A 72089-nucleotide genomic window follows, 5' to 3' on the forward strand; every position below is an offset into this window, starting at 1 on the left:
GGTCAGCAGCTCTATCCTGGGTCAGCAGCTCATGGCTCGCCGCTCAGACCCCCGGAGAGGTCAGTCAACACCTCTGCTACACAGGCAACAAGCTACTGATGGAAACCTGCTTTTTGTTTTTGTTTTCTTCCTAAATGAGATGTAGAGTCTCTGGTAAAAGAAATAATAAATGACATTGTTTTCTATGGGCAGTTGGCAACTGTGGTGACGCTAAGGCACCGTCCACATCGACATGAATTTCTCTGTCAAAAACTGATTCCTTCAAAATAAAAAAGTCTGATGTCAAGCAAACAACTTCACAATAGATGATGCAGCAGTTCTGGCTGTACTACACTTGGATTCAAATTTTGATTGTTGGATATCATTTCAACATACGACTATGTTTGTACTACACCAATTGGATTTGGAAAATTAACTAATTGAATTTTAGGGAATATTTCTTACACATTTTATGATTATATTAATAACTTTTGATGTATTGGTCGTAGTGTCACCAAAATCATATCACATATCAAGGACTACCGTATGTTTATACTACACCAATCGGATTTGGAAAAGAATTTGTATTCCATATTTGATTTGATATTGTGGTGCACCTTGAGGGAAGTTCTCATTCAGAGTGGAGTGGGTGTGACAGTAACGTGTTGGGGATGCGCTGGGTGTTGAAGAAGGATGTGCGGTGATGTCACGGGTGAAAGGTTTGACAGGACGACTGTTATTGTTGTGTGAAGGAATAACCAAAACCGACGTGACAACTCTGTCCATCTCCTGTTTAACGACTTCCACAATATCGTCAATAACTTTTCATCTACTAGTTTGTAGTGTCACCAAAGTCACATCACATATCAAGGACGTAGTATGTTTATACTACACCAGTTATTTTGGGAAAATTAACTGTAATTGAGTTTTAAGATATTTTTATGACAAAGTTTCTGACTTCTCTAGAAATACCCCAGACGGTCCTGCCCTCGGTGTGCACTGTCTTAGACAACTCTGTTCTCTGATTATGACTGTGGCATTGGTTGAGGCCTCAAATAAACCTCACAAAAGACCAAGATCTGTTTCTTGATATTCTTTATTAGAAAATTACCATTACAATAATTAATCTGGAGTAACAATAAAAGCCACATGTAAAAGGTTGCGATTTTGGTCATGCTCCATCGAGTAGATCAAAAGTTATTGATGATAGAATCATAAAATATGTAATAATTATTCCCTAAAATACAATTACAAATAATTTCCAAAATCAAATTGTGTAGTATAAACATACGGTAGTCCTTGATATAGGATATGATTTTAGTGACACTACACCTAATAGATCAAAGGTTATTGACAATATAATCATAACATATGTAATAAAATTTCCCTAAAATTCAATTACAATTAATTTCCAAAATCTAATTGGTGTAGTATAAACATATGACAGTCCTTGATATGTGACATGATTTTGGTGACACAACACCAAGTAGATCAAATGTTACTGACGACATAATCATAGCATTTGTAATAAAAAATGTATAAAATTTCAATTAGTTGCATATCCAAATCCAATTGGTGTAGTATAACCATACAGTAGTCCTTGATATGTGGTATTATTTTGGTGACACTACATCCAATATATCAAAAGTTATTGAAATGATGTGTCCAACAATCAAAATTCCACACAATTCTATAAAAGCCTATTTTTTTAACCCAAGTGTTGTTGCTTGACATCAGACTTTATAATTAAATGTAACATGTTTGACAAGAGAAGTGTGGACATTTGTTGACGGTCCCTTAGCGTCCACACCGCTGCAGCTGCACGTTCGAAGCGATATATTTCAAAAGAAAGGTTTGACGTCTCATTGAGAAAATAAAACAGGCTTCAGTCGCTTGTAGCTCATTGTGTGTGTTCCACAGGTTGAGAAAAGGTGTCGATGTGTAGTAAACAGCATCTCGAGTCGGAGCTTCTGATCCTGGAAGTTCGGATGTGTGAATGTGTGTGTACCGTCTATCACACACCGCAGCTAACGCCAAGGAGGACCCGGGGACCTCCGACCACACGAACGCGTTCTGGAGTCTTACCACTGCTGCCGTGGTGAGGACGCAGGCCGTGGTGTAGGCTCTGGTGACAACAGGGATCTGGAGGTACTCCTGTTGTAGTGTCTGATAAGCCATTTTGGACACACAGGAAGCTTCCGGCTCTTACTTGACACGTCATTCCACAAAACGAAACGTGATGCGTTCAAGTACATGGGAGGAAAACGGAAACTAGCGGGTCTGACGCAGCTGACGCCGACAGAGCGTGGTTTAACTTTATTACGATTTTATACCAAATTCCAAAACTTCTTCTACTTCTTATCACTATTATCTTTATTATTATTATTATTATTATTAATGATCATCATTATTATTATTATTATTATTATTAGTAGTAGTAGTAGTAGTAGTGTTATTAATATTATCATGATCATGATCATTATCATTATTATTATTATCATGATCATTATTATTATTATTATTATTATTATTATTGTTGTATTATTGTTATTATTATCATGATCATGATCATGATCATGATCATTATTATTATGATTATCATGATCATGATCATTATTCTGATTATTATTATTGTAGCGATCACGGAGGTGGTCGCTGCAAGGCATGATGGGAATTCATGTTTTGTTGTTGTTGTTGTTGGTTATTGTTGGGCTTGGTGTTGTGTTGATTGTGCTTTTGCTGTGTTTTTGTTCTCCAGTTCAGGGAGTGTTTGTTTCATCTAGTTTATTTTGGTTGCTAGAAAGTTGGGTTGCACCATGAGTGATGGGGGTGTTGTGTGGAGTGTCGTCCGCTCTGAAGTTCCGGTTGTGTTGTTCGTGTTGTCAGAATAAAAGCCTCTGGGTGATCAGCTGGCAATCTAAAAAGAGCAATTCTTCCACGGCGCTCGCCACATTGGTGTCAGAAGTGGGATGATGGCAGCTGAAAGAAGAATTGCAGAGGAGATACGCCAGCTGGAGAAGGACATTAAAAAGAGCATGTCATTCCTGAAGAAAGAGCAGCAGAGAGCAAATTTTTCAGGAGCAGAGGAAGACCATCTCCAACCACTTGGTCCTGTAACTGCTGGCAGAACCGCTGAATACTCACCGGTGAATGGGAGGAGTGGCGTTGAGGTTGACGCCCCGCAGTTTCGACGCCCCCTGGTGACGAGAGAGGGGAGTGCAGCCAGATCGACGCTACAGGGAGGCCTGCCGGATGGAGCCAGTGCGCCACGGCATTATCATCCCCTGGAGGCCGGGAGGGATACTGCAGCTAGTTCCAGGAGAGCTGCTGGTCTCCCCCCACCAATCGTCAGCACTATGGCTAATGCAGATGGACTTTTGCCCTTAACCACACCAAGCCCATCGCTCCCGGTAACTGCACCCAGGACATCTGTGAAGCTTCCCAGATACAACGGGACAACGCTGCTGGAGCCGTACCTTTCTCAAGTTCAGCTCGCCGCACTGCACAGTGGATGGAGTGACGAGGAGGCAGCCACTCACCTGGCCCTGGCATTGGAAGGGAAGGCGGTACAAGTGCTTCTTGACCTCACCCCGGCAGAACAGCGAGACCTCCACCACCTGATGACAGCACTACAGAGGCGGTTTGGGCAGCGACGTTCCACTGACCACAGCAGGGAGCATCTGGCCAGCCGCTGCCGACAGGAGGGTGAGAGCCTGGGCACCTTCGCCGCCGATCTGCAACTGTACGCCCAACAAGGTTACCCTCACTTTGAAGCAACTGTCCTAGAGGAGCTGGCCCTCCACGCCTTCTTACGGGGGCTTCGACCTGAGCAGCTACGTCAGCATGTCCGCCTGTCGTTGCCCCAGTCACTCACCGAGGCTCTGCATGAAGCTGAACGGGCTGAAGTGGTGCTCTCCCCAATACCAGTACAACCGAGACCCCTGACTCCAAGACCCCTTGTCAGAATGGCTGCCTTTGAGGAGATGGAGGAGGCTGAAGAGGTCTGCCAAGCCATGCCACTTCAGTCCTGGGGAAGGCCTTCCCGCTTCAAACGTGCAGCTCGACCAAGTGACCGCTGCTACAGGTGTGACGAACCTGGACACATTGCACGTGAATGCCCAGCTCCTGCCCCGAAAGCAAAGATGACGGGAAACAGCCATGGAGTGGCTCAGTGAGGGGACTGCCACTCCAAACTCCACTCCCCCTCCAAGGCAAGTGTACGCTGGTGGGCCGCTGTGGCCACACAAAAGGATTGTACCTGGACTGCCAACTTGATGGTCAATCCTGCCTGGCTTTGATAGACACTGGGTCGACAATCTCTTTGGTACGACCAGGCACCATTCCTGATGTCACCAACCAACCTCCCGTGGCCTGGACCCCAACCAACACCCAGCTGATGACAGTGACCGGAGAAAGGTTCAGCATGAAGGGGAGGAAGCTGTTGACAGTCCAGGTTGGGGACCAGAAGGTGGTACATGAGTTTTGGCTTGCCAACATCCAGGACCCATGCATCATCGGCTTGGACTTGCTGAGGCACTGGGGAGCCCAGATTGATGTGATGAAGAAATCTGTTACCCTTGGCATTGAGACTGTCGCGCTGCAGTCTGGTCAGAGAAGGAATTCCAAGCCAAGTGGACAACGCAAGTCGGCTGCAGCCCAACCAGTCTCAAGTCCATGTGCTCCAAGACCTCCTGCAGAGCCGGTGAGTACCCCATCTGTTGAAACCACCGAGGCCATACATCAGTTGTGGCAGCGCAGCAGTGCCAGCCTCAACCCACAGCAGAGCCATAAGCTGAAATGCCTTCTTGATGGTTATGGGGACATTTTTGCTGCTAGAGATGATGAATGTAAACAGACTGGACTGGTTCAACACACCATTGAGACTGGCAGCGCTCAACCTGTTCGACTACGCCCCCATCGGCTGGCCCTCTCTAAACGACAGGAAGCGGAGCAAAAGATTCAAGAGATGCTCGCTGCTGGGGTGATTGAGCCATCAGATAGCCCATGGGCAGCCCCAGTGGTCTTGGTGAGGAAGAAAAATGGCACCTGGCGGTTCTGTGTGGATTATCGTCGTCTCAATGCAGTCACCAAAAAGGACTCCTACCCCCTCCCTCGCATTGATGATGCCCTTGACCACATCGCAGGCTCCAGTTGGTTTAGCTCCCTAGACCTCCGCAGTGGATACTGGCAGGTAGAACTACACCCTGAGGCAAGGCCAAAGACTGCTTTCACTCTCGGACAAGGACTATGGCAGTTCCGGGTCATGCCATTTGGCTTGTGCAATGCACCAGCCACATTTGAGCGGCTGATGGAGAGGGTACTTGCTGGTGTGTCCCAGAGCCGATGTGTGGTCTACCTTGACGACCTGCTTGTGCATGCTGCAGACTTTGACGGAGCTCTGTGCAATCTGCAAGAGGTCTTCAATGCCATCCGCCGGGCTGGGTTACGACTGAATCCTTCCAAGTGCTGTCTGCTGTCACGGGAAACTGAGTTCCTCGGTCATGTTGTCAGTGCTCGTGGTGTCGCCACTGACCCTGCAAAGGTGGCTTCTGTCCGAGATTGGCCGACCCCTGCCAATGTTAGTGAGCTGCGGAGCTTCCTGGGGTTGGCCTCCTATTATCGGAGGTTTGTCCAAGGCTTTGCCACCATTGCCAGCCCCCTGCACCGCCTCATCGACAAAGGCCAGGCATTCCATTGGGACGACAACTGTGCAGCAGCGTTCGCAGAGCTCCAGACGGCACTCACTGAGGCACCAGTTTTGGCGTACCCCGACAGCCAGCAGCCCTTTATTGTGGACACAGACGCTAGTAATGTGGGCGTTGGGGCTGTCCTCTCCCAGCAGAGAGAAGACGGTGAGCGTGTGGTGGCCTACTTCAGCCGGGCATTGAGCAGAGCTGAAAAGAATTACTGCGTTACTCGCCGTGAGCTACTGGCAGTTGTTCTGGCCCTGCGCCAATTTCGGCCATATCTGCATGGGAGCCACTTCCTCCTCCGCACTGACCATGCCTCACTCACCTGGCTTCTGAACTTCAAGAATCCTGAAGGCCAGGTGGCCCGCTGGTTAGAGGCTCTCCAGGGTTATGACTTTGAGATCCAGCACCGCCCTGGACGGCTTCACAGCAATGCAGATGCCCTCTCACGCCGTCCATGTGAAGCAGTGGAGTGTCGCTACTGTGTGCGCCAAGAAGAGCGGAGCCAAGAGGGGCAGTTGGTGGCAGCTGCATGCCCCATCGATGATGGGGAGGAGTGGACCGCACTGAGCACTGAGCAGCTGAAGCAAGAGCAGGAGGCTGATGCAACCTTGGCACTGGTGAAAGGCTGGCTGGAGACAGGACAGCAACCAAAGTGGGCTGAAGTGTCAGCCTTGGGTCCCGAGGTGAAGGCCTATCACTCCCAGTGGGGCAACTTTGTTGTCCATGATGGACTAATGTACAGGCGCTGGCAGGCACCTGGACGAGGAACTCATCTCCTGCAGCTGCTGGTGCCCCAGGCCCTGCGTCCCCAAGTTCTTCGGAGTGTCCATGGTTCGGCGGGGGTGGGGCACTACGGGAATGCAAAGACCCTCCACCGGCTCCGTGGGCGGTTCTATTGGCCGGGCTGCCGACGAGATGTGGAGCTACATGTCCATTGTTGCGATGCCTGCACCGCTCAGAAAGGGCCGACCCAGCGCTCCCATGCACCACTGCAGCAGTACTTGGTGGGGGCCCCGATGGAGCGGGTGGGAGTGGACATCCTTGGACCCTTCCCGGTCACCGATTCCGGCAACCGCTATGTTTTGGTGGCCATGGACTATTTTACTAAGTGGCCAGAAGCATATGCGGTTCCAGACCAGAGTGCCATCACCACGGCAGGGAAGTTGGTAGAGGAGATGTTTACTCGATTTGGGGTTCCCGAGGAGCTCCATAGTGACCAGGGGCGGAATTTTGAGGCCCACGTCTTCGGTGAGGTCTGCAGACGGCTGGGAGTGAGTAAGACCAGAACAACTCCCCTCCACCCACAGAGTGATGGTCTAGTAGAGCGATTTAATCGCACCCTGGCCACCCAGCTTGCCATTCTCACCAGTGAACATCAGAGAGACTGGGACCGCCACCTGCCCCTTGTCCTGTGGTCCTATCGGTCGGCTGTCCAGGAATCCAGCCGGTGCACGCCTGCAGCTCTCATGTTTGGGAGAGAGCTCCGAACACCCGTGGACTTGGTCTTTGGTGCACCTCCAGAACCTGAGATTGCCGGGGGGAAAGAGATGGACTACTTCCGCAGACTGAGAGAGCGCCTGCATTTGGTGCATGACTATGCTCGCCAAGCCCAGGCTGACTCTGGTGTCCGGCAGAAGAGAGGCTATGACACCCGTTGCAGAGGGAACCCTTTCAGGCCAGGGGATAAGGTTTGGGTGTACTGCCCAGTCCGCAAAAAGGGAGTTTCCCCCAAACTTCAGAGCCACTGGCAAGGGCCTGGAGAAGTGGTTTGCCGCTTGTCTGAAGTAGTTTACCGTGTTCGGATGCCCGGCAGAGGTCGCATGGTGGTGCTGCACCAGGACAGGCTCTCACCCTACCGTCCACTTGCCTCACCTGCCACTGAGGGCGGGAATGGTGGTGTTGCCTTACCCCAAGAGCCTGGACAAATTGACTCATCCATTGGGACAACTCCTGATCGGCCGGAACGGTCAGTTCGGCGGCAGCCAGGTCGACAGCGGCGGCGGCCCCAATACCTGCAGGACTTTGTTTTGGATGATGGGGTCGCCGAGGACGTCTGACCCCTCAGATGGGGGCTATGTAGCGATCACGGAGGTGGTCGCTGCAAGGCATGATGGGAATTCATGTTTTGTTGTTGTTGTTGTTGGTTATTGTTGGGCTTGGTGTTGTGTTGATTGTGCTTTTGCTGTGTTTTTGTTCTCCAGTTCAGGGAGTGTTTGTTTCATCTAGTTTATTTTGGTTGCTAGAAAGTTGGGTTGCACCATGAGTGATGGGGGTGTTGTGTGGAGTGTCGTCCGCTCTGAAGTTCCGGTTGTGTTGTTCGTGTTGTCAGAATAAAAGCCTCTGGGTGATCAGCTGGCAATCTAAAAAGAGCAATTCTTCCACGGCGCTCGCCACATTATTATTATTATTCAGTGCTGTAGCTGGGCTGAGGGGGCTGCAGCTTCCCTCAAGAGAAATGAAGGTTTTCTTAGATGTCTTATTTAAGGAAAAGCATCTTCCAAGCCCTTGCTCAGCCCTCCCTTACTCAATCAGAGTCCCCCTCTACTGTGTGGCAGTTACAGCAATGACCCGTATCCAAGATCCTGCAGCAGGGCCGCCCCTGGCCAAGTGGGGGCCCTAAGCAGGATTTTATTTTGGGGCCCCCCTTCCAATAACATAATAATAATAATAATAATAATAATAATAATAATAATAATAATAATAATAATAATAATAATAATAATAATAATAATAATAATAATAATAATAATAATAATTACTAACGAATCTGCAGAGAATGATGATACTTTATTGATCCCGAGGGAAATTCAATTCACTTGCGCAAAATGGGGCCCCCATGGATCGCGGGGCCCTACGCTCAGCGCGTGTTCTGTGTGTAGGGAGGGGCGGGCCTGTCTTGCAGGCATGTGAAGTATATTTTCTTATATCTTCTCATATATGTTTTGTTTCTTATTTCACTATCATGCTGCTCTTCTTTGTAGTATGCAGGCCGGCTCCAGAGAGTCTGAGCAGAGACAGGACGGAGGCAAATGGTAGGTCAAATGTTTCACCATAGCTATTCTGGACTTCCGATTTCCGACAATGGAGTAAGGTGTGTCGGCTGCTGTCTCCTGCTACACCTGTTGCAGAATTACCTTTAAAACCCGTCAGTATTATCTAAGTTTACCTTTATTTTGGGCCATTAACAAGAGCATCGACTGCATATTTGATGATAAATCATGTCGAAAACCAGAAAACAAGGAAAAGACACAGCGGAGAGCGGTGCCGCAGCCGGTGCTAACGAGGACGCCAACATCGCCCTCAACCCGTTGCTTATTGCGTTGCTTGAACAGCACAGAACTGCTATAGCTGCTGATTTCAAGGCTTCATCTGAAGCGATCAACGACAAACTGGACAAGATCCAAGCAGATATTGGGAAGCAGGAGCTGCGTATCGGTGATCTTGAAACCAATGCGGAAGAGGTTAGCCAGCGCTTAGCTGCACTGGAAGCTTCGTGTCAATCTATACAGGAGGAGAACAAACTTCTAAAGACTAAACTTTCTGACCTGGAAGGAAGGAGCCGTAGGCAGAACGTTCGTCTGGTGGGTCTACCGGAGTCTGTGGATGTGGGTTCACGGCCCACTGAGATTTTCTCCCAGCTGCTCGTGGAAGTCTTCGGCCCACAGAAGCTTTCTTCCCCTCCGGAGCTGGACAGAGCTCACCGGAGCCTCATGCCTAAGCCAAGTGCGCCCGAGAAATCCCGCTCCGTTATAATTCGCTTTCATCGCCTTCAGATCAAGGATTTGGTGATGAGGGAGGCGCGGAGACGCCGTGGGAACCTAGAGTATCGTGGATATAAACTTCATTTCTATGAGGAATACAATGCCGATGTCCAGAAAGAGCGCGTCCAATACAAGGACGTGATGGCAGAGCTGTACAGGAGAGGTCTCCGCCCCTCTCTTCTTTTCCCTTCCCGACTCCGGATCACCCTTCCAGATGGGAAAGTCCGGTGGTTGGCGTCCGTTTTTGAGGCTAATCGCTTCATCCAAACCATGGAAGGAAATCCGCCTTGAAGCAGACGCTGTTGCCGGTCAGAACACAAGTTAAGATCCTTCAACTATGATAGATATTGTTATTATGTTCAACTATGATCAAATTGTCTGAGCACGCTGGTGCACTCATTCCTGGAACTGCTACTGTTAAATTGTGTTGTCATGATAGTAGACAGTTTCAGATGTTCAAATTAAGTTTGCTGTATTATGTTTATTTCTTGGCCCATTTTATTTAAATGTGGGGTACAACATTAATATAAGGCAGGTCTTGTAGGCTTGTAGTCTGGAAGTACTTCAGTAGTATGAGAACTGAGCAAGAGTTCAAGCGGTTGCTGTTTTATGCAGCCTGTTGGGGTAATTTGTTTTGTAGTTACTGTTTTTGTCTTATTCGTTCTTGTGATTCATTTATTTATTTTTATTTTTTATTAATTTTCTTCCCTTTACTCCCACACCCTACCCCTTTTCCTTTGGGCTGTACATATTCTGACACTTTGTAAATGAATAGTAATCTCAATCTGGTTAGCTGGAATGTGAAGGGCCTAAATCATCCAATAAAACGAAAGAGAGTCTTGTCACGCCTGAAACAATTCAAACCTAGTGTTGTATTTTTGCAAGAAACCCATTTACATGATTCAGACCACTCACGTCTTGAGAAATGTTGGGCAGGACAAGTTTTTCATTCAAATGTCAAAGCGAAGGCCAGGGGCGTTGCTATCCTTATTGATCAAAATACTCCATTTGTTCCCTCTACAGTGGTATCAGATAAAAATGGCCGTTTTATAATTGTGTCTGGCAAACTCGGTAATAAACTTGTGATCTTGGCCAATCTTTATGCACCCAATTCAGATGATGTACAATTTTTTTCTCATTTTTTCTCTCAAATTACGGACTTCAATACCCATTCATTGATTCTTGGAGGAGACTTTAAATTGTATATGGATGCAATATTAGATCGCTCATCCTCCAAATTAGTTACCTTAAAAAAATCTGCAACTTATGTTAAATCGTTCCTTGAGGACTGTAGTCTTACAGATCCTTGGCGTTTTTTGTACCCTACAGGCAGAGAATATTCCTTTTTTTCTCATGTACACCATACCTATACAAGAATAGATTATTTTTTTATTGATAACGTATTACTTAACAATATTAAATCATGCAGCTATGAAAGTATAACTGTTTCTGATCATGCCCCCCTTGTACTTAAACTGTCTCTTCCGGGTTGTGACTCGGTGAGAAAACATTGGAGGTTCGACCCACTATTACTTACAGACCAGCAATTTGTCTCCAACATTTCATCTAAAATTAAGACATTTCTCAATGAGAATAGAACACCAGGTATGCCAAATAAAACCATATGGGAGGCTATGAAAGCATTCCTCAGAGGAGAAATTATTTCATTTGCAACATTTAAAAGACGGTCCGTGATGCAGGAGCAGAGAGCTATTGTTGACCAGATTTTGAACATCGATAGGCAATATGCTCAATCACCATCACCTGCCCTGTACAAAGAACGCCTGAGATTACAAACAAAGCTCAATTTACTTTCCACTCGCCAAGTAGAGGGTTCTTTGATTAGGAATAAGAGTGAGTTTTATGAACATGGTGAAAAGTCCGGGAAACTGTTGTCTTATCAACTACGAGGTATTAGGGCAAAGCAAATTCTAACTGGAGTTAGAACAGAAAAGGGAGATGTGGCATCTGAACAGAAGGTGATTAATGACACATTTAGGGCATTTTATTCTAAATTATACACACCAGAATATTTTGTGGATTCAGAAGATTTGCACAATTTTTTGGATTCTGTTGAGATGCCTTCACTTTCCCCGGAATTTAGACAAACCCTGGAAGCTCCCATCACAAATGAAGAAATTGGGTTCGCAATTTTATCTATGCAGTCAGGGAAATCTCCAGGCCCCGATGGGTTCTCCACAGATTTTTTCAAAACATTTTCCAATGATCTTACCCCTTTTCTTTGTCAAATTTTCACTGAGTCACTTGATTCTGGATTACTTCCTCCATCCTGTTACCAGGCCTGCATTTCTGTTTTGCTTAAAAAGAATAAGGACCCCATTGAATGTGCTTCCTACAGGCCTATGTCTCTGTTAAACACCGACGTAAAAATATTATCTAAGCTTTTGGCCTGTAGGTTGGAGAAGATTCTTCCCTCTATAATTTCACATGACCAAACAGGATTCATTAAGAATCGGCAATCATTTTTCAACATACGGCGGCTTTTCAATATTATTTACACTTCTAACCACAAGATACCTGAATGTCTCATTACTATGGATGCTGAAAAAGCATTTGATAGAGTTGAGTGGGAATATTTGTTTTTTACTTTAAAAAGATTTGGTTTTGGTCCTCTGTTTTGTTCTTGGATTAAACTTCTTTATGCCAGTCCTTTGGCCTCGGTCCTAACTAACGGTCACTACTCTGATTATTTTAAGCTCCATCGTGGAACGAGGCAGGGCTGTCCTTTAAGCCCTTTGCTTTTTGCCCTGGCAATTGAGCCGCTCGCTATCATAGTTCGGGGCAGCAGAGAAATCCAGGGTATTATAAGGGGTGGCATTGAGCATAGAGTTTCACTGTATGCTGATGATCTTCTTTTATTTTTTTCTAATCCACTCACTTCTTTACCTGCTGCTCTTAAAATATTAGATGCTTTCAGTAAGATTTCTGGGTATAAAATCAATTTGAATAAGAGTGAATTGTTTTTGATTAATGAGAAAGCTCATGACCCAGGCCTTGGAAGGTTTCCTTTTAAAGTAGCTTCTGAGCGCTTTAATTACCTTGGGATTTGTGTTACTAAACAGTTTCATCATTTGTTTAAAAATAATTGTATCCCCCTATTTGATCAATGTAAGCACATTCTTTCTAAATGGTCTCCTTTATCTTTTTCTTTGATTGGCAGGATTAACTCTGTTAAAATGATCCTGCTTCCAAAGTTTCTATATTTGTTTCAATGTATTCCTATTTTTATTCCGAAATACTTTTTCAAATCCCTCGACTCTTTAGTTACCTCTTTTATTTGGAATGGTAATGTTAGAGTTATGACGTTTTCTTTGACCTCCGAACTGTGACGCTTCCCGCATGGACTTATTCAAACTGTTAAAATGGCGGCGGACTGTTTTGTTATTGAGCTGTAGATGGTCGACAAATACTGAAATGCATCATGGGTAGCGTAGTTTGTTCAGTCTGTGTGAAGGTCCGCCAATAGGAGATTACGTTGCTTACGCCTCCTTCTAGCGGTGGCCAATGGGAAGAGGGGATTTAACGGAGCGCGTGTTTTATATAGCGGAAGCTCCGGCTGGCTCACTCTCTGTCTTTTCGTCCTGTAAGCTGGACCCGTGTGCTATTTTGTGCCGCTTCGACGACTTTAGAATTGCACAATTCTCTGGAAGGCCAGTATTTCTGTCTTTTGTAATAAATTACTGTGTTAATCCAATCTCAAGGTTTGTAGGACTATGCTTACTGTTCGCCGCTCCTTCCTTCCCAAGAGATCTGTCCTCTCTTCTGTGTGGGGAGAGACACGACAGGACAGTAAACATCCAAGATTGAGGAAAGACCTTCTTCAAAGACCCAAATCTCTGGGAGGTATGGCTTTGCCCAACTTTCAACAATATTACTGGGCTACAAATATCAGGTCCATGTTGTACTGGAAACACTTTTACATGGAACCGTCCTCTCCTGCTTGGGTCACCATGGAATCCCTGGACAATAAGACTTCCTTACCTGCAATTTTAGGGTCAGCATTTCCTCTTGCAATTCCTTTACCAAGTAACAATATAGTAGCCCGTCAGTCTCTCAGAATTTGGTCTCAGTTTAGGAAAAGTTGTGGTCTTCAGTCTTTCTCACTCCAGAGTCCAATCGCTTCAAATTATTTATTTACTCCTTCAATGACAGACAGTGCATTTCATGTTTGGCACAGAAAAGGTTTAAAATGTTTTGCCGATCTATACTTTGATGGACAATTTGCAAGTTTTTCTCAATTATCCACTACATTTGGTATTGCCTTTACTCACTTTTTTCGTTTTTTACAGGTTAGACACTATGTGCAGAGTATGTCAGTACAATTCCCTCAAAAACCTCCAGATAATCCTATCAACAACTTTTTAATAGTCAATCCAACCTCCAGGGGCGTGACATCAATTTTGTATAATTTAATTTCAAATTTACAATGCTCATCTGTAGATGTGATTAAACGTAAATGGGAACAAGACTTAAACACTACCTTTACACCTAATATGTGGGAGTCAATCCTTGGCCAGGTCCACAACATATCAATGTGTGCTCGACACACACTCATTCAATTTAAGACAGTGCATCGTGTGCACTGGTCCATGGCTAGGCTAGCACGCATATACCCAGACATGGACCCAACTTGCGGAAAGTGTAGTAGCGCACCTGGTACATTGGTTCATATGTATTGGTCCTGCCCTTCATTAGTTCATTTTTGGAATTTAGTTTTTAACACAATCTCTGATGTCCTGCATTACCAAATTAAGCCAGATCCAATCTGTGCTATTTTTGGTGTAGCCCCAGATCCTAATTTGACCCAAAACAATCTTAGAGTCCTTTGCTTTTCACTATTGCTGGCCAGACGAGCTATATTGCTGAAATGGAAAGATTCCAAGGCCCCTTCACACTCACAATGGTTGAAAGATGTAATGTCCTGTATGGATTTAGAAAAAATTAGATACACAGTTCGCGGATCTGAAAACAAATTTGAGATATTATGGCGCCCATTTCTGGATTACTTTGAGAGACCTACAATTACAACATCTGAGTAGCCCACCTATTCCCCCCCCCCCCCCCCCCATTACTTATTATTATTGCTTTTATTAATTTGAATTATTTTTTCTTGTTTGTTTGTTTGTTTTGTTTTGTTTTTTTATATTTTATTTACATTTTTTATTTATATGTATGGGGTTAAATCAAAGAAAATAATACATTTTGATGTGTGTTTATTGTAAGTTGTACATTGTTTAATAAAAAGACCCTTGAAAGAAAATGTTTCACCATATATTTCCTGTTTGACCTTAAGGAAGTTAGGAGGTGTCAGAAGTGGGACCACAGATGCTATGGCATCGGGGATGTTGACTGTCGTAAACTAATTAGTGGCATATGTTGCTGACCATATAAGCCACGGAGTTTCTTTTGTGTGTCAGAGTTGCAGATTGGAAGTCGCTTCTCTCTCCCTGTCATGTCATCAGCTTTTGATTTTTTTGATGTCATCCTATTCGATGAATAGATGGTGGCTCAGGAAATTCTCCTGTCTGAGGCTAATTCTGATCGTTAGTAGAGGATCATTAAATGATCTGATCTCAGTGTGACATGTACAGCTAGATAAGTGGAGAGTCACTCAGGCTGGTCTGAAAAGTCATTTCTTTGCTGTTAAGGCAGCACATTTCTTTGTAATGAAAATATTCAGTGACGCGAATTAACATATTGAGACACACAATGTTTTACTAGCATTCTGACACGTCCTTGTTCAGGAGTTTCTCCTTCTGGGTCACATTCTGGTTCATATTGGTTTGGTTGAACTGCGTTTCTCCGTAAAGCCACGGTCAAAACCTACCTTGCGTGTTTTTCGTCCATACGTTTTTTGGGGAGGCTAGGGCTGCCACGTTTTTCTGAAAACGTGGAGGGAGTGGCAAGAGCAGGGAGGGAGTACATCAACGCAAGGTGGAAGTACGTGGCCCAGACGCCCGGCCGTGAGCGGCTGTGTGCGTCAAACATCGCACAAGTGGTCAGTGAGTTGTCGGTGCTTACAACATAAAATCTGCGTGCGATTGCCACGTAATCCTATGGAGGCTGTACTTATACTTACTGCTCGGTACGTATAAGTGTGTACAAGTGCAATGAACATGAGTTTTTCCAGATCGAGGATTCCCAGATAGAAGACTTATTATATCAGTGAATTATTTGTAACATTTCAGTGACCTAATAGTGATGTATTTATTATACACACAGACACATAGTTTAAAATTGCACAGTGGGAAGTGAAAAAAAAAAAAAAGCAGACGTTACATTTCCAAATAAATGCGACATCGTTGTTTTCATCTTCATGATGCCTTATCTGCATTTTTGGCCGACGCAATAAATACATTTCTTGATATGACTTGATGAAAAGCTGGGCTGGAAGCTGCATATAACCACATATAAAATATTGGTATAATGTGTAAAATCCCATTCCAGAATTAGATCAAAATAAACTAAACTATTAAATAACTCCCTCATTCTTCCATATCTGAGTTATGGTGTGTAAATATCCATATCTGAGTTATGGTGTGTAAATATGGGGAAATAATATGCTGATTATAATTATAAAAGTCAACTAACAAAGGGTGAACAGACAACTCATCCTTGGATGAGATTTCAGATTTTTTTGGGAGAAAATATATCTTATACAATGTAGTTTTACATATTACTAATTGATCTTTTATATCTAGTATATGCCCATATATATTTAGTATAGTATCATATGGCTTTGTTTCTCAAGAAGAATGGGCTTCTTTGAGCACAGGACACCCACGCACCCCAAAACTGGCCATACACGTTGACATATCAGTCATTTTTAAATCATGTCTTTACACCTTTACAGAGACACTGTTAATTCCAATAATTCAAATCAATAATTCTGAAAAAGCATGCAAGGTTGCTCTGAGCCCTGCAAACCCAGGTTGTGTGTGACCGGCAGTTTAACAAGCACCTGAACACATCGCTGTCATGTTTGAGGCTCCATTAGAACTTTACTGCTTATTTGTTTTCACAAATACAGCTGCTAATGTTTACATTCATCCGAGGCCACTGAAATGTTACAAATAATTCACTTAACATGCTTTTTTTTTTTTTTTTAACTTCCCTGCTGCAATTTTAAACTACGTTTAAAATGTGAAAGAGTCACAGTCAGTGCGTTGTGGCTCATTGGCTGTAGAAGGAAGCGCAGAATCTGGAGACTGAACGCAGCGAAAGATTCTCATGCACGATAAGTACTATGGCGTACCTGCGTGCTCCAAACCCATAGAGGCTGTACTCACTTCTTACCGATCCCCACATTTTGCCACGTTGTGCAGCTAGACAGGGCTCACTTGCAAGTACGGCAGGTTGGGACTATCGCTTAATGCATCGACTGATATAATGTAAACAATGGCACATGGCGTAAGGAGAGGAAGCACTTCCTCCTCTTCCCAAGATGGGCATGTGGGCGGAGCCAGTCCAGCTCCTGAAACCAGCAGATTCTCAATGAGGATCAATGATCAAATATTCAACTGGCTGGAAATCAAGGACAAGCTGGATTTGGGGCAAAAAGCTTTGAATACGTTTAGGGACCAATTGGAACCATGTGAAAGTGTTGAAAGGTTGTGTCATAGGACCATTTAAGGTAGTCCCTTACTCACTCAGTCAATAACCAATCTGGTTGACTGGCTAAGTGACCAACCGGAATTGGAAAGTGGGTAAGTGCTTCAACGTCTTCCAGAAGTGTGACTCACTGACTGACTGACTTACCAGCTGGTGGACGACCTGACTGACTGACTGACTGACTAACCAGCTGGTGGACGACCTGACTGACTGACTGACTGACTAACCAGCTGGTGGACGACCTGACTGACTGACTGACTAACCAGCTGGTGGACGACCTGACTGACTGACTGACTAACCAGCTGGTGGACGACCTGACTGACTGACTGACTAACCAGCTGGTGGACGACCTGACTGATTGACTGACTAACCAGCTGGTGGACGACCTGACTGACTGACTGATGACTAACCAGCTGGTGGACGACCTGACTGACTGACTGACTTACCAGCTGGTGGACGACCTGACTGACTGACTGACTAACCAGCTGGTGGACGACCTGACTGATTGACTGACTAACCAGCTGGTGGACGACCTGACTGGCTGACTGACTGACTAACCAGCTGGTGGACGACCTGACTGACTGACTGATGACTAACCAGCTGGTGGACGACCTGACTGACTGATTGACTGACTAACCAGCTGGTGGACGACCTGACTGACTGACTGATGACTAACCAGCTGGTGGACGACCTGACTGACTGACTGACTTACCAGCTGGTGGACGACCTGACTGACTGACTGACTTACCAGCTGGTGGACGACCTGACTGACTGACTGACTGACTAACCAGCTGGTGGACGACCTGACTGACTGACTGACTAACCAGCTGGTGGACGACCTGACTGACTGACTGACTAACCAGCTGGTGGACGACCTGACTGACTGACTGACTAACCAGCTGGTGGACGACCTGACTGATTGACTGACTAACCAGCTGGTGGACGACCTGACTGACTGACTGATGACTAACCAGCTGGTGGACGACCTGACTGACTGACTGACTTACCAGCTGGTGGACGACCTGACTGACTGACTGACTAACCAGCTGGTGGACGACCTGACTGATTGACTGACTAACCAGCTGGTGGACGACCTGACTGACTGACTGACTGACTAACCAGCTGGTGGACGACCTGACTGACTGACTGATGACTAACCAGCTGGTGGACGACCTGACTGACTGATTGACTGACTAACCAGCTGGTGGACGACCTGACTGACTGACTGACTTACCAGCTGGTGGACGACCTGACTGACTGACTGACTTACCAGCTGGTGGACGACCTGACTGACTGACTGACTGACTAACCAGCTGGTGGAAGACCTGACTGACTGACTGACTGACTAACCAGCTGGTGGACGACCTGACTGACTGACTGACTTACCAGCTGGTGGACGACCTGACTGACTAACCAGCTGGTGGAAGACCTGACTGACTGACTGATGACAAACCAGCTGGTGGACGACCTGACTGACTGACTGATGACAAACCAGCTGGTGGACGACCTGACTGACTGATGACTAACCAGCTGGTGGACGACCTGACTGATTGACTGACTAACCAGCTGGTGGACGACCTGACTGACTGACTGACTGACTAACCAGCTGGTGGACGACCTGACTGACTGACTGACTGACTAACCAGCTGGTGGACGACCTGACTGACTGACTGATGACAAACCAGCTGGTGGACGACCTGACTGACTGATGACTAACCAGCTGGTGGAAGACCTGACTGACTGACTGACTGACTAACCAGCTGGTGGACGACCTGACTGACTGACTGACTTACCAGCTGGTGGACGACCTGACTGACTAACCAGCTGGTGGAAGACCTGACTGACTGACTGATGACAAACCAGCTGGTGGACGACCTGACTGACTGACTGATGACAAACCAGCTGGTGGACGACCTGACTGACTGATGACTAACCAGCTGGTGGACGACCTGACTGATTGACTGACTAACCAGCTGGTGGACGACCTGACTGACTGACTGACTGACTAACCAGCTGGTGGACGACCTGACTGACTGACTGACTGACTAACCAGCTGGTGGACGACCTGACTGACTGACTGATGACTAACCAGCTGGTGGACGACCTGACTGACTGACTGACTTACCAGCTGGTGGACGACCTGACTGACTGACTGACTGACTAACCAGCTGGTGGAAGACCTGACTGACTGACTGACTGACTAACCAGCTGGTGGACGACCTGACTGACTGACTGACTTACCAGCTGGTGGACGACCTGACTGACTAACCAGCTGGTGGAAGACCTGACTGACTGACTGATGACAAACCAGCTGGTGGACGACCTGACTGACTGACTGATGACAAACCAGCTGGTGGACGACCTGACTGACTGATGACTAACCAGCTGGTGGACGACCTGACTGACTGACTGATGACAAACCAGCTGGTGGACGACCTGACTGACTGACTGACTAACCAGCTGGTGGACGACCTGACTGATTGACTGACTAACCAGCTGGTGGACGACCTGACTGACTGACTGACTGACTAACCAGCTGGTGGACGACCTGACTGACTGACTGATGACTAACCAGCTGGTGGACGACCTGACTGACTGATTGACTGACTAACCAGCTGGTGGACGACCTGACTGACTGACTGATGACTAACCAGCTGGTGGACGACCTGACTGACTGACTGACTTACCAGCTGGTGGACGACCTGACTGACTGACTGACTTACCAGCTGGTGGACGACCTGACTGACTGACTGACTGACTAACCAGCTGGTGGAAGACCTGACTGACTGACTGACTGACTAACCAGCTGGTGGACGACCTGACTGACTGACTGACTTACCAGCTGGTGGACGACCTGACTGACTAACCAGCTGGTGGAAGACCTGACTGACTGACTGATGACAAACCAGCTGGTGGACGACCTGACTGACTGACTGATGACAAACCAGCTGGTGGACGACCTGACTGACTGATGACTAACCAGCTGGTGGACGACCTGACTGATTGACTGACTAACCAGCTGGTGGACGACCTGACTGACTGACTGACTGACTAACCAGCTGGTGGACGACCTGACTGACTGACTGACTGACTAACCAGCTGGTGGACGACCTGACTGACTGACTGATGACAAACCAGCTGGTGGACGACCTGACTGACTGATGACTAACCAGCTGGTGGAAGACCTGACTGACTGACTGACTGACTAACCAGCTGGTGGAAGACCTGACTGACTGACTGACTGACTAACCAGCTGGTGGACGACCTGACTGACTGACTGACTTACCAGCTGGTGGACGACCTGACTGACTAACCAGCTGGTGGAAGACCTGACTGACTGACTGATGACAAACCAGCTGGTGGACGACCTGACTGACTGACTGATGACAAACCAGCTGGTGGACGACCTGACTGACTGATGACTAACCAGCTGGTGGACGACCTGACTGATTGACTGACTAACCAGCTGGTGGACGACCTGACTGACTGACTGACTGACTAACCAGCTGGTGGACGACCTGACTGACTGACTGACTGACTAACCAGCTGGTGGACGACCTGACTGACTGACTGATGACTAACCAGCTGGTGGACGACCTGACTGACTGACTGACTTACCAGCTGGTGGACGACCTGACTGACTGACTGACTGACTAACCAGCTGGTGGAAGACCTGACTGACTGACTGACTGACTAACCAGCTGGTGGACGACCTGACTGACTGACTGACTTACCAGCTGGTGGACGACCTGACTGACTAACCAGCTGGTGGAAGACCTGACTGACTGACTGATGACAAACCAGCTGGTGGACGACCTGACTGACTGACTGATGACAAACCAGCTGGTGGACGACCTGACTGACTGATGACTAACCAGCTGGTGGACGACCTGACTGATTGACTGACTAACCAGCTGGTGGACGACCTGACTGACTGACTAACCAGCTGGAGGATGACCTGACTGACTGACTGACTAACCAGCTGGTGGACGACCTGACTGACTGACTAACCAGCTGGAGGATGACCTGACTGACTGACTAACCAGCTGGTGGACGACCTGACGGACTGACTGACTGACTGACTAACCAGCTGGTGGACGACCTGACTGACTGACTGACTGACTAACCAGCTGGTGGAAGACCTGACTGACTGACTGACTGACTAACCAGCTGGTGGACGACCTGACTGACTGACTGATGACTAACCAGCTGGTGGACGACCTGACTGACTGACTGACTTACCAGCTGGTGGACGACCTGACTGACTGACTGACTTACCAGCTGGTGGACGACCTGACTGACTGACTGACTGACTGACTAACCAGCTGGTGGAAGACCTGACTGACTGACTGACTGACTAACCAGCTGGTGGACGACCTGACTGACTGACTGACTTACCAGCTGGTGGACGACCTGACTGACTAACCAGCTGGTGGAAGACCTGACTGACTGACTGATGACAAACCAGCTGGTGGACGACCTGACTGACTGACTGATGACAAACTAGCTGGTGGACGACCTGACTGACTGATGACTAACCAGCTGGTGGACGACCTGACTGATTGACTGACTAACCAGCTGGTGGACGACCTGACTGACTGACTGACTAACCAGCTGGTGGACGACCTGACTGACTGACTAACCAGCTGGAGGATGACCTGACTGACTGACTGACTAACCAGCTGGTGGACGACCTGACTGACTGACTAACCAGCTGGAGGATGACCTGACTGACTGACTAACCAGCTGGTGGACGACCTGACGGACTGACTGACTGACTGACTAACCAGCTGGTGGACGACCTGACTGACTGACTGACTAACCAGCTGGAGGACGACCTGACTGACTGACTGACTAACCAGCTGGTGGACGACCTGACTGACTGACTGACTGACTAACCAGCTGGTGGACGACCTAACTAACTGACTGACTAACCAGCTGGTGGACGACCTAACTAACTGACTGACTAACCAGCTGGAGGACGACCTGACTGACTGACTAACCAGCTGGTGGACGACCTGACTGACTGACTGACTGACTAACCAGCTGGTGGACGACCTGACTGACTGACTGACTGACTAACCAGCTGGTGGACGACCTAACTGACTGACTGACTAACCAGCTGGTGGACGACCTAACTGACTGACTGACTAACCAGCTGGTGGACGACCTGACTGACTGACTGACTAACCAGCTGGTGGACGACCTGACTGACTGACTGATGACTAACCAGCTGGTGGACGACCTGACTGACTGACTGACTAACCAGCTGGTGGACGACCTAACTGACTGACTGACTAACCAGCTGGTGGACGACCTAACTGACTGACTGACTAACCAGCTGGTGGACGACCTGACTGACTGACTGACTTACCAGCTGGTGGACGACCTGACTGACTGACTGATGACTAACCAGCTGGTGGACGACCTGACTGACTGACTGACTAACCAGCTGGAGGACGACCTGACTGACTGATGACTAACCAGCTGGTGGACGACCTGACTGACTGACTAACCAGCTGGTGGACGACCTGACTGACTGACTAACCAGCTGGTGGACGACCTGACTGACTGTCACTGTCCTCTTCAGTGTCTTTAGCCTCCATTGAGTTCCCTGGACTGATGGAGGCACCACCGTCACATGAGAAGGGTGGAGCGTCACCTCAGAGAGAAGGTTGTGGGTTCAAGTGCAGAGCGGGGCCTTTCTGTATGGAATGTGCTTCTTCTCCTCGTGTGTGAGTGTCACTCCAACAATGAGGTTGTGTTGTTGCAACAGCAAGATTACTACTAGAACAACACACCAGTCGGGTAAAGTGAACATGTCATCTATAAAGTCTGGTTGCTGAAGTGATATTCTGTGTGGCTCAGTTTTGAAACAAACACAAGTGGATGCTTCTTCTGCTACTGGTATTTATTTGAAAGGCTGCAGCTTTGAAAGTGACATGAGAGAAAGGCAAAATGAGCGAAGAGCTGTGACTGTGCAGAACAAGAGTGTAACATCCAACATGGACCTTGGTGTCCCACTCTGAAGAACGGTGACCACGGACTCTTTACACAACACAAACTTTTGAGTTCAGTGTGGTTTTATTGGTGGTGATCCAGGGCTGCCAAACCAAGGTGGGCTTTATCAAAAGACAAATCCACACTTAGTGCATTAAATGGAGGGTTTGAATTGTTCCGTCACTCTACAACAAGAAAACACTTTGCTTCATTTCTTTCTGTATCACTCCCTCTGCTGTTTGACTGTACAGAGAACTTTTACAAAAATAAAGTTGATGTGTAACAGCCTGGGAATCACGGCGAGGTCACGTCAAGTCAACATTTCAGATTTAGAATGCTGACATCCCTTGGCTCATGAAATTCTAGTTATTAGACTGCTAGAATAACTGAAAAGGCACATTACATTTCTCTTTTAAACCAGACATTCCTCATCAGTAGATTCACATAAACCCTCATTATTTACACACCAGAAGAAGTGGATCTCCTAAACCTCCATGTTGGTTCAGCTTGGTGTTGGGATGTTCTTTTTGCAACATGTGATGTTGATTCAGCCACAAGGTGAATCTCATTGCACAAATCCAAAGGGTGTCAAACTTTAGTGCCACATGCAGCCCAGTGCAATCCAACCAGTGAGAAATCCTCGGAATATTTAGCACTCCAGATTTTTGGACGATGTTTGAAACCTGAGCTGAGCAGTTTTCTTTGCTTGTCTCTTGAGTGTTTTGGATGTGGTGAGAAATCATCAGGGTGTTAGGTTATATGTTTATTTGTGGATTGATTGAACAAATGTGCTCTGTGTATTACAAGTGTAAACCAAGAACCAATAAACATATGGCTTGAAAAATTATTTATAAGTCCACATTCTTACTACAAAACCTAAAATAAAAAACAAACAAAGCTGGACTTCAGTTTAAATTAAAATGGGTGCAATCTACACCCAGATGAAGACGTGTTGTCCTCCTGCTCCCTTGGCACAAATGTTCCCAGCCTTCATTGTGTTGTAATACATTGACTTTCAGCTTGTCGTGGGGCTGACTGAACCTATGGTGGTGGTTGGAGCTGTTTGACACCCCATTCTACTGTGACTGGTTGATTCCTGTTCATCCTTGTCTTCACTTGGTTTGGTCTTTGACCCTGGATTCATTGTTTCAACACGAGAAGGTGAGAGCAGCGAGCGCCGCTCCACAGCAGAGTTCAGGACGTTAAGAACAGCAGATGATGACTGTGTGTGGTTAGTGTCTGTAAGAGCAAGAAAGGGATAAAAGCAGAATGCTCTGTCCTGGCAGTGGAGAGGTGTCCAGATCACACGTGGTGGCCAGCTTTATCCATTCTCCTTCCACAATACTAAATGAATGCTATGATCCGGCATGCTGGTTGCAAACACCAGTCCAGAATCGTTTCCCCCATCCAGGCCGTTGAGCCACGAGGTGACGCCGGCCAGGAAGCTGGACCCTCGTTTAGACTTCCTGTAGGCTGGGAGAGGCCAGCGCCCTGTAATGGCCTCTGTCCTCAGATCCATCACATACAGGAAGTGGTTGTCAAAAAGCAGCGCGAACACCTCCCCAAAGCTGAGCAGAGACAGGTTGGCCGGGTCTTGCATCTGGATCACCCTGTGAACACCAGCACACATGGGATATGTTAAACATTACAGTATTAGAATGAAAACTCTGTTTTAATGGTTTAATGGGGTTTTTTGATCTATGCTGAAGAGTGTTAATCTATTGACCTTAAAACACAAAGGTTGAAAACTAACCTTTTAATCAGGCTTTTAACTGATTTTATATGTATGTTTGTATATATTCATGTACATATGTAGATATGTATATCAGCGATGTTTGTATCTACTTTAGCCATGATCTAATGTTCTACTTTGATGAGGTTCTGAACTGAATCTTGTATCTCCAGTGGTTCCTCTAGGGGGCGCTACACTGGTGGAGGCCAGGTTCCCCTCTGGTGGTCCGTCCCCTGGTGTCCTGCCCCGGGACCTGGCTGGTCCCCCACGTAGTGGTGGGATTCACTGGTCTGCCCTGGGGGGTCTGTGGGGCGGCGTGTGTGTTCATTTGCTTTTTAATCATCTATTTTATCTTTGCACTGTTTTCAAATCATGTCAAGCACTTTGCATTACCTTGTTGTATAAAAAGTGTATATATAGCTATATAAATAAAGTTGATGATGATCACACACACACACACACACACACACACACACACACACACACACACACACACACACACACACACACACACACACACACACACACACACACACACACACACACACACACACACACACACACACACACACACACACACACACACACACACACACACACACACACACACACACACACACACACGAAAGCTGAGCAAATGAAAGTTCATGTCAAATCCATAGATAGTTTGTGCCATTCAGTCATATTTCATCGTTAATCAGTCAAGTAAATCTGCTCAAATGAAAAAAAAAACCCATTTCTGTTCAGAATATTGTTATTTTATACACTTAGATCAGTAGTTCTTAAAGTATGAAGTTGGTGTGGGTGATGCTTTTTTTTTGCTTTCAGAAGACATTATAAAAATAAATACACACACACACACACACACACACACACACACACACACACACACACACACACACACACACACACACACACACACACACACACACACACACACACACACACACACACACACACACACACACACACACACACACACACAGTCTTTCTTTGTACACAGTGTTGCTGGTTAGTAGATTAGATCTCCGTGTTAGATGACGTTTGTTACTTGATCGAGTTGATTTAATAAATCATTTATGAATGAATACATTTGTGTAAATAAACATCTGTTAGCTGAATTGACTGATTCCTGGTCATTATTGTGTATTTATTGTTGACAATTCACTGATTTGTCTGACCTCGAATCTCACACCTTCTTTGTTATTTAACACTGTTATATTTACAAAGAAATATTAACTAACTTAAATAACCTTTTTTCCAAACAAGACTGATATTTGGTATTAGCCATTTCCAGTTTAGCTGGTGGTGCCCCAATTTCATTATTATTTGATAAATAATCAATTTATTCAAATTACTAATTTTTCATTAATAAATTATTTTTGATAATTTATTAACTTTTGAGTAATTACTCAATTACTCGAGGAGTTGTAAATGAGTAAATGACTGTTTATTTCCATTAATAATTAAAACATCCAGTGATCTATTACTTTCAGTAATCTTTTAATTCCAGTAAATTTTAATGCTAATAACCAACCATAAATCCCAACAACATCTTTATTTGTTATATTTAGAATAACAAAATTTCACAATCATGATTGTACATTACTTTATATATTACATTGTATGATATCCAACTATATTAAAGAAATGTGTAAATTCAACATTTTCAGTCACTAATTAGCCTAATATAATATTGCAAACATATATTTTTTAATTGTGGAGAAGGGGTAGGATAAATACAACTTATTAAAATAAGTTATGTTTCTTCCTACTCCTTTTTGGACATGATTCTATTTTCTTACTGTTACTTGGTCACGGTTTGATTGTATAATATCTTTTGCTTATTAGTGTGCACTGTTGATTTTGATATTTCAATTTGAGTATATTCAAAATAAAAAACAAAATGGAATGAAATATCACCTGTTTTTAAGCTTGCATTTTCAAATGACTATTCCATAAGCAATTAACATTTTGGTACTTAAATCCTGTTAAAATGACTAAATATTTTGCAGAATTGCCAAAGTTTATACCAGTTGATATCTGTATTTTTTCAATTTGAAATAAGTCATTCATATTATTTTAATTATTTCATTACTTGATATTTTGTTTTTGTTTTCATGTTTCACTGTTCATGCAAAAGCTACCTCAAGATTCAAGGGCAGTTTAGTTTATATGGTGCAGGAGTGCACTTTTGTTTGCTATTTACAAATGTTGGCAACATTTCACAAATGCTCTGAATTAAAATATATTCAGAAAGATTATTTGGCCTAAATTGTCTTTTTTCTGTTGGGGTGGTTGTACATCGGGAAATGGTTTGGTTGGATTGTTCAGACACTTGCAAATTCATCTCAAAAAATCAATGTAAACTATATCAATGTATATTTTTGCCATATCACACACCCTGAGGGGGTACTATCATCAATATTAGTCATTTCTTTTTTACCGTCTATGATTTGGACCATCCCAATACATCGTATGATATATAACAAAAATATAAACAACACTTTTATTTTTGTTCCCATTTTTCATGAGCTGAACTCAAAGATGTAGAACATTTTCTATATACACAAAAGACCTATTTCTCTCAAATATTGTTCACAAACCTGTCTAAATCTGTTAGTGAGCACTTCTTTGTCGAGGTAATCCATCTCACCTCATTGGTGCAGCATATCAAGATGCTGATTAGACAGCCAGTAGCGGCGCCAGGAGTTCATTGTGGGTGGGCCTCGAGAAAACTGGATGAGCCAGTAAAAATAAGCCCCCCCAAAAACCCAACGGGTTCCCCTTCATCTCCATTTCAGTGCTTTTCTGTGGCACCGAGCACAGCGACTCAGTAGCTACCTGTGGGGCTTCACATGCTCTCCACAAGGCTCTTCTGCAGACCTTGTGCAGATCGTGGGTGGTACATGATGTATTCAGGCTCCACTCTGGGCTTACTTCCATCCACGTCCATAACGTAATGCAACAATCCTGAAAGTATCTCCACTTCTGCTGCCTGGTGTTCTCCACCTTTCCTAAGATAGTTTAGGTTTCATTTCAGCAGTTCTGAGCCATGGGTCTGTCTTTATTTGCTTTTAATTTGTAGTTGTTCAGATGGGGAGATGGAGGATCTCATCACACAATGGGCCAGTAGGCTCTGACACAAACAGTCACAAATTTTGGGCTGCTTGCGCTTCAACACAGTGGGGCTGCAGCGGACCCTGCATAAAATGGGCGGGTGACTCGGAGAGCATGTTATGGCCTTTAAGAGTCCACGCGTGGGGTCGAAGCCACTGATTGGCTGAGAAGCTTTCAATAAAACTTTCCTCAGGCTGCTTATTGGATGAACTGCTTGAATGAAAATCACTCACTGCTCACTATAGGCCTGGGTCAAAAGCATGATTAAAATGGGTGGGCCGGGTGAGCGCCCAGGGTGCAGACAGCATGATTATTGCACAGGTGCGCCTTAGACTGTCCACAATAAATGGTCACTCTGAAATGTGCAGTTGGATCACACAGCACAATGCCACAGATGTCGTAAGTTTTGAGGGAGCTGACTGCAGGAATGTCCAGAGTTCTTGTCCGTGAATTGAATGTTCATTTCTCCACCATAAGCCATTTCCAAAGGCGTTCCAGAGAATTTAGCAGTACACCCAACCGGCCTCACAACCCCAGACCACGTGGAACCACACCAGCCCAGGACCTCCACATCCAGTATGTTCTCCTCCAAGATGGTCTGAGACCAGCCACCTGAACACCTGCTGCAACAATTGCTTTGCATAACCAAGAATTTCTGCACAAACTGTCAGAAACCGTCTCAGGGAAGCTCATCTGCAAGCTCGTCTTCCTCATCGGGTCTCAAGCCGATTGCGTCGTAACCGACTTAAGTGGGCAAATGCTCACATTCAATGGCGTCTGGCATGTTGGAGAGGTGTTCTCTTCATGGATGAATCCCAGTTTTCACTGTTCAGGGCAGATGGCAGTGAGCGGTTTGCTGATGTCAACGTTGTGGATGGAGTGGCCCACGGTGGAGGTGGGGTTATGGTATGGGCAGGTGTACGTTATGGACAAGGAACACAGGAGCATTTTATTGATGGACAGAGATACCGTGATGAGATCCTGAGGCCTGTTGTTGTGCCATTCATCCACGACCATCACCTCATCTTGCAGTATCATAATGTACGACCCCATGTTGCAAGGATCTGGACACCATTCCTGCAAGCTGAAAACATCCCAGTTCTTCCATGGCCAGCATCCTCACCGGACATGTCACCACTGAGCATGTTTGGGATGCTCTGGATTGGCGTAAACAACAGTGTATTCCACTTCCTGCCAATATCTAGCAACTTGGCACAGCCAGTGAAGAGGAGTGGACCAACATCCCACATCCCACAGGCAACAATCAACAACCTGATCAACTCTATAGCAAGGAGATGTGTTGCACTGCGTGAGGCAAACGGTGGTCACACCAGATATAGGGATTTTCCACCAGAAAGAACCAGGAGCTAGTTCAGGACCGGTGGCAGGGCCAGTTCTTAAATGAGCACTGCCAAAGAACAGTTTTTTTCCACCATTGACAGAGCCAAGTGAGAGCCACGTCATTGCGTCACTCCAAAACGTAATGAGTCACTGATCTGACGATCAGCACTGACAGGGCAACGAGGAGATGGACTGTATTCATTGGTTTGGACGGGGTCGCTCCATCTAGTGCAGGGGTAGGCAACCCGCGGCTCCCTCCACTGCGGCTCCTTGAGCCTCCGTCCCACTGCAGTTCATCCCGGAGACGTAAGGAGGCAAAGCCACCCAGAGCGCAGTCCTGCTACAAATTTAGGCGCAGTGATTATGCAACAATAATAGCATGAAGAACATAGAATTGCTGGACAGCAGCTCAACTGGTTCCTGAAGCTGGGAGCTTCCTGTACCTTTCACAGGAAAACTGCTGCGCTGTGAAGTGCGGACAGTTCCAAGAGGTTTATTGTGAACTTGTTGAGTGTGACGGAATTTTTTGTGAATCACACAACTCAACGACATTGAAAGCCACACTACTCACGGTTCTAAAAATCCCAGCTGAGAGCTGCAATGCATTAAGGGAGTTTCTGTTTCTCGTGTTTTTTCACATCCCTTTCAGTACAGAGTGGGGTCTTATTTTTCAATATTTGGACATTACATAGTGAATTTCTGCTCCTTTCACTTTATTTCTGGATTGTCTGAATCAAATGCTTCAACATCAGGAGGAATGGAGGTGTAGAATGATAGAACGCAGCTCTACAGCCGTTTATAATGGAAACCTACCTACAGTGGCTGCAGGGCCTCAGTCTGCGGTCATAACGCAAAACAAGACATGAAGCGGAGTTAGTTACAATAATGTTACGATGAAAAGTGTGAAAACAACGGAAAACTGCTTCTAAATTATATCTCACGCAGCTGACAGCGCAGCGGAGGAGCTCTGCAGCTGGAGAGCCACAGAGGTGCAATCAAAGATTAAATTATCTCGTTCACTTGTATTATTAACTTCAGGGAGTGACTGATTACATCGTTCCAACCCTTTATATTTTCTCTATAACCACTCTGGGACTCAGTGTTCATTGTAGTTTTCAGAAAGCTGGTTCGTGTCTCTTCCGCCTTGTAAGGAGCGAAAACTCCGGCGGTAACTCCGCCCCCACCTAATGACGCGTCTGGCCCTGGCCTGGTTCCTCACTGGCCCAGGAAGGAAGTGGGGCCAGAGTAGCCCCGGTTTAGCCCATTAAAAACTGGTTTGAGCAGTGGAAAGAACTGGTGCTCACCCTGGCCCTGACTCCAAACAAGCCCCTGGTTCTTTCTGGTGGAAAAGCCCCCATACAGACTGGTTCACATCTTTGAGTTCAGGTCATGAAAAATGGGAGCAAAAACAAAAGTGTTGCACGCACACAAATGCGCTTAACTGAACTTTTTGTTAATGCAGAGAAAGCATATGATGAATACATTTAAAGTCCTAGTGAAATGAAAATTCGACCTCTAAAACACTCTGGCTGTTGCTTCTAGGACCCTTTTTATGCCAACTGGCGGAATGGTAAAATGCTAAAACACGGCAATCTGCGAGAAAATAGCCGATAAACGGCGCTATTTCCTCTGCTGGGTGGAGCTTCTGACAATAATAGTGACATCACGAGTTGTGCACACGCCCAAGTTGTGTTTACATTATGGAGGATCAGAGTTTTTGACCACGAAGAGGCTGAATTGAACCATATTTCATCATCATGGTCATTTCAAACCCAGTGATTGATGAAGAAGACACAGAAGGTCGTTCTGCCATCGGTGACCCCGTCTGGAACATGTTTGAGGAAGCAGAAGACGCTTGGTCCTCGTCTCCTCAGCAGCCGACAGTTTTCACCGTGGCTTTGAGGCTCCTGACTTTTGGCAGAACGACCGGCTTCCTGGATCATGTCGAAGTGCTTTTCCGACTGCGCGGAATCACCGAAGATGAGTCCAGGTATTACTTGATCGTCTACTAGCTGCCCGAGCTAGCGGCTTGCGCTAGCCGCGCGAGCTAGCCACTCCCGCCGCCTGTGCTCCTTTTCTGCTCTCTCGGTCTCTTCCAGGCTCAATCTTTCGTCAAGGCTCATAAAACGCTGACTATAACTTCAGAACACTGTAAAAACTTGGATATTTAAGAGGAAACAAGCCGATATAAACACAACAGATCAAGATCTGCACAACTCTTGACGTCACGCTCACGAAAAAGGATTCCCCCGACTTCCTCGGCTGGAGATTCAAAATTCAAATAACTTTGTTATGCGACAACAGTGGTGGGGCAGAGTCGGAGGAACATAAGTAGTACCCAACTATCGTTTTTGGCAAAGTAGTGTTTTACATTTCACAAGGCCTTTAAACTATAAATACATCTTTAACTTAAATTTGGGAATTATTTAACTGTCTTGAAGCGGAGCCAAATGTCCTATTTTTTACACAAGGATAGACTATGTATTAGGGCTGGGCGATATGGCCTCAAATCAATATCAGGATATATTGAGCAGTTCACCTCGATAATGATAAATGGACAATAACTCCTCCACTGTGCACTAAAAATGTTTGTCCACGAGATGTAGCCGTTGTATTGATAGTACGACTCCCCTGGACCTATTTGTTGTCACTTTAAAGGACTGTAAAACTACACTGTCTGAAAATAAATGCAGAAAATACAAATCAAGTACTTTTAGTTAAGATGTATTGAAGAGCTGATGAGCACAGATGAGTTGAAATGAGAAGGACTGAGAGCAGGTTAGACCGTGACTTCGTCTGTATTGCACCTGAAAACAGGGGATTTCTCCAGTTCTATGAAAAAGACCTATGTCACCTAATTCTCCTGAAACAACTTGCATATTGTGTGTAAAATCACTTTTCACGTCCAGCCTGATGAACGGCGTGTCTCTACACGGCACTTTGCCAGTGATGAAGGTGTGGATTCCTGCGGCTTATGTCACCCTGCCCATTGATTCTAAATACAGACGAGTTGCTTCGATGGCTTCTGAAGCCACTTCAGCCACTGCAGCAGCCGCTAAACTTCATCGCCTCCTCTCTCCATTTTTGTTACAAGGTGGAGTCACGTCTCTGACACAGTACAGTGTATCAAAGGGACATGCTACCTACACAATCAAAACAGTTTCTTTTCTCTATTTTTTTTTAAACACTGAATCATGGGCAAAATGACGTCGGTAATTTTCCTAAATTTCGGCATCAGCAAATTTTCGGTTTATTGCCCAGGCCTATTATGTACATACAAAAAGTTGATTAAATAATAATATATGTTTATATGCACAACGTAGCAGTAATGTTTACAATATTTACAGTATTCAGCTGTCTTTTCTTCCTGCTGCAGAGTTTGTATGCTTCATTTGATTGATCACATCAGAGAAAAGTAATGAGATTATTTTAATATATATGGGTGGATCAGTGGTAAGCGCTCTTGTGTCTCACAGTAAGAATGTGTGTGGGTTTTCTCCAGGTACTTCAGTTTCCTCCCACAGTGCGAAAACAGTCACGTGAGGATAATAGTTACATTAAAACTACTCTAACAGAGGCCACCGGGACACGTACCAAGATGGCAGCAAAGAGTTTAGCTCCTAAGTCGATTAGCCGAATTGCCCTCCAAAACTTAGAAAAACACAAATATTTGACCGACGCAAAATTAGCGGGGGCGAGGAAAGAAACGTTCAAGAAGAAAAAGAATGTCCGTTGACCCTGACACTGAACCGCTTGTGTTTTTGACAGTAATTGACAGAGAGAGCTACTAAATTGCTAACTGTTGGACCTATCTGGTGGCATGGGAGGACCGACTTCATGGCCACTTCTTTGTTTGCAGAAGGTCATCCCCCACTCCCACCGTCGGGGAGATGGAGCTGGTGTTGTGAGCGACAGAGGGGAGCCATGTTATGGTCAAGGCTAAACTGGAAAAAGAATTGGTTACATTGTTTAATGTATAACATTAAACGCCCAGAACGTGGGAACAAATTCTATGGGAAAATAGTTGATCTTTTGAACTTTGAATCAGAAGGGCCATTGATATGTGGAAGGGATTTTAATGTGGTGCTGGATTACAGGTTGGATACGACAAGCACAAAGGGAAGCAAATAGTATATCAGTCATTATGTAAACATGTGATGGACATGCTGGATGTATGGAGGGAACTCCACCCACTTGATCGAGGTTATAACCACAACTCAGTCCCTCATGCGATGTACTCCAGGATTGATTATTTTCTATTGAACAAGGGTGATATACATAGAGTAAAGGAGTGTCCGATAGGGGTAGCAGATATATCAGATCACAGTGCAGTTTATCTAAAAATGTATTTGAACGAAGGCATACTGAACAATAAGGGACTGTTTGCAGAATTGAAGGGGGAAATTATGGATACAGGAAGAAAACTGGAAATGGGGAAATAGATCCGACAATTTTTTGGGATGCCTTGAAGGCTGTGATGAGAGGAAGGCTGATATCATGCATGGCTTTTGTGGAGAAAAAAAAAAGAGATTGGGACGTATCAAAAGCAAATTGGTAAAATTCAAAGAACTGGAACAGCAAAATAAACAGTCAAAGGACTCAGGTGTATCTACTCAGATTCAGGAAGTAAGGAAAGAAATAGATGATATATTGCTAGAAGAAGTGGAAAGGAAAGCAAGATTTTGTAAACAAACACTATGATGGAGCAGCAAGAGCCACGAAAAACATTGTCATACGTATAAGGAAACAGCAAGCTTCAACAAACGTACACAACATAAGGGATCCTGTCACAGATGTAATTATATATAAACCGGAAGAAATAGAGAAGGTTTTTGAGGATTATAGGAAAATGTATTGACGGCGTGTTTCTGTAAGAGAACATCTGACAGAGTTCTTACAAGGATTGGACTTGCCATTTATAGGCGCAAAACAAAATAAGATGCTGACCTCACAAATCACACTAAAAGAAATGGAAGCAATTAGCCAGGCAAAACCGGGGAAATGACCCAGAGCAGATGGATTTGGGGCCTCATTTTATAAAACTTCCCAGGGGGAGTTAAGTCAGTATTTATGCGACTCATTCAATTGTACCCTCAAGTCAGGTAGGATCCCTCCCTCCTGGAAGGAGACCATCATCTCCATAATACCAAAGAAGGGCAAGGATAGAGAATGCTGCAGTAACTATAGACCCATGTCACTCTGAAATGTGGATTACAAGCTGTACACCTCCATTAGAGCCAAAAGATTCAAGACCTTTATGCAGGATCTGCTTGATGAGGACCAGTGTGAGTTTTTAAAAGAAAGGCAAACACAAGATAATATCAGAAGGGGTCTGCATATTGTGGAATACGTACAAAGAAAGGGGGAAAGTGCAATTTTGGGAAGCATTGATGCCGAAAAGGCTTTCGATAGTGTTGATTGGGATTTTTTTATATGCGGTACTGGCAAAATTTGGATTCAGTGAGAAATCAGTCAATTGTATGAAATCACTATATCAGCAGCAACAAACTTTCTGTGGTCCTGCAGATCCCAACAAGTCCGAGATGACAAAAGAACATCTGGAGTACTCCAGCCTTGGAGCTCCTTGACACGTCCAGCATTAAACAGCCTCAAGGAGCAGTGTGTGTTCATTTGTTTGCGAAAGCCTTCCGCTGCTGTTCATGTCCGTGCGTTGCCCCCCTCCCCGGCTGCTGCGGAGCGCTGTGTGTGTGTGTGATGGCATGCAGCCAGATTCAGCCCTGCCGATGCGGACCTCCCAAAAAAGCGATTTTTAATCGAGAACTGTTTCAAATAAAATCTAAAATTGCCCCTCGTTCAAAGCACAAGACCTGTAGCTACCATTTTGGTGTAGGTTCATCAACATTTGAGCAAGTTTCGTGGGTGAAATATGAGTTCTGAGCAAATTGAGTGGGTGGAATGGTGAAATATGAGTTCTGAGCAAATTCAGTGGGTGAAATATGAGTTCTGAGCAAATTCAGTGGGTGAAATATGAGTTCTGAGCAAATTCAGTGGGTGAAATATGAGTTCTGAGCAAATTCAGTGGGTGAAATATGAGTTCTGAGCAAATTCAGTGGGTGGAATATGAGTTCTGAGCAAATTCAGTGGGTGAAATATGAGTTCTGAGCAAATTCAGTGGGTGGAATATGAGTTCTGAGCAAATTCAGTGGGTGGAATATGAGTTCTGAGCAAATTCAGTGGGTGAAATATGAGTTCTGAGCAAATTCAGTGGGTGGAATATGAGTTCTGAGCAAATTCAGTGGGTGAAATATGAGTTCTGAGCAAATTCAGTGGGTGGAATATGAGTTCTGAGCAAATTCAGTGGGTGGAATATGAGTTCTGAGCAAATTCAGTGGGTGAAATATGAGTTCTGAGCAAATTCAGTGGGTGAAATATGAGTTCTGAGCAAATTCAGTGGGTGGAATATGAGTTCTGAGCAAATTCAGTGGGTGGAATATGAGTTCTGAGCAAATTCAGTGGGTGAAATATGAGTTCTGAGCAAATTCAGTGGGTGAAATATGAGTTCTGAGCAAATTCAGTGGGTGGAATATGAGTTCTGAGCAAATTCAGTGGGTGAAATATGAGTTCTGAGCAAATTCAGTGGGTGGAATATGAGTTCTGAGCAAATTCAGTGGGTGGAATATGAGTTCTGAGCAAATTCAGTGGGTGAAATATGAGTTCTGAGCAAATTCAGTGGGTGAAATATGAGTTCTGAGCAAATTCAGTGGGTGGAATATGAGTTCTGAGCAAATTCAGTGGGTGGAATATGAGTTCTGAGCAAATTCAGTGGGTGAAATATGAGTTCTGAGCAAATTCAGTGGGTGAAATATGAGTTCTGAGCAAATTCAGTGGGTGGAATATGAGTTCTGAGCAAATTCAGTGGGTGAAATATGAGTTCTGAGCAAATTCAGTGGGTGGAATATGAGTTCTGAGCAAATTCAGTGGGTGAAATATGAGGTCTGAGCAAATTGAGTGGGTGGAATGGTGAAATATGAGTTCTGAGCAAATTCAGTGGGTGAAATATGAGTTCTGAGCAAATTCAGTGGGTGGAATATGAGTTCTGAGCAAATTCAGTGGGTGAAATATGAGTTCTGAGCAAATTCAGTGGGTGAAATATGAGGTCTGAGCAAATTGAGTGGGTGGAATGGTGAAATATGAGTTCTGAGCAAATTCAGTGGGTGGAATATGAGTTCTGAGCAAATTCAGTGGGTGAAATATGAGCTCAAAGCCACAAAGAGGCGGCTGCAGGATTTGGCGTTCGGAACGTGAAGGCTAATGGTTAAAAAAACCACTGGACTAATGACAAAGTTTGACAACTTTTGATCTGCAGAGTCTGCCCTATCATGATGTAGTATTTTGAAGGCGATACGATATTCACCCTCAGAGGAGATAGTGTTTTCAACTGCAGCGAGGAAATGGGATTCGGTGTTTGGAACTTTGACGGTGAATAAAAACAAAACCGTTCAACAACTGAAAATGATATTCTGGATTATTGAGGAGAGTCTCCTCTATCATTTAATAGGTTTTTGAAGTCAACAGATATTCGCGCTCAGAGTAGCTAGTGTTTGTAAATCTTACTGTGAAAGGCAAATTGTGGACTTCCTGTTGGGTTTAGGTCAGGGGTACCAGTGTGTGAATTGTAGGGCTCGATCAGACGAATAATTGACGTTTGGTTTGATCTCTCTATGACATTCCTACAGGCCGTGTTCGCGGTTTAAGTGTTGTTTGGATGGCCGTTGTCCTGTTTGTAGATGGCGCGAGAGAGCACATTTTGGCACTGTGGGTTAATTTTTACATTTTCTCATAATGATATCCAGTGCTAATGTCAAATTTGGTGAGCATGTGAGCATGTGTACGTGGTCAAAGGCATTCTCCCACAGAGGTTGAGGGGCTTTTCGGGGTGAAAATCGTACTTTCAAAGGCAAATTGCGGACTTCCTGTCGGATTTAGGTTTGGGGTATCGGTACGTATCGGGCCCAGGCATCATTTGGAAGCCTTGGGCCTTCTGGCTCGATCCCTCATTAAGTTGAAATTTTTTTTTTTTTTTCTCAAAAACAGTTACTCAAGTAGCTGTCTCAAATTTCTTTTTTAAAAAGGTAGGAAGCAGGATTAGTAGTCTTTGGTCCAGATGGTGACGTCATGGGTTGTTTTATCTTTTAAATTACATGTTGGTTGTATTGAAGTCATTTCTTGAGTCTACAGTTGTGCCAGTACTTGGGCCCAACCAGTGAAACTAAACTTTTCCTTCTTGATTGATTGAATTAAAAATGTTACTTCTTCATGTGTGGTTCGGAGAACTTTTTCCCTCTAATGATTAAAATCTTCCTTTAGGTCTACCATGTCATATAATTTGAAGTATGACCAAAACTACTTTCTCTCAGTTCTGTAAACAAACATATTTCTGTGATGAATGTCGAACATGAACATTCTTTATGACTTTCTGTCTCATATGTGGACAATGTGACTTTTACCTGAGAATTTCAAAACTGCTGAAGTCCCACTGGTAAACTCCGAGATCCGAGCTGCAGACGATGTAACGTCCATCGAACTGCAGGCGAGGCTGAAGGCTGATGCTGCGATCCTCCGACACCGACAAGGTCTTCAGACATTTACAGTTGATTTCTCGGCCCAACGGCCATACCTGCACACGGCAGAGCATCACAGGACTGTAACAACACTGATCCTGTTCATTCAGCACAAAGACGGCAGAGCCACAACCTTACCTTGATCTCATACTTATCAGCACTGAGCAGGATGTGATCACCAGGACTGTGCACCACTGATTCCACCTCACTCTTCTGAAGAATCACCTGATCGGTGAGAGAAACAAGACTCCATCGAACAAGGAAAAACAAATAACTTTTTTACAACTTGCCATTCAAGTTTTACATTTAACGTCTTCAGCAATGTTTAACAAGATATAATGGAGTATAAATGAGCTGCCAAAACAAAGCAAAACTCCCACCAGTCAGCCCTTTCGGCTGCAACTCCTGAGGGTGCTCAGGAAGAATGACATCTGCCAGAAGCTGCTGTTGACCTTCTACCGATCGACCATGGAGAGCATCCTGACCTACTGCATCCCCGTGTGGTTCTCCCACTGCACCGAGGCAGACTGCAGGAGGCTCCAGAGGGTCGTAAAGACGGCCCCCTCCCCACACTAAAAGACATCTACATGGCACGGCGCCTCAGAAGAGCCGAGGCGATCATAGCTGACCACACCCACCCTGCACACCACCCGTTTGAACTGCTGCCCTCAGGACGGCGGTACCGGTCCATCAGGACCAGGACCAACAGACTGAGGGACGGCGGTACCGGTCCATCAGGACCAGGACCAACAGACTGAGGGACAGTTTCTTCCCTCAAGCTATCACAGCACTGAACAGTTAAACACTACTATGCACGACTATCTACCTCATACTGTGTGCAATACATCAAACTCCATATTACTCTGTGCAATAACAGGTACCTTGTGCTCAACCACACATACTTATTAGCCAAGGTACCTCAGGCAGCTACATTGGTATTTTACATAACTTATTATCGGTCGTTTCTTTTAACTTTTTACATTACTGCACTATGTTCTTGGGCGTGTGTAAGCGGGTCTGTGTGAGAGCTGAATGTGTGTGTGAATGATTAGGTTACTCTGTACATATGGTGTGTCTGCTGAGATGAATGCAAAGCTGAATGTGAGAATGGCTGCCTGTGTTTATTGTATGTCTACTGTGTGTTTTTAGCTACACCGCAATTTTGTTGTGCAATTTTATTGTACAATGACAATAAAAGCTTCTAATTCTAATCTAATTCTAATTCTTTAACCTGCTGGAAGGTTTCAGTGGTTTTCTACACTGGGGATGTTTTAGGCTGCGTCTCAATTCTCCCCCTCACCCCTCCCCCTCTGAAATGCATGTTCACGAGAGTCTGAGGGGTGTCCCATTTCACTACTGTGCAGAGGCGGAGGGGTGAGAGGAAGGGCTATTCACCCCCTAAACAGATCTTTTACAGATACACACTTTAAACAGAGGGGTAGGACGACACGGCGCTGAAGGACTCGCATTTCACATATATACGCTTCTAAAGTTCTATAAACCTGTTGTGTTTTATACTAGTAAGAACGGCAGTAGCGCTGCCGTATGAAGCTTCCGTGTGTATTTGTTTGGTAGAGACTGTTTATAACATTTTATTATTACACTGTAGAGTTCCAAAGTCTTCTAATATGGTGTTTTGAAAACAGGGACCAGAGCAAACAAGGAAGCTCCTCCACTTTCACATGGTGGATGAGGAAACATTTCTGAAGTCCAAATACAAAAACTGAAGTAATCTATGTCTCCGTCTATTTCTTCACCTTGATGAGGAAACGAAGCAGCCAAGCTGCTGCAACACGGGGAATTTGGGACGGCAGGACGATGTTCCTGCTGGAAAATCAACAAACATCCATGGTTCCGCTCTGCTGATATAACGGCGCCGTATTATGTCATAACTGTGAGACGGAGGGAGAGGGGCGGGGCTTAGCAGAGGGAGAGTGTGTCCCAAATCTAAGGGCTGAAACTGCCTTTTCCCCGTATTTTGGAGGCGGAGGGCTAAGGGGTAGGTGGAGGGCTAAGGGGTTGAGGGAGGGCTAAGGGATAGGCGGAGGGCTAAGGGGTAGGCGGAGGGCTAAGGGGTAGGTGGAGGGCTAAGGGGTAGGGGGAGGGCTAAGGGGTAGGGGGAGGGCTAAGGGGTAGGCGGAGGGCTAATGGATAGGTGGAGGGCTAAGGGGTAGGCGGAGGGCTAATGGATAGGTGGAGGGCTAAGGGGTAGGCGGAGGGCTAAAGGGTAGGTGTAGGGATAACAAGAAGGCCGTTGCTCGGCTAATCCCCCGCCGGAGGGCTTTATATTTTCTCACAAAGCAGCTCTAAGGCAGCACACTTGGTACACTAGAGGGTGTTCCATGGGTCCTAGTAGATAATTATGTAGAATCTGAAAGGTCTTCCTCATAAGCTATGTCAAAATACGTCTCCAGAGCCCAAAAGGTGTTTTTATGCACTGAGTGACCCTGTGACCTGATATGCAAATTAGGTCATGGTCACCATGGTGCCCCTTCTCCCCAGGTGGAGTGTCCATGTGTGAAGTTTGGTGACTGTGGGCCCAGGAACTGCTGAGAAATGAGGAGAAATGTTTATATGAAAATACATGGATTTTTTACGGAGCCCCTCTGGTGACATTGGTGAAAAAAAAATTATTGCTTAATCGCGTGGCCACGCATTATTAAGGCGTGGGAACGAGATAAATAAGTCGTGGCCACGCGTTATTAAGGCGTGGGAACGAGATAAATAAGTCGTGGCCACGCGTTATTAAACTGCCGTCAAGTGAGCTGGCACTCAATTTTAACTGCGCTTTTATTAACGCCTTTACGGTAAAACACAGGTCAGCGTACGGCCGCAATGCTGACAGAAAGACAGATGGTCTGATTTCAAAATGCAATAAAACGGAATCCTTCATAGGTTTACACCCAATTTCACTTCAGCGCAATACTAGGCATACTCCTTTGTTACTACAAGAAATATGAAAGAACATTACTGTAGAGATTTGGAGAAAAGTACTCTTAAACTTGGATGTGTTGATCGAAAATGATGGTCTCATCTAATTTCAAATTGCAATAAAATGGAATCCTTAATAGGTTTATGCCTGATTCCACTTCAGGCAGTACTAGACATACTCCTTTACCACTACAAGCAGCATCAAAGAATATCACAGTAGGAATTTGGAGAAAAGTACTTTTAAACTGCAAATTAATGAAGGCAAGACCATTATTTTCGACCAACAGATCCAAGTTTGACATTACTTTTCTCCAAATGTCTACAGTAATATTCTTTGATCTTACTGGTACTGGTAAAGGACTATATCTAGTATTGCACTGAAGTGAAATCAGGCATAAACCTATGAAGAATCTTTTTTAATTGGAATTTGAAAACAGGTGTGAGAAATCATTATTTTCATTAATTTGCTCCAAGTTTAAGAGTACTTTACTCCAAATCCCTAGAGTAATATTCTTCGATATTGCTTGCAGTAACAAAGGAGTATGTCTAGTATTGCCTTGAAGTGGAATCAGGCATAAACCTATGAAGGATTCCTTTTTATTGCATTTTGAAAACAGGCGAGAGATCATTATTTTCAACCAACAGATTCAAGTTTAAGAGTACTTTTCTCCAAATTCCTACAGTAATATTCTTTCATATTTCTTGTAGTAACAAAGGAGTATGCCTAGTATTGCACTGAAGTGAAATTGGGTGTAAACCTATGAAGGATTCCGTTTTGGCGCAGTTAAAATTGAGTGCCGGCTCACTTGGCGGCAGTTTAATAACGCGTGGCCACGACTTATTTGTCTCATTCCCACGCCTTAATAACGCGTGGCCACGCATGGGAATGAGATCAATATTTTTTTTTCACCAATGTCATCAGAGGGGCTCCGTAATTTTGCAACCATGACGAGCAAACTTCAGACCCTACCAATCTTCAAGGTCAAGGTCAAGGTCAAGGTCAGGTCACTTGGTATGCTGGAGGGTGTCCTCAGAGTACTAGTAGGTGTGTATAAAATTTCAGAGCCCTAGCTCAAAAACCTAGGCCTCCAGAGCGCAAAATGTGTTTTTAAGCACTTCGTGACCCTGTGACCTACTTAATATGCAAATTAGGTCAAGATCACCATAGTATCCCTTCCCCCTCTGAGATGTATCCACATGTGAAGTTTGGTCACTGTGGGCCCAGGGGTTGCCGAGATATAGATAGAAACGTTCGAACGGACGGACATACGGACGTACGGAGACTGTTTCAAGATCCCCCTTCGGGGCCTATCGGCTACGGCGGGGGATAAAAATTGAATTGGGATTGGCCCTTAAACTTGCACAATAATTGGATACACAACAGAGCTTCTAATAACCTGTACAAGAATGTAACATCTAACATAATGCCTCAACTAGGGCTGGGTGATAAGGCCTTTTATCAATATCTCGATATTCTTAGGCCATATCACGGTACACATCTCTGTTTTACCTTAGCCAGAAATAAAACCTTTTGATGCATGCAATCACACTTGTATGAAGATTCTATGTCTGCATTAAAACATTGTTCACACTACATTAATATATGCTAATATTTAACTTGGATGCAATAAGGGGGAAATCACAACAATGTGAATCTTGCCAAAGGAGTATTTATTTAACAACACAATCATGAAATTGTCATTTATTTCTTTTCTCTTTACTTTTCTCAATATTAAACGCTTATCCCCTGTCACCATGGACAAAGTTACAGGTCTGATGACTTTGATTTTGTCCCTCCATCCTTGTTTTCTATTGTTTAAATCAATTGGTCCCACCATTGTTGATGTAATAAATCTCTCCCCATCAACAGGTTCTGTCCCTTCACTTTTTAAACATGCATCCAGCCTCTGCTGAAAAGAACAAATCTGGACCCCACCCTTCATATGTAGCAGGTGATGGGAAATGCTCTGCATTGGTACTTCTGGACCTCAGCTCTGCTTTCGACACTGTGGTCACAGTGTCAAAACAGATGCTCTTATATTTGCCCCCAAAAATGGACACTACTCATTAGGCAGCATAGTGGGCCATTAAATGATTATAACGAACCCTACCTCTGTAACCTAGGTGCGTCTTTTGACCAGTCTCTGTCACTAGGCAGCCATGTCATTGACGCGTTCCAGCTTTTTCCACCTGCGTAACATCGCAAATGTGAAAGGTACAGTATCCAAGGCTGAGCTGGAAATGGTTTTACGTGCTTTTAACTCTTCTTGTTTAGAGTACTCTAACGCCCTTTTGACCCATTTAAATTAGTCATCTTTAAATCGCCTTCAATCTGCCCAAAATGCAGCTGCTGGTCTTTTAACAGGAACAACCCGGAGAGCCCACATTGCCCCTGTCCTCTCCTCCCCTCACTGGCTCCCAATTACCTTCAGGGTTCATATTAAGATACTCGTGCTAATGTTTAAAGCGTTACATGGCCAAGCCTCCTTCACCTATATGCCCCAAAAAGTGCTTGGGTCTGTTGCTTACGGCCCCACACACCGAGCTCAAACCCCGTGGGGATTGTGCATTTGAAGCTCTTCCACTTCAGCTAAGATGTGTTGACTCCTTTATGAAGCAGTGGAAGAACATTTTTATTCAGGCAGGCCTTTGACCTGCTCAATGGAATATTTTTGGATAGCTTTGTATGCTTTTCTTGGTTCCATATTTTATATGATCTCATCTGTTTTATTTTTTCAGTTTTTAGGGCTGTAATGCACATTGTGACTCATGTCTGTGAAAGGGGCTAATATAAAAAAAGCTCTATTCTACCCCCCCCAACTCACTTCCTGGGCCACCCGAGGCTCGTCTGGTCCACGTGGGCCAGGGGTCCTGGACCATGGCAGGAGCCAGACGGAGGTGTTGTCTTGGGGTGACGGGAGCCAGCCGGCTCGGCTTTCACTACCCACTCGTACTCTGCTATGGTGAAGTGTGTGCCGTCGCTCTCACGAGAGGATGGGATGTCTGTACGTGTGATCATTGTGTCTCAGAGAGACTGCTGGCTGCAGCCGGCAATTTCACACCTGCGGCTAAAAGCTACTGTGTGATACTGGAATATTCACGATAGTCCTTTTCAATATCATACAGAGAACAAGTCGCGAAACATAGCATATATTCGGTATATCGCGCAGCCCTAGTATTGACTTTAAAACCACATGACCTTTGTAATTTTTACAAGACAGGTTAAAACATAACCACAAACATTAGTTTCCTCAACACTCGTCTTTGTAGTCCATTTTCTATTCTATTTGTCCATCCAGCTCTTACCGCCGCCCCCCTTGTAAAACTCAATCAAGTTGTAAAAATAAAGACATTTGGGTTATTGACATTATGTGAAGAAAACAAATAAATTTCAAAGAACATAGTTCAGTTGAATTAAGGTTATTTATAGAAGTCTTTTTGATTTGAAGTCACATCAGGTCAAGTAATCAACAGCTTAAATATTGTAAAAAAATTTGTTATTTTCTGGCAAACCGTCTGGCGCCTTAGGCGGGGGAAGCAGTTCTCCACCAACACTGTTTACAGTGGAAGTGGGGAGCTGTTGACCTCAACTGGGGATGTCGTTGGGCGGTGGAAGGAATACTTCGAGGACCTCCTCAATCCCACCACCATGTCTTCCATTGAGGAAGCAGAGGCTGGGTTCTCAGAGGTGGACTCGTCCATTACCCAAGCTGAAGTCACAGAGGTTGTTGTGAAGCTCCTCGGTGGCAAGGCACCGGGAGTGGATGAGATTCGCCCAGAGTTCCTTAAGTCTCTGGATGTGCAGGGACTGTCGTGGCTGACTCGTCTCTGCAACATCGCGTGGCGGCGGGGACAGTACCTCTGGACTGGCAGACTGGGGTGGTGGTCCCTCTTTTCAAGAAGTGGGATCGGAGGGTGTGTTCCAACTACAGAGGGATCACACTCCTCAGCCTCCCCGGGAAAGTCTATTCCAGGGTACTGGAGAGGAGGGTCCGGCCGTTAGTCGAACCTCGGATCCAAGAGGAACAATGCGGTTTTCGTCCTGGTCATGGAACACTGGACCAGCTCTATACCCTCCACCAGGTGCTTGAGTGTTCATGGGAGTTCGCCCAACCAGTCCACATGTGTTTTGTGGATCTGGAGAAGGCGTTCGACCGCGTCCCCCGAGATGTCCTGTGGGGGGTGCTCCGGGAGTATGGAGTCCGGGGTCCCTTGTTGAGGGCTGTTCGGTCTTTGTATTCCCGGAGTAGGAGTCTGGTTCGCATTGCCGGCAGTAAGTCGGACCTGTTCCCTGTGCACGTTGGCCTCCGGCAGGGCTGTCCTTTATCACCGGTTCTGTTCGTTACTTATATGGACAGAATTTCTAGGCACGGCCGGGGGCCGGAGGGGGTCCAGTTTGGGGACCACAGGATCTCATCTCTGCTATTTGCGGATGATGTGGTTCTGTTGGCCCCATCAAGCCTGGACCTTCAGCGTGCACTGACACGGTTCTCAGCCGAGTGTGAAGCAGCTGGGATGAGGATCAGCACCACTAAATCCGAGGCCATGGTTCTCGACCGGAAAAAGGTGTCTTGCCCCCTCCAGGTCAGTGGAGTGCCCTTGTCCCAAGTGGAGGAGTTTAAGTATCTTGGGGTCTTGTTCACGAGTGGGGGAAAGATGGAGCGTGAGATCGACAGGCGGATCGGTGCAGCGTCTGCAGTTATGCAGACGTTGTATCGGTCCGTCGTGGTGAAGAAGGAGCTGAGCCAAAAAGCGAAGCTCTCGATTTACCGGTCGATCTTCATTCCTACCCTCACCTATGGTCATGAACTATGGGTCATGACCGAAAGAACGAGATCCCGGATACAAGCGGCTGCAATGAGCTTCCTCCGTAGGGTGGCTGGGCGTACCCTTAGAGATAGGGTGAGGAGCTCAGTCACCCTTAGAGATAGGGTGAGGAGCTCAGTCACCCTTAGAGATGGGGTGAGGAGCTCAGTCACCAGGGAGGAGCTCGGAGTAGAGCCGCTGCTCCTCCACATCGAGAGGAGCCAGCTGAGGTGGCTCGGGCATCTATTTCAGATGTCCCCCAGACGCCTCCCCAGGGAGGTGTTCCGGGCATGTCCCTCCGGTAGGAGGCCTCGGGGCAGACCCAGGACACGCTAGAGGGACTATGTCTCTCTATGGCCTGGGAACGCCTTGGGGTGCCACCAGAGGAGCTGGAGGAAGAGTCTGGGGTGAGGGAAGTCTGGGCAACTCTGCTCAGACTGCTGCCTCCGCGACCCGGCCTGGATAAGCGGCAGACAATGGATGGATGGATGGATGGAAATTTGTTCTTTCAGGCTAAAGCTCCTTTTTGGAGTAAGAAGATGACAAAATAATCTGCAAATAACGACAACTTCAAATACTTTATTTCATTTTAGTGTTAAAGTACAATTCTATATTTAGTTATACTTTTAATGAAAACCGAAGGTTTTTTGCAGTTTTCGCAATTATCTATTTACTATAGAGCTTGCGGCACACTCACACCCAACAGGCCTTTTCGATCCAGACAAAGATGTGAGCATCCTTCAAGCCGCTGTGTTTTTCTGCAGACAGATGTTTTCAACATGATGCTAATGCAAATACATTGCACTGCATCGTCACTGATCTCAATGTTGTTTAGTCTGCAAGTCATCAAACAGCTCAGGCACAACAGTTACTTTTATTAGAAAGTGGATGTTTGAAATATTTAGACACATGAAACCCTTTGACAGGCCAGTTGAGGCCCGCGGCCATGTGTTTCACATCTCTGTTCTAAAGACAAGAATTGTGGGAATTTATTTAGCAGCTCTCATTCACCACAAACTAAAAATTATTTTTAAAGCATCCAAACCTGAAAAACTAGACTGTAAAAGTGTTGATAATATCAGTTGCTTAAATCTGAACCTAATTCAGATTCTATGTGGAGATTAAAAGATGAAATAGTAAATATGAACTGTGTTTAAAGTTTCCTCCAGATGCAGCGGTGAGGGACAGAGACTGAAAGGTTGATCTGACCTTGGTGACCCACTCAGTGTGTCCGGTCAACGTGTTGAGACAGGCTCCAGCAGACAGAGCCCAAACTTTCACAGAGAAGTCTGCAGAGCCACTGACCAGCACATCCAGCTCATCGTTGTAGTCCACACTGAAAACTGACCACACACACATGCATTCAATAAACACACTGCGCAAACAGACAAATGTCACATTTCTTACACAAGCCTTTCATTTGAAGGGATTATGTTATGCAATATGGAATATCACATATTTTATAAGAATTGACTTTGTTATTTAAGAAAATGATCCCTGTTTGCAATTTGCTATAAATATCCATGCATTTTGCAATACATCATTTTATTTTGCAGTTAGAAACAACTGGAAGAGTTCCTTCTTTTTATTAAAAATTATGCATTATTTAAAAACCAACCACAAAGAAAATCTTCATCCATAGAAATCAAGATATATCATAATAACTTGTATTTTAAACACTCCAGCATATGAAATACTGCAACTAATTTTGTCAAAAAATGCAGTTTAATCTGAAAATGAAGAAGCATTTCTGTTAATACGTTTCAAGTTGATTTTTAAGCCACAATTGCTTCCATAGTGTTCAGACTATTTATAACAACATGCTGTTGATTGATTGATTGATTGATACTTTATTGTCATTGTACAGGTACAGGTACAACGAAATTGCATTCACATAGAAAGTTTTGGGGAAAGAAGGACACATGAGGTGAGGAGAGGAGGGAAAAAGGCAGATTAAAGACTGTGTTCTGAGGAGCAAGAACTTATTAATTAATGTTATTTATTAATGATGTGAAAGTCCCCTTTTGTTAAATACTAAGGTGTTATGCGATAACAGTCTTATAGAGAACAAAAATACAAATACTGAAAAACTGGGTTTTTGTTTCTGCTCTCAATTAAAATGTATGTTGCTTAAAACACAAACACTTAAGCCAGCACAGCGGGAGGAAACTACTGGCCAAATTGCAGAGTGCTGGAGAAATGGAAATCCAATTATGAAAACCATCATAACAGATGTTATTTTTATATTTACTTTGTGAAAGTGGAGTGTTCCTCCATTTTATTACTTCCTTACTGGTCCCCAAAACGAGAGAATAAAGGTTTTCCTTCTTTGTGAAGAACTCTGGATCAGAGACTAGTTTCAGGTGGACGTACCTGCTCCCGTGTGGCCTCGGAACTGCTGGATTTTTGACCCCGTGCTCCACTCCCAGCATGCAATTGTGTTGTCAAAGGAGCCGGTGACCAGCTTCTGCTCATCAAACTTGACAGTGGCGCAAGTGTGTGTCTGAATCCCGTAGATACACTGTCCAGTGCGAACGTCCCACAGTTTGGCAGAGAGATCATCAGACCCTGGTAACAAGGACGACCACATTACTCCAGTGAACAACACTCAACGGTGCCCAGTTTCATGCTTACTTTAACAAACGTTCAATAAAAAGATGTTTTGGTCCGTTTTACTGCCCTGTATTAATCCCCTATGGGAGAATGTCCCCCCCGAATTGAAACACAGAGCAGCACTCAGGGGGACCTGATGAGGGCCAAGGGCCTTGCCCAGGGCCCCTCGGTGAATGATTTGTAGGACTGTGGAAGTAAACCAGAGTAACTGGAGGAAACTCACACATGGGGAGAACATGCAAACGGCCCTGGGCAATATTTGAACGCGTGAGGCGAGAGCATGAAGCACTGCTCCACCATGCAGTCATAGAGAATAGCTTCACAATGATATGGTGTGAGAGGTGAAAGTTGTTTCCAGGCAAACTCTACCAGTTACACCAGCACATTGTCCAAGAAACCGGGAAGTGTTTTCGGTTCCCATTTTCAGGATGGAGATGATCAAAACCAGAGCACCTCATTCATAGCTCGTACAGTGAGGAAACTTTGTGGATTGCTGAGGAGTCAGTCTTTAGAATGGTCTGGTGGGACGTCTGATAAGACCTTTAAGACCTAGAGCAGGGGTGTCAAACTCATTTTCACCCAGGGCCACATCAGCATAACGGCCCATAAAGGTACATGTAATCACCATATTTTATAGAATGTTTGAACCTCACGTTCCCAATAGTTCCCCAAGGTTTGTATTTGTGCACTACATGTCTATTGGGAACAGTACAGTCTTTATTTTAAGACAATCAGACCTTCAAGACCTCACGGGCCACATAAAATAATGTGGTGGGCCACGTTTGGCCCGCAGGCCTTGAGTTTGACACGTGTCCGAGAGGATGAACACAACTAGGGATGGGCCGGTCCGGTCCAGTATCGGTATCGTGTTCCAATATGAACGTAAATCATGGATCAGAAATTTCCCATCCAACCTGCAGAGCTTTCTAATCCATGAAGCTTCATCTGTGCTTCTGCTGAATGAGTCCACATGTGTTTCTGTTCCTGCTCTGCTGGCTGCAAAATGTGGAATGGATTTCCTGAACGGAGGTGGGTCTCAATGAGAGGCAGAGTATTGAGTCAGGAAATCCTTTCCACAGTTTGCAGCCACCTCAGCATGCTAGGGAAGTAGAGCTATCCGTGCTATCTGACTTTTCATGATAACATGTCTCTGTTTGGACGGATTTTATGCACAAAACACTGCAAACTATTGAGTTGAATGTTTGTAAAGGTATTGTACAGTGAGGCAGACGCTCTGGAACCAGATGTCAGTGTTTTAAAACACCAACCCATTCCTCCGCGGCAGCAGGTGATTCACACCTCCGTGAAGCTGCGTCCTCCTCCACGCTGAACTCCCTGAAAATAGTCCCAATCATTTGTGCTGCAAGAGCTGTACAAGTTGCAGTTTGTGCTGTGTTGCTAAAGAATTCCTCCAGGAATTAATACAGTGATTGTGAGGTTTTAAAGATGGAACTGGTTTATTATGAGATGATGACGTCACTCAGACCCCCACATTGTCCAAAGTGAACAAATAGTTTGGACTGTTCCTTTTCTCACCTTCTACTAACCTCAAGTTGTCTTTTCAAAGAATACATGCATACATTCGTATATTTCATACTTTACTGAGAGGACTTTATTACTGCCTCATATAAAATCAACAATAATGATTATATTATTATTACAGCAAGCACAGCTCTGGTATCAGAAGATATTTAAATGTGGGTATTGGGATCAGATCGGAAGTCAAAAAGCCTGGATCAATGCATCCCTAAACACAACTGTGACAAAGAGTATGACTGTTCATTTTGGACTCCCACATCAAATATCTGTGCAAAACATCTTTGTATTACCAGCAAGCCTCCATCCATCATTCATCCTGCTCGACGCTGAAACGCTTGTCCATGTCTTTGTCTCCTAAAGGTTGGACCACTGCAATTCCCTCGTCTTGGCATCACCAGCAAAAGACCTTCATAAGCGTGAGTACGTCCAGAACAGTAACGCCAGACTACAAAAACCAAGAAGCACGAGCACATCACACCAACCCTGAAATCCCTGGGTAGGCTCGCGTCTTTGCCAGAACACAATACAAGATCTGTCTCCTCAGCTACCAATATCCATGGCAACAAGGAACTGTTCACCCCACCCACCTCAACATGTTCCCTCCACTCCAATAATTCATCACACGTTCACAACCCGGGGACCAAACTCTGCATCTTCAGTGTGCAGGAGGTACCCAGGGCCTCATGTACAAAAATGTGGGCATGTTCATTTTCATGATAAATTGCAGATGTATCATGACTGAAATGACCATGAATGTGTCGTACCTCGCACTAACCTCATGGCTGGCATACGCACTTTTCCAGAGCTATTGATTGTCTGACAACACTCAGGTGCAGTGTTTTTCTTCTTCTTTTGGGTTTAACGACATCCATAAAGCTGCATTACCACCATCTACTGGTTTTATCTATCTACACTTCCCACTGATCGCGTCATCAATGACCATTTCCCTTCTTCTTCACTTGAGTTCAACGCTAGTTGGCATCCATGAAGAGGTCCTACCACCATCTGCTGGTTCAAGCTAATCCATACTATTCCCAACAGAAAGCAAGCGAGAGCAAGAGCGAGAGCGAGAGAAAGAAAGAAGGAAAGAAAGAAAGAAGGAAAGAAAGAAAGAAAGGGCAATCTTCTTCCTTTCTTCATCATTGTTTTATTTTATTTTCCTGATGGTGGAGAGAGGGCAATCTAAGGTGGGGGGCTCATTTAAATATGATTTGTGCATCTGGACAGAGAGGAATTGATTCCCAAATTGATCAAGATGTACAAAGAAAATGTACTTGGATTCATGTGCAGCCACAGATTCATACATCTGCATGTGTTTGTGCATGCATTTTCCAGATCTGAGCGCATGCCATGTTTCAGAAGTATATCCATGAAGTCTTTGCACATAAGGCCCCAGGCCTCCATGAGAGTTTCTCCCTTTAAGCTGTTTCTAGTGTCGACTACCACGACAAAACTGAGTGCCGGACCCACTATAAGAAAACAAGTTCATCATGGACCCGAGCACACTGGTGGTTATTCAGGGGAACTTTCTTCAGGGGTCATTCCATGTGATCTCACAGATGGGGGTTGCATGACCATCTTCAATTTGCTTGAGCAAATTTGTGGTGGAAGATAGTAACAAAATCACATTGCACACACAATTTCAGAGCTTTAGCTCAAATAGTTTTTGAGTATTAGTATTTCAGAGAAATCATATTTTGCCCCTAAAATGGTGAAGAAAATCCTCGGAGGTATTTTTTGAGTTTTTAAATGCATCTGAATCAGCCTACAGACCCCACAGCTGCACCAAACTTGCTCCAGAGAGAGGACTCATGTTTGTGATGTTATAGCACAACTCCCAGCTTTATATCTTCTCTCAAAACTTAATGACAGCGTGTCAAAAATGCCTAAAATGAAGAAAATCCTACTCGCGAGTAGGGTTTGAGGCCTTAATTTGACTAGAAATGAAACAATTTAAGGTTTAGGAACACTTGGCCCCTATTCTAAACAACCTTGTGCACATATGGGATGAACAGGAACTTTTTGGAGACAATAACTGAGGAGATATTCAATGTGGAATTTTGAACCCCACAAAAAGTGATCGATTTTCAAGAAGCCAGAATGAACTGATGCACAGGTTGTAGAGGCCTGTGGCTTTGCATAGGAACTCATCTATCCTTTATCTAAAAGCACACAATCAACCATCTTCCTTCCATGAGGGGATCATGCTTAGTTTTGGATGCAAAATAAGGGCTCGGTCACTATTTGCAAATTTGAAGATTACACATAATTATTGCACAAAAAGTAAGGTTGATCCATCATAAAAGAACATTAAAATATTCCTCCAGTTTTCAGTTGCTCGGCAGCAACAACTCATGTATTCTGGTCTTTGAACTGTGTGAATGCATTTATAATTTTGGCTTTGATTTTAGCATCCAGTTTGTACTGCCTTCCTCTCCTGCCTGTGATTGGAGCTGGGATTACACACAAGATGTGCTGGAGAGGCACCCAGCATCTGTCTTCTTTACTGGGCCACCTGAAGGAAGCTGCTGGTCCACTTGGATGCATGAATATGACAAACACATCCTCATGTTCTTCAGACTTTTCTTCAATCATTCCTACCCACCATTTGCCATCATAGACACATGCAACATACTGGCCCACTTTCAGGTCATTTGGCTGGACAGCGGCCTGACTTCCTTGCCTTGCCACAAAGTACTGCTCATCCCCAGAGACTCTGCTCACTTTCACTTCCTGCTTTGACAAAGGGATGAAACAGTGGTTATCACGAGTACCAGGTATTGTGCTGGCTGATGCAAATCGCTGTTGCAGAGGTTGCTGGTTAGCATCGACATCTTCTTGTGATACAAAGAAGAACTTTATATTGTGAATGTTCTGTTCACACCAGTCAAACAACTGCTGAGCTGTCAGAATCTGTCCATCAACTGGCGCTTGTAGACTTGCCCTGGCTGCAAGCCTCTTTACTGTGCCTCCAATGCCATCACAAGTGTTCTTACCATGACTCGTGGCAAAGAAGTGCCACTCAGCTGCCAGACCAAAGTCATCTTTGTGGTGACAGATGTTCGAGAAATTCTTGTAGTTCTTATACTGGGCAGCTGAGCCATCACTGAAGTAGATAATCTTGTGAACCTGTGGCAGTTTCTCCTTGATGTAGTTATAGATCACTGCCTTCTGGAAGGCATAGACTGCAACTGTGTTATGCTGTAGACAGTCACTTATACAACTCATTTTCGCCCCCTTATTTACAAATTACAGGGTGAAAGTAAGTTCCAGCAAAATGTGTTACCACTACAAATATGTAGTGCCATCTTAGTAGAAAATTAGTTCCAGGAAAAATTTGAACACACTAAAAATGTGCTAAAGGGTGAGAATTAGATCCAGGCAAAAATAATTTTTTTCACGGTAAGCTAGTGACACGTATATTCATGATACATTGTACAGTGATGTCACTAGCTTTTATAATAGGGGGTTATCTCGGGGAAAGTAGGAGGCTATTTTGAGATTTCATTAAATATAATGCTGTATTATTTGCTGTGAAAGTTATAGGCAGCAATTAGGCCTTGAGTAGGAGGTCAAAAATAGCTTCCAGCTGCCCTCCAGCAATGAACCTGTAATATAGTAAAACATGATTGCGCACATGTATACAAATTAGCAAGTTGCTAATACATGTATCTGTATTTTTCCTCAAATATACATGATATACAAATGTTATAATTAAAGAATGTAAATATCATTTTAATGCACCTTAATGCACACAGATTAACAGTACTACATACTAAATGTATCTAAGCACTAGAATCGCGAATGTACTATAATTGGTCACTTTGGCTCTAAAACTAAGCATGATCCCCTCATGGAAGGAAGATGGCTGATTGTGTGCTTTTAGATAAAGCATAGATGAGTTCCTATGCAAAGCCACAGGCCTCTACAACCTGTGCATCAGTTCATTCTGGCTTCTTGAAAATCGGTCACTTTTTGTGGGGTTCAAAATTCCACCTTGAATATCTCCTCAGTTATTGTCTCCAAAAAGTTCCTGTTCATCCCATATGTGCACAAGGTTGTTTAGAATAGGGGCCAAGTGTTCCTAAACCTTAAATTGCTTCATTTCTAGTAAAATTAAGGCCTCAAACCCTACTCGCGAGTAGGATTTTCTTCATTTTAGGCATTTTTGACATGCTGTCATTAAGTTTTGAGAGAAGATATAAAGCTGGGAGTTGTGCTATAACATCACAAACATGAGTCCTCTCTCTGGAGCAAGTTTGGTGCCGCTGTGGGGTCTGTAGGCTGATTCAGATGCATTTAAAAACTCAAAAAATACCTCCGAGGATTTTCTTGACCATTTTAGGGGCAAATATGATTTCTCTAAAATACTAATACTCAAAAACTATTTGAGCTAAAGCTCTGAAATTTTGTGTGCAATGTGATTTTGTTACTATCTTCCACCACAAATTTGCTCAAGCAAATTGAAGATGGTGATGCAACCACCTACATGAATATCACGTGTTTTCAGGAATACTGACCCTCAGGCACACATGGAATACCACATCAAACACCTGTGATTGACAGCTGAGCCATCAATGAAGTGGAGCCGAGGTGTACCTGTGCAGAGGAGGCCGTCCTTATAGTAGAGGGCATACACTCGAGCACTGTGACCAATGAGTGAGGACGTCTCAAAAGCTTCCTGGTCCTTCAGCTGCATCATGCGCAGATTGGCCTTCAGGTAGATGCCCTTCCAGTGAACGGCATCTTGAATGGACTCGTCAATCCTCCAGCCAAGCTCGCGGCACACATTCTGCCACACCTCTGTACAGGAGTTGATCACCTGCAGGAGGGCACACACACACACACACACACACACACACACACACACACACACACACACACACACACACACACACACACACACACACACACACACACACACACACACACACACGAAAGCTGAGCAAATGAAAGTTCATGTCAAATCCATAGATAGTTTGTGCCATTCAGTCATATTTCATCGTTAATCAGTCAAGTAAATCTGCTCAAATGAAAAAAAAAAAACCATTTCTGTTCAGAATATTGTTATTTTATACACTTAGATCAGTAGTTCTTAAAGTATGAAGTTAGTGTGGGTGATGCTTTTTTTTTTGCTTTCAGAAGACATTATAAAAATAAATAAATAAATAGTAAAAATATTGATGATTCTACTAAAACAGATATTTGGACCTCAGAAGTTGCTGAAAGTGTAATGAGACATAAGACCATGCTGGATATCAGTAAAGACAGGTGCAGTACAAACATCAATCATCTGTTAATAGCAGAATGCAACAGGCATCCCACCACAGACGTTGTCATTTTAACAACATGTACTCTTATTGTCTCATGTGAACTGTCCTGTGAAGGCCAACCGCTGTCAGGACAGACAAAAGGTACCTTGTTCCATTGTTTACAGACCAGGCAGCATGTCAGCAGGGTCTGAGGGTCCAGCCAGCGCAGCAGGTAGAAGGCCAGCTCCAGAGGAAGCAGGCGCAGGAAGTCGCGTTTCAGCAGTGTTTCCAACCCGGTGGACAGATGTCGGAGCTGGGCAGCGCCACTCAGAGATATGAGCTGGTCCAGAGATTGGTTGCGCTGCTGGTCATTCAGAGTAAGGAATGTGGCTGAGACGGACTCTAGCCACCGCTCAAAGGCTGCCTTCTCCATGGGCACATGAGAGCGACCTGCAACTCCCACAAAGGAAAAGCAGAATTTGACTTTAGCATCAGATTTACTTGTGAAAGTAACAAGTACAAAAACTCTAAACAAAACAAAAAAAAAACACAATGCAATCTAAATCAAGACCATTCACAACATCCAATAATCCAAAATGAGCAGTTCCACCATCATGAAATCACACAAAGTAATTTCTTAAACCACTCCGCTACAAACAAACATCAACTCCAGAAGCACTGTTTACAGTCTGCATCTGTCTGCTCATAGTAAATGTCAGAAAAAAAGAGAATACAAAGCACAATAGCGGACTAACGGAAGTCTTTTACCTTGTCAAAGTGCTACTTACTCATTTATACACCAGCCACTTCAATATGTACTCATGTTCAACAGCTTGTTAATGCTAACATCTGTTCACCCAGTAAACTGAGCAGCACAGTGTGTTTCTGCATGTCAACACAATGAAGAAGGTCAAACTGAGCATGAGAATGACAATGCAATTACGTGACTTTGAACCTTCCTGGTTGTTGGTCTGAGTATTTGACTGCTAGGATTTCTACACACAACCATCTCCAGGGGTTCCAGAGTTTGGTGAGAAACATAAAATATCAAGTAACGAGCATTTCTCTGAGACAAGAATCCATGTTGATGCTACAGGCCAGAGGAGAATGGGCAGATTGGTTGGAGATGACAGAAACACAGCTGGAACTCAAAGATCCTCCATTTCCAACCTGCAGTGTGCAGAAAGCTTTTCCTCCAGGGTAAAGCTTGAGGTTGATGAAGAACACAATGGTTGTCCCAGCTACTGTCAGGTGACAGTTCACACAGGACCGCCAAACCTGGAATATAGAAGATAAGAAAAAGCGTGACTGTTTTTCACCATCTACCGAAGGATTGTTGCTGACACTGTCCATCCTTTTATGACGACAGTGGAACGTTTTCTGTCGGACACTTCCAGCAGGGTGATGCAGCAGCGCACAAACAACAAAACAATTCAAAATGGGTCTCCAGAACATGACAATGACCTCCCAGTCACAAATCTCAGACCAGAAAGGCTCCTTTGCGATATGGAGGACATGGACATTCACACCAGAATTCTGCAGGTACTGTGTGAAGGTAGAATGTCAGTATGGACCAACATATTCAAGGATGGTTTCCAGCACCTTCTTGAATCCAAGACCCCAAGAATGAAGGAAAAAGTGCTTCCAACAAATAGTAAATTCCCTCATTTTATGGGCACTGAAGTTCCCTGAAGGCTATGAGAGGCCAATTAAAGAAGGCAATCGGGTTTGTCTGGAAATGTATCACAGTAATCACGTGTGTTGGACTTATTACTTCAACCCAGTGGACGTAATTCATGATGTTGCAGAAGCTTTATGGGTGAACCTTCACAAGGGACTTTTCACAGCACAAAACTTTAAAACACAGCTGTAACGTAGGCTGAAACAAATGCGTTTAATACTCTTATTACAGTCAGTGATTTAATCAATGAGCATGGGCATCTAGTCAGCATTTTAATGCAAATAACTTAGCTTGGCTAGTTAGCAACTTTTGCAGTTAACGTTAGCTTCTATTTCAGTTCAAAGAGAAGTTCGCTTAAATCAACCAGGAGTGTCTGTTACAAAGATTTCAATGTGATAATAAAAGTTCACCAACCAGAAAGTTGCGACGAGTTGTTTTATCAGTAGCTTCCAGGCTCGGACTTTACATAGCGAAGTTAGCCGCCGAGCTAACCTGCCAGCTACCAGGCTCTGAGAACCGGCCACCAAACTTTACCGCTGCTGTTCGCTCAACTCCAACATCAGCATTTCCAACGCTCATACCGCTCGTTTACATGTTTCCAGTGGGACAAGCTGCTTCAAGGAAACGATATCGAAAGTGGGGAAGAACGATAGCAGCCACTGACAGCGTGAACAAGGAGGGGACGGACGCTATCCTCTATTTTGGGCTAATAATCCCTCAAGGTTGTCTGATAGGAGGCTCCTCACACGTTCATGCCAACACAGATCACACACAATCTCATCATTATTATAAGTAAACAACAGCCATGCAAATAACTAAGCCGCACAGATTTGTTCTTGCTTTGCTTCGTAATTTCCTCTTACTGTCATCCGAATTACCTGTAAGACTGTACTGCAGGGTGTAAAACATAAAATCCTAGTAGAGTGGCTTCCGGTGTAAGATCATAGATGTATAGAATTAGAAGCAGCTATGGAAGGCAAGTGTTGCTGGACCAGAGAGCGATGACTGGAAACACAAGTTGACAGAAAACAATAAGTAAACATGAATGAGTAGATATAGTATACAGAAGAGTAATAGGGACACAGAAAAAAAAATACAACCCCTCAAACCCCCATGGGCTTCAGAAAAAGTAGGAAATCAAAGGCAAGATTTCTTTTTTGCACAGAGTAAAAAAAAAACGTTTTTTAATACAGTGACAGACACTCATCATTTGCCCATGGATGTAAACTCACATTAAATCACTTAATTCTGACGATATAGGGTTGCTACGGAAGCATTCTCATGAAAAAACAAAAAATCAATTGTTCTTCTGAATTAATGACATAATTACTTCAAAATTATGAGATTAAATAAATTATTTTAGAAATTGTCTCTGTTTTTCTGAATTTCCGAGATACTGTTTTCTGAAAAAAAAAAATTGGCTGTTTTTCTGAATTTACGAGATACTGCTTTCGCACACAAATCCTACGGTGGCCCTGAAGTGCAAACCACAACAACAAATCACTAAACACAACAACAAATTGAAAAACACAACTGCAAATTGAAAAACACAACACAAATGAAAAAACACAACTGCAAATGAAAAAACACAACACAAATGAAAAAACACAACTGCAAATGAAAAAACACAACACAAATGAAAAAACACAACTGCAAATCAAAAAACACAACACAAATGAAAAAACACAACTGCAAATCAAAAAACACAACACAAATGAAAAAATACAACTGCAAATCAAAAAACACAACACAAATGAAAAAACACAACTGCAAATGAAAAAACACAACAACAAATTGAAAAACACAACTGCAAATCAAAAAACACAACACAAATGAAAAAACACAACACAAATGAAAAAACACAACACATTAACTTAAACGGAAAAGGTAGGAACCAAACTTTTGCCACAGCTGATGTAAAAGTTTGGTGACTCCTCCACCAACTCTTTCCCGCAGCTTGGACAAAACATTGTTCCTTGGTATTTTCTCCTCTCAAATCCAAACGCGCCACGAGTGAAATGACTTCCGCTTCATAAAGCGGCAGGGTCCCGTCGTCCAAACAGCGATATCTCTTTCTGCCAACTGGTTCCTACCTTTTCCGTTTAAGTTAATGTGTTGTGTTTTTTGATTTGCAGTTGTGTTTTTTCACTTGTGTTGTGTTTTTTGATTTGCAGTTGTGTTTTTCATTTGTGTTGTGTTTTTTGATTTGCAGTTGTGTTTTTCATTTGTGTTGTGTTTTTTGATTTGCAGTTGTGTTTTTTCATTTGTGTTGTGTTTTTTGATTTGCAGTTGTGTTTTTTCATTTGTGTTGTGTTTTTTCATTTGCAGTTGTGTTTTTTCATTTGTGTTGTGTTTTTTCATTTGCAGTTGTGTTTTTTCATTTGTGTTGTGTTTTTTCATTTGCAGTTGTGTTTTTTCATTTGTGTTGTGTTTTTTGATTTGCAGTTGTGTTTTTTCATTTGTGTTGTGTTTTTTCATTTGCAGTTGTGTTTTTTCATTTGTGTTGTGTTTTTTCATTTGCAGTTGTGTTTTTTCATTTGTGTTGTGTTTTTTCATTTGCAGTTGTGTTTTTTCATTTGTGTTGTGTTTTTTCATTTGCAGTTGTGTTTTTTCATTTGTGTTGTGTTTTTTGATTTGCAGTTGTGTTTTTCATTTGTGTTGTGTTTTTTGATTTGCAGTTGTGTTTTTTCATTTGTGTTGTGTTTTTTGATTTGCAGTTGTGTTTTTTCATTTGTGTTGTCTTTTTTCATTTGCAGTTGTGTTTTTTCATTTGTGTTGTGTTTTTTGATTTGCAGTTGTGTTTTTTCATTTGTGTTGTGTTTTTTGATTTGCAGTTGTGTTTTTTCATTTGTGTTGTGTTTTTTCATTTGGAGTTGTGTTTTTTCATTTGTGTTGTGTTTTTTCATTTGCAGTTGTGTTTTTTCATTTGTGTTGTGTTTTTTCATTTGCAGTTGTGTTTTTTCATTTGTGTTGTGTTTTTTCATTTGCAGTTGTGTTTTTTCATTTGTGTTGTGTTTTTTGATTTGCAGTTGTGTTTTTCATTTGTGTTGTGTTTTTTGATTTGCAGTTGTGTTTTTTCATTTGTGTTGTGTTTTTTGATTTGCAGTTGTGTTTTTTCATTTGTGTTGTGTTTTTTCATTTGCAGTTGTGTTTTTTCATTTGTGTTGTGTTTTTTCATTTGCAGTTGTGTTTTTTCATTTGTGTTGTGTTTTTTGATTTGCAGTTGTGTTTTTTCATTTGTGTTGTGTTTTTTCATTTGCAGTTGTGTTTTTTCATTTGTGTTGTGTTTTTTCATTTGCAGTTGTGTTTTTTCATTTGTGTTGTGTTTTTTCATTTGCAGTTGTGTTTTTTCATTTGTGTTGTGTTTTTTCATTTGGAGTTGTGTTTTTTCATTTGTGTTGTGTTTTTTTCATTTGCAGTTGTGTTTTTTCATTTGTGTTGTGTTTTTTCATTTGCAGTTGTGTTTTTTCATTTGTGTTGTGTTTTTTCATTTGCAGTTGTGTTTTTTCATTTGTGTTGTGTTTTTTCATTTGCAGTTGTGTTTTTTCATTTGTGTTGTGTTTTTTCATTTGCAGTTGTGTTTTTTCATTTGTGTTGTGTTTTTTCATTTGCAGTTGTGTTTTTTCATTTGTGTTGTGTTTTTTCATTTGCAGTTGTGTTTTTTCATTTGTGTTGTGTTTTTTGATTTGCAGTTGTGTTTTTCAATTTGTTGTTGTGTTTTTCAATTTGCAGTTGTGTTTTTTCATTTGTGTTGTGTTTTTCAATTTGCAGTTGTGTTTTTCAATTTGTTGTTGTGTTTAGTGATTTGTTGTTGTGATTTGCACTTCAGGGCCACCGTACAAATCTGCCGCATCACACTGGGACCCACATAGACAAATGCAGTAGTTGTGCTACAACACCCCAATAAATAACAGCGAACTACAATACTCAAAGCCAAAAGAAGTCAAACTCCACTTCCCACAATGCATCCGATCCTTAAAGTGACAGGGTAAGCCTGTCGCGACAGGCGCCTCAAGAACCTGCAGCTGTTAAAACGCTAACACCGCTGGGAAATGTTGTTCGTTGTAATGTTTCTCCAGGAACAACTGGGCAGATGTGGCATGCTTCACAGGTAATAAAACTCAGTAATAAACTGGGTCCCCTCACGATGGTGTGGAGTTATAAACTGGGGGTAACACCGAGGTAACACTGTGCAACGTTGACAGAGTAATAGCGATACCATCAACAATGCTTAAACACAAGAGTATCTCCCAATTTCTCAAACTAAATAGAGATAAAGCTGGATTAAACTTGAGAGCTGTTTCCTATAACGGTGCTGCAGAGCTTCTGTTTGGAATTTCCCTTTAATGCAGAACAACAGAGCTAATTTTTTTGTTCAGAGAACAGTATCTCTTATAAATTCCGAAAAACAGAGCCAATTTTTTATAATTATTTTTTTCTCATAATTTTGAGATAATTATATCATTAATTCAGAAAATCAGAGTAAATGTAAATTTTTTCCTGTGAACGCAGTATGCTTCAGTAGGTTGCTTACTGCTTATGGACGTGATTTTACACTGGATTTCCTTGTTTAATAATATATTTTTGAAGCAGCCCATCCGAGACGGAGAGCGAAGACAAGACAAGACAAGACAAGACAAGATAAGATAAGATAAGATAAGATAAGATAAGATAAGATAAGATAAGATAAGATAATCCTTTATTGGTCTCACAAATGGAGAAATTCATAGTGTGACAGCAGGACAGCAGAAGAAAAATGACAAATCACACAGTGAGCAGAAGAAAAAACTATAAATCACACGGTGGAAAAACTAAAAATTTGATAAAAAAAAAAAAAGTAGGATTCAAAAACATAGTTAGAAAGAGCCAGTAGTACAAGATGCAGTCTGTATAGACTGTATGGGCACTATCATGCACATAGTGCATATAAGGATTGTATAAATTATTATTGCAATGCAATCAGAATAAAAAAAGCACAAACTCAGATCAATAAAATCACAACACCAATTATTGCACAAGAGGTACAAAGGAATAGTCGGATTGTGTGTGTTTTTCCTGATCCACTGAGAGCAGCTTGGTTAAAGAGTCTGACTGCAGCAGGAAGGAAGGACTTGTGGTATCTCTACTTCAGACACCGTGGGGGGCAAAGCCCGTCACTGAAGGAGCTGCCCAGGGCTGTAACAGTACCATGCAGGTAACAGTACCATGCATGTAACAGTACCATGCAGGTAACAGCACCATGCAGGTAACGGCACCATGCAGGTAACAGTACCATGCAGGTAACGGTACCATGCAGGTAACAGTACCATGCAGGTAACAGTACCATGCAGGTAACAGCCCCATGCAGGTAACGGCACCATGCAGGTAACAGTACCATGCAGGTAACGGTACCATGCAGGTAACGGTACCATGCATGTAACAGTACCATGCAGGTAACGGTACCATGCATGTAACAGTACCATGCAGGTAATGGTACCATGCAGGTAACAGTACCATGCAGGTAACGGCACCATGCAGGTAACGGTACCATGCAGGTAACGGTACCATGCAGGTAATGGTACCATGCAGGTAACAGTACCATGCAGGTAACGGCACCATGCAGGTAACGGTACCATGCAGGTAACGGTACCATGCAGGTAACGGTACCATGCATGTAACAGTACCATGCAGGTAACGGTACCATGCATGTAACAGTACCATGCAGGTAATGGTACCATGCATGTAACAGTACTATGCAGGTAACAGCACCGTGCAGGTAACAGTACCGTGCATGTAACAGTTAATGTGTCAGCTGGATGAAGCCTCTGTCAGTGTGGTCAGCTTTGCTCTGGTGGTTTTTATTTTCCTTTTCTTTTCTTTGCTGCTCAACTTTAGTGTTTGTGGTGAAACAGCGACTTAAGGCAGGGGGAGACTGGAGCTCGGGACTTTGCATCGCGTTGGAGCTTCCTGTTTGCAGGATTAGCGCTCGCCGTGGCGTGGATGTGCGTCCGGGACACGGGAGTCTGGAGCTTTGGGCTCCGGCGCTGATCGCGCTCCGGCAGCTCCGTTTCCCAGAGGCGGTCAGCGTTCTGTTCAACCACGGTCAGTGGCGCTATATCGCGGTCAGTGGCGCTATATCGCGGTCGGTGGCGCTATATCGCGGTTAATGGTGCTATATCTCGGCGCCTCTGTGTTCCGGCGCTGAGCTGCAGGACCGCGATCAGCGCCGGAGTGGAGCGGCTGCTCCTGCGTTTGAGCAGAAAGCTCAGACTCCCGTGTCTGTGCCTCAGCCAACCGGGGGGAACGCTCCGGCCACTTGCCACGCACCCCAGCGCTCGAGTGCGGGAAAAGTCACCCCAAGTCGCCGGCAAGTGGCCGGAGTGTTGGCTCTCTCACAAACACTGAAGCAGCTGCAGCTCTCCGCTGCAAAAAATAACCGCTGCAAAAAGTAACAGTTTTTTTTTTGCAAAAACTGAGGATTCACAAGATCTAGATCTGACGACTTTCTTTTCTGTTGTAATGTCACATTTCTGCGGAGCTCATAAGCCCCGCCCACTTTTAAAGCTCCTCTCTGCAGTGGAAACGCGACCCAAAATTTCGGTCGGGGTCTTTATTCCGTACCGCTCCGTCCCGGCACTTGTGTGCGGTGGAAACGGGGCTTAACAGTACCATGCAGGTAACAGCACCATGCAGGTAACAGCATCATGCAGGTAACGGCACCATGCAGGTAACAGCACCATGCAGGTAACAGCATCATGCAGGTAACAGCACCATGCAGGTAACAGTACCATGCAAGTAACAGCACCATGCATGTAACAGAACCATGCAGGTAACAGTACCATGCAGGTAACAAGACCGTGCAGGTAACAGCACCATGCAGGTAACAGTACCGTGCAGGTAACAGTACCGTGCAGGTAACAGTACCGTGCAGGTAACAGCACCGTGCAGGTAACAGTACCGTGCAGGTAACAGCACCATGCAGGTAACAGTACCGTGCAGGTAACAGTACCGTGCAGGTAACAGTACCGTGCAGGTAACAGCACCATGCAGGTAACAGTACCGTGCAGGTAACAGTACCGTGCAGGTAACAGTACCATGCAGGGCGTGGAGACGTTCTCCATCAGGGAGGATAGCTTCCTCATCCTCCTCCTGTCTCCCTCCACCTCCACAGGGTCCGGGGGGGGGGGGGACAGAGCTGGCCTTCCTCACCAGTTTGTTCAGTTTCTTCCTGTCTGCAGCCGTGGTGCTGCTGCTCCAGCAGAACACTCTGTAAAAGATGGCTGATGCCACCAGAGAGTCAAAAAAGATCCCCCGGAGTGCTCCCTGCACTCCAGAGGACCTGAGTCTCCTCAGCAGGTGAAGTCTGCTCTGGCCTTTCTTGTAGGGATTGTGTGTGTTCTCAGACCAGTCCAGTTTATTGTTCAGGTGAACACCCAGATACTTGTCAGAGTCTATTATCTCTCTGTGTGGTACTGAACGCTCTGGAGAAATCATAGAACATGATCCTCACAGTGCTCCCAGCCCTCTGCAGGTGAGAGAGAGGTCGCTGCATGAGGCCCTGATGCCTGGCTGGGAGGCCAACTGCAGCTGGTCCATTGAGAAGCTGCAGGCTGCACTGTCTCTGCAAAGTCCTTATACTGAAGAAAACTGACTGTGGTTATGAGCTAAATCCTGTTATGAAGCATCGTTTCACCACTTAATTCAACAGCCTGCCATGCATTTTGTATAAGAAGTCACATACGCTGGCATGTGGATGGACTTTGTAAAAAAAAAAACTTACTTTCATTTTGGACATTTTCTGACACGTTTAAAAAAAATAAAACATTTCATCTAAGAAAAAAATCTCAACATTGATTTTCGACTTTTTATCTGAAGCGCATGAGGAGGACACTACCCTGGCTGACAGTCATGGTAGGGGGCTGAGGAGGACATTACCCTGGCTGACAGTCATGGTAGGGGACTGAGGAGGACACTACCCTGGCTGACAGTCATGGTAGGGGGCTGAGGAGGACACTACCCTGGCTGACAGTCATGGTAGGGGACTGAGGAGGACACTACCCTGGCTGACAGTCATGGTAGGGGGCTGAGGAGGACATTACCCTGGCTGACAGTCATGGTAGGGGACTGAGGAGGACATTACCCTGGCTGACAGTCATGGTAGGGGACTGAGGAGGACATTACCCTGGCTGACAGTCATGGTAGGGGGCTGAGGAGGACATTACCCTGGCTGACAGTCATGGTAGGGGGCTGAGGAGGACATTACCCTGGCTGACAGTCATGGTAGGGGACTGAGGAGGACACTACCCTGGCTGACAGTCATGGTAGGGGACTGAGGAGGACACTACCCTGGCTGACAGTCATGGTAGGGGGCTGAGGAGGACACTACCCTGGCTGACAGTCATGGTAGGGGACTGAGGAGGACATTACCCTGGCTGACAGTCATGGTAGGGGACTGAGGAGGACACTACCCTGGCTGACAGTCATGGTAGGGGACTGAGGAGGACACTACCCTGGCTGACAGTCATGGTAGGGGGCTGAGGAGGACACTACCCTGGCTGACAGTCATGGTAGGGGACTGAGGAGGACACTACCCTGGCTGACAGTCATGGTAATGAAATCCTGGAGGGAACAGGAAGAAAGTTGCTAGTTCTGAGGCAGGTTATCTCATCACTTTGGTACATTTCTCACATCAGAATTGAAAATCTGAACAATGTTTGTTCATTCCCTCACTAGTTTATTTACATTATATTAGACAGTTGTCACTCTGTTGAGCTTGTAAATACAAACGTGAAGTTCATTTTCTCTAAATGCAATACTGGAAGCCGACGTCCAGAAAGATTTGTGCTTCACAACAAAGAGTATCTGGAGTTCCAGAGTGGGCAGTGAGCCAAAACGGGGTAATGCAACATTTAATCTCAAGCAAAATCTGATTTAGGTTATGAATTATATTGTGTGCTTTTATATGCACTTACAGGGAAATCTTGAATTATGGCCTATATTATCCTTTATTCTCTTCAGTTGCTTATTTTTGTTCTCACATGTAAGTGGGAGAGCTGAAGACGGCCATCTGCAGGACGTCATACAAAAAGTAGATGACCTGAAGCAGCTGCTGAGAGCCTCAAGACATCTCAGACAGCATCAATCAGCTGATGGCCAGGCAGAAGCTGACGGAGGCAGATGTCCAGCCAACTAAAGAGACTTTCACCTGCCTGGTGTGTAAAGCTATGTAGAAGATATGTAGCATAAGTTTAAGATAGAACCTTCAGTGAACTTGGTTTGCAGAACCTCTAATGAACTGTTCAAATGTGATTTTTCTGAAAGAAGATTTTTTTTATTTCAAACCTGGTAGCTATCATGGTGGAGCCCACGTTCGCTAAGTGCTGCAGCTCACTGGTGGGGTGTGGAGCCGGTGTGAGGTAGCGGCTCCAGAACACTGGTGGGGTGTGGAGCCGGCGTGAGGCAGTGGCTCCTCACTGCAGAACACTGGTGGGGTGTGGAGCCGGTGTGAGGTAGCGGCTCCAGAACACTGGTGGGGTGTGGAGCCGGCGTGAGGCAGTGGCTCCTCACTACAGAACACTGGCGGGGTGTGGAGCCGGCGTGAGGCAGTGGCTCCTCACTGCAGCTCACTGGTGAGGTGTGGAACTGGCCTGAGGCAGTGGCTCCTCACTACAGAACACTGGCGGGGTGTGGAGCCGGTGTGAGGCAGTGGCTCCTCACTGCAGAACACTGGTGGGGTGTGGAGCCGGCGTGAGGCAGTGGCTCCTCACTGCAGCTCACTGGTGGGGTGTGGAGCCGGAGTGAGGCAGTGGCTCCTCATTGCAGAACACTGGTGGGGTGTGGAGCCGGCGTGAGGCAGTGGCTCCTCACTGCAGAACACTGGTGGGGTGTGGAGCCGGCGTGAGGCAGTGGCTCCTCACTGCAGAACACTGGTGGGGTGTGGAGCCGGCGTGAGGCAGTGGCTCCTCACTGCAGAACACTGGTGGGGTGTGGAGCCGGCGTGAGGCAGTGGCTCCTCACTGCAGCTCACTGGTGGGGTGTGGAGCCGGCGTGAGGCAGTGGCTCCTCACTGCAGCTCACTGGTGGGGTGCGGAGCCGGCGTGAGGCAGTGGCTCCTCACTGCAGCTCACTGCCTGGTCTGGATGCTGCCTTGGATTACATTCAATTAATTTGATTATGTATTTTTGAATGTTTTTCTTAATGCTGAATATTCTTTATTAATGCTGTCATTGCAGTAAATGTCGATGTTTTTATGTACATAGTATTTCCTGCTGTTGCACTACATTGTTCAATTTTGACTTACCTTTAACATGCACTTTGATCCTGCTGCTACACTTTACTGTTTAGTCAATTGAGAATAAATGAATATTTTTTTGAAATAGTATGGAATAAATTAGTATTTCAAATCCAAGGCATTGGTTAAATATGTTGATTTTGATTCCTTTCTAAATTCATGAACAAAGTGTCTCTTAATATTTTGCTGCAAAAAAGAAAGATTTAAAGACGAAGCAGAAATCCAACATTTTTTCAACGACCTTTATTGGTAGAACACATTCTCACAGAGAATGGATATTTTGTTGGACTCAGATGTTGTCCTTTCCCTTTGCTGTTTTTACTCACTGCTGACACTAACAAGGTGTTGCAGAGCATCCAGAAAGGCGTCAGGTTGTCATGGCGATGCCATCGAACAGAGGAGTGACGTCCTCAACTGCCTCTGAAAAAGGGTCGACTCCAAAGCCTGAGACCTGGTCAGGGAGGAACCTTCCTCTGCATCGTACCAGTCTGCTGCTGCACCAGGCAGCAGCTTCTCTGGACCTGGACTGGACCGCCACAACATATAGGAACCCTCTTCCTGCAACACGTTGAAATGCTGATTAAAATCCTTACACCTCTCTGCTTGGAGTTCTAACCAGCTGAGTGTGCGTCTGTCGATACATGAGTGTGTGATCTCATGACAGTTGGATTGCGGCGTCGTTAGCAACTGAAACAACTTAGAGCAGGACGTCGTGGTCGTGATTCCCAGTAGCTGATCGCTAGTTTCTGCCTTTAACCATCATGAATAAAGATGGATAAACCAATCCAAGAAGCATGAAACTGAAACTACCTGGCACTCTGTGGGCATTCCAGGAGTCAACAACGCTGGAGACCTGACATGCCAGGGCTGAAACACACAACCTGACATGCTGAAACACACAACCTGACATGCTTGGGCTGAAACACACAACCTGACATGCTTGGGCTGAAACACACAACCTGACCTGCTGAAACACACAACCTGACATGCCAGGGCTGAAACACAGAACCTGGCATGCCAGGGCTGAAACACAGAACCTGACTTGCTGAAACCCAGAACGTGACCTGCCAGGGCTGAAACACAGAACCTGACTTGCTGAAAACCAGAACCTGACATGCCAGTGCTAAAACACACAACCTGACATGCCAGGGCTGAAACACAGAACCTGACATATCAGGGCTGAAACACAGAACCTGACATACCAGGGCTAAAACACAGAACCTGACCTGCCAGGACTGAAACACACAACCTGACATTCCAGTGCTGAAACACACAACCTGACATTCCAGTGCTGAAACACACAACCTGACATTCCAGTGCTGAAACACACAACCTGACATGCCAGGGCTGAAACACAGAACCTGCCCTGCCAGGGCTGAAACACAGAACCTGTCACGGTTCACTCTCATAGACTCAGGTGCGGACAGAAACACGGCAATCAGGAATACTCTCATAACACTTTATTAATAAGTGATGAGGCAAAGAACTCAAAACCAAAATCCCAAGGAAAGCAAAACTCTAACAAGACAGAACTAATGACTACCCAGGTACTTTACCCAACAAAACTAGAAGGACCCAGCGGGAGACTAAGGAGCACACTGCCCAGAATGAAGTGGCAAATGCGGAGTGGCGTGGCTGGAGCTGGAGGACACGGGAGGTGGAGTGGTGCTGAAGCCGTTGGAGTGGGCCAAGGACAGAGTTACAGGCAGGAGCTTGGTGCGGCAGGGTGGGTCCGGTACTGCAGCAGAGGAGAGGCAGACTTAACACAGAGCCACACAGACTGAGGCAAGGCAAGGCAGAGCAGGGTCCCACTAACTGTTGGTAGTTCTACAGTCCGACGCCGAGTCTTCATCTGATGCCAGCTTTATAGAGGAAAAGGTGTATTGTTGGGTGAAGCCACACCCTGCTGCAGGTGAGAGACCTCAGGTAATCAGCACTGCACTCCTCCACACCTCACACAGCATGCAGCACACGCCCACCTGGGAAAAAGGAAAGGAGGGAGGGGGAAGGGAACAAATGCTGCCACTAGGCAGAGCCAGAGATGGAGGTCATGACAGAACCTGACATATCAGGGCTGAAAGACAGAACCTGAGCTGCCAGGGCTGAAACACACAACCTGACCTGCCAGGGCTGAAACACACAACTTGACATGCCAGGGCTGAAACACACAACCTGACCTGCCAGGGCTGAAACACACAACCTGACCTGCCAGGGCTGAAAGACAGAACCTGAGCTGCCAGGGCTGAAACACACAACCTAACATGCCAGGGCTGAAACACACAACCTGACATGCCAGGGCTGAAACACAGAACCTGAGCTGCCAGGGCTGAAACACACAACCTAACATGCCAGGGCTGAAACACACAACCTGACATGCCAGGGCTGAAACACAGAACCTGAGCTGCCAGGGCTGAAACACACAACCTAACATGCCAGGGCTGAAACACACAACCTGACATGCCAGGGCTGAAACACAGAACCTGACATGCTGAAACACAGAACCTGGCCTGCCAGGGCTAAAACACAGAACCTGACATGCTGAAACACAGAACCTGGCCTGCCAGGGCTGAAACACAGAACCTGACCTGCTGAAACACAGAACCTGACCTGCTGAAACACAGAACCTGACATATCAGGGCTGAAACACAGAACCTGACAAACCAGGGCTGAAACACAGAACCTGACATGCCAGGGCTGAAACACACAACCTGACATGCCAGGACTGAAACACACAACCTGACATGCCAGGACTGAAACACAACCTGACCTGCTGAAACAAAGAACCTGACCTGCTGACTGTAAAAAATGGACGGTGAGTTTGATCGAGAGAGAGATTGGTTCAATTGGGGAAATGTGCCTACATTGGAAATGACAGTGGGGGATCAATTGCAGAGGGTATTTAATCAGATGGGAAGTTCTGAAAGTACAAGAAAGTACTCTTGAGCAGCAGAGTAATGTAAACACTCAAGCAACACAAATGCCCACACTCTATATTAACAACGGCACATTGGATGTTGATTATGAAGGATCTACAGCACCACTCAGCTACCACAGATCATCAATAACACGTCCACACATTCAGGAAGAAGGTCACAGGGAGTCAGTCAACTTAGGGGCAAGATATGACAAAGAGATGCAACAGAGACGCAGAACACGTAGTATTTCACCAACACCACTTTCACAATGCAGCGCAGATGTGAACATCTGGCAGTCCACACAACATTGCAACCGATCTAGTAGCAGCTCACCTCAAAGGAGAGTTCAACATGTTTCTCACACACAGAAAACCCTGAAAACACCCTCTGACTGCGGTCAGCCACTAACATTTCAGCCTCTGTTTCAGACTGAAGCAGGACCATCTACAGGGTCCATGCATCATAGACCAGGAGCCCGGAGCTCATCTCCTGTAAATATGAGCGCCGCTGTCGGGGACATGCATAATCTACAACTTCCAATGGTTTGGAATGAGGATCGACATTCTTATGACTACAAACCTTGGAAACCCATGGACCTTAACTGCATCAAGGAGAAACTCCCCCCTCTGACACAGGGTGGGAGCAAGTGGATGCAGGCTGTTGTGTCTGCCACTGGTCACGCTGTGATGGCGTTAGGTGATCTGCGCTTTATTAGGAGGAACAATGACTGTGTCAGAAATGAATGTATTTGAACAAGAAGCTGATATCACTGTTGTAACAAATGAACACCCAATTACCAGTGAAATGGGAAAACGAGTTGGTGATGCATTGCGTAAACTTCATCCTGTTTCTCTTGCTCCTATTGCAGAGTGTCAGTATCGCCCCCAGGAAGGAGAAGACGCACTGGCATTTGTTAAAAGGGCCAGAGCAGATTGGATTGATAGAACGGGAGTTGACCCCAGCTCCACCCCTATTCTTCTTCTCTCTTTCAGATCAGCTGTACTAAGAGGCGTACCACCACCTGTACGGGAGGCGATGGAAGCCAATCCTGACATGCATACGGCTGACGACACCAGATGGACAACACATTTCACTCACCACTTTATGAGACACATGAAACAGGCAGAGGAAGAAAAGGGTGAGGTAGAAAAGTTAAAATTACAACTGATGCGCATGCAGCTGGAAAATGAAAAGAAAACACTCTCAGAGCGCAGTAAAGCAGGAAAAAATATAGAGAAGTGCATTCAAGCTCCACAGGTCCCTGCCCTCCAGGCGCCAATGCAAATGATGGCACCGCCACCGACAAGGTCACAGCTGAGAAGTTGGGGCCTCCTCGACCCAGAGGTCGAGGAAGAGGATTCAGGAGACAATCAGGTAACAGACCACCTCACAATAACTGTCTGATTTGTGGACAACCAGGTCACTGGGCGAGGACATGTCCAAACTGAGCACAGATGGGATATCCTCCATACATCCCTCAACCACCATGGCCTGGCACAGGGTGTGAGCCGACTCCTATGCAGCCGACACAGCCAACTCCACCCACTCAGCTCCACGCCGCTCCAAACCCAGAAGCTGCTCCAGTCCTCGGGTGGAATCAACAACCTCATTTCTGAAAGGGCCCACGGGAAGCCGGAAAGGGGGTGTTGGCAGACCCTTGTCTCACGGTTACGGTAAACGGACAGCCAATGAGCTTCATGGTGGACACCGGTGCTCGATTTTCATCAATCAGAGAATTACTAGCGGGCACCAGGCTGACCAAAGACTCTGTACCATTAGTAGGTTTCTCGGGGATCCCACAAAGACTGCCACTAACTGAACTGACTGATGTTGCTGTGTCATCACAAACACACAGACACAACTTCATTTTTTCACAAAACTGTCCCGTGAATCTCCTGGGGAGAGATCTCTTGTTGAAACTGGCAGTAATGATCAAATGCTCAGCAGACGGCCTTTCATTGATGTTTCCAGATGGCACTGAACATCGATGTTCTGTTGGTCCTGATCCAACACCTTTCAACGGCGTCGTGACTTCAGTCGATCAACCAGAACTGTATGAGGGGAACTTGCCACAGACCGCTGACATCTACTGGGCAGAACTGGACCCTGGTGACTCTGGTTTTGAAACAATGATGCAGACCTATTGTGAATGGCTGCCCTGGATTAGATCTTTGAATCCTTATACAGACATGGCAATTCCTGACTATGGCAAAGCATTTTATCTGGATGTTTCTGAACAACC

General features: G+C 44.8%; 2 protein-coding genes across 2 annotated transcripts in view; both read right to left on the reverse strand.

Annotated features, from left to right (window-relative positions):
* The window catches only part of derl2 (derlin 2), a 22426-nt gene extending 20234 nt beyond the window's left edge, over positions 1–2192 (reverse strand). Inside the window, exon 1 of the mRNA XM_080510159.1 lies at positions 2065–2192. Within this exon, the coding sequence (XP_080366285.1) occupies positions 2065–2157 (93 nt within the window). The 5' untranslated portion in view covers positions 2158–2192. The remainder of the gene's footprint in view (positions 1–2064) is intronic.
* Positions 2193–23095: 20903 nt separating this feature from the next.
* On the reverse strand, positions 23096–57386 carry fbxw2 (F-box and WD repeat domain containing 2). The gene is made up of 9 exons (XM_080510323.1): positions 57077–57386; positions 56152–56259; positions 55148–55431; positions 54329–54551; positions 47951–48145; positions 46787–46920; positions 37979–38065; positions 37727–37896; positions 23096–24675 (listed from the first exon to the last, which is right to left on the reverse strand). Exons 3-9 carry the CDS (start codon positions 55412–55414, stop codon positions 24387–24389), a joined length of 1365 nt encoding a protein of 454 aa, XP_080366449.1. The 5' UTR covers positions 55415–55431; positions 56152–56259; positions 57077–57386; the 3' UTR covers positions 23096–24386.
* Between the last annotated feature and the right edge of the window lie 14703 nt (positions 57387–72089).

This window comes from Blennius ocellaris (genome assembly GCF_963422515.1).
Source record: "Blennius ocellaris genome assembly, chromosome: 15".
NCBI classification, from domain to species: Eukaryota; Metazoa; Chordata; class Actinopteri; order Blenniiformes; family Blenniidae; genus Blennius; species Blennius ocellaris.

Coding starts and splice junctions, on each gene's coding strand:
- fbxw2 (XM_080510323.1), bottom strand. CDS start 55,414: ATGGAGAAGGCAGCCTTTGAGCGGTGGCTAGAGTCCGTCTCAGCCACA. Junction 46,921..47,950: donor CCGAGGCCACACGGGAGCAG/GTACGTCCACCT, acceptor GTGTGTGGTCAG/TTTTCAGTGTGGACTACAAC. Junction 37,897..37,978: donor CTGATAAGTATGAGATCAAG/GTAAGGTTGTGG, acceptor TGCCGTGTGCAG/GTATGGCCGTTGGGCCGAGA.